Source organism: Somniosus microcephalus, chromosome 9 (assembly GCF_052327205.1).
Source record: "Somniosus microcephalus isolate GS21.2 chromosome 9, FLI_Smic_1.0, whole genome shotgun sequence".
In the NCBI taxonomy this organism is placed as follows: domain Eukaryota; kingdom Metazoa; phylum Chordata; class Chondrichthyes; order Squaliformes; family Somniosidae; genus Somniosus; species Somniosus microcephalus.
The window spans coordinates 169,930,876-170,002,964 of NC_140995.1; the positions used below are offsets into that span (position 1 = coordinate 169,930,876).

Here is a 72,089-nt window from a genome sequence, read left to right on the forward strand (position 1 = left end):
TCTTTACACACTTTAGACACACCAAACACACTTACCTTTGCACTTATGCACCCATCACTCACCTGAACACCGACATCGTGACCCCTCCAAGTCCTTCAACCCGACGGCCCGACTGCTCTAACCTGGCGTGGTTTGGAGTCATCGGGAATCCCACACGACACCCCTCAAAATAGGGATTAGGCTGAAAACTGCCTGTTAACTACCTGTTAACAGGCAGTTAATTGGCACTAATCCCTTCCCGCCTCGGGTCGGCGGGTCCCAGTGTGGGGCGGGTACCCGCCTCCCTTGAAACTTACGTGGAGGCGGGTTTTGGGCGGGACGGTGTCGGGACCCCTGAATTCGGGATTTCCGCCCCCCCACACGCCTGAAACCCTGCCTCACGGGTCAATGAAAATCTACCCCTCAATATTTTCAAGGGGAGACTGGATAGGCACTTGAGGGAAATAAACTGGCAGGGCTACGGGGATAGAGCGGGGGAAATGGGACTGACTGGATTACTCTACAGAGAGCAGGCATGGACTCGATGGGCCGAATGACCTCCTTCTGTGCTGTTATGACTCTATGGGAGAAAAATTGAGTTGCACCCCCTTTGGGGCCCGGTGCTACTTTTAGCACCCCGGAAAAATTAGCGCCACTGCGGCCGAAATTGAGTGGTAGAGCCCCAAGAGGGAAACGGGGTGCCTCCCTCTTGGGGTGCTGCAAAGGAATATCGCGGTGCTGCGGCACGTCATGCCACGGTATTGCAGGCCTTCCTCCCCTTCTTAAAGGGGTGGGGCCTTGCGCAGCGCGACCCGGGGCCCAGCTGGGCCACCGGGGATCGGGAGTGCCGGCAAAAGAGCTCACAGAGGGTGGGGGGAGGGCGGGTCAGGAGGTCAGCAGGTGCTGGCAGGCGGCCAGCAACAAAAATGGCCCCCCAGCACCTCGCCTTTAATTAGCGCCGCCCCGGCCACAGGTAGGCCCCCCTGACTTCGTCGGACATAGTGTCCGGCGGTAAGTCAGGGGGCGCTCCCGAAGATCGCAGCCGGGGCACGAGCGGTGCACTGCGCATGGCGATGATGCCATCACTGGCGGCGCAGTGCCACGGGGCACTGTTACCGCCGCCACTAACTGCCCGCTGCATTTTGCGGGAGGCGTTGGCAGCGACGCGCCCGGGTGCTAGTTGCATTGCACCCTATGACTCTATGATTCTAAGTCTTGTCATTTGCGCAGGGGCCTGGAACAAGCGCCCTTTATTAGCACATGCTTCAATCTGTTGCACACAGAAAAAGCTATTCCCTTGTAGACTTACAAACAAAAAAGATTTTTCCATAATTATTTCATTAAGAACAAGGTCCCTTTAAAATTGCCTAATTAGCTAAACACAGACAGACGCTTAGGGGGGAATTTTAACCCCAAGAATGGGGCGGGGGTTGGGAGCGGGTAAAAAATTTAGATTTTTAGTGCGGGTACGCAACCCACTTCCAGGTTTAACAGAGGTGCATTTGGATGTCGGCAAGAAACCTACTTGCCGAAGTCGCCGATTTCCTAATTGGTTGCGGGCGGATCCTTGGGAGGCGTTAATGAGGTATTTTTAAATTGTTTTTAACTTAGCTCTAAACTTTGCTTGAGTAGCACAGGTTTCCCAGGGCTCGGGAAACTGACCAGGGAAATGGAGGCGACTTTGAGCAACAGTTGAGGTGGGTATTTAAACTTGTCATTGTCCCATCCAAATAAAAGTGCATTTATTCCAGCTATTGTCTCAGTTTCCTCTGGCAAATGTTTGGCAGAAAGTGCTTCTGTGGTAACAGCTTTTTTCAACCTTTGAGTATTTCAAATTGACAAGATCAGGCTGAGAGGCGCCTTGGATGTGTTTGACAGCACAGCAGAAGAGGAGGACCATCACCATCCATGACAGTGACAATGTGCAGTGGTGGGATCAACACGTGCACAGTAGAGAGGTTTGCAGGTGGAGGAGGATGAAAGGACTCACCACTCATCTTCGGATGAGGAGAACAAAGAGGAGGAAGAGGAGGAAAATGGGGCACCCATCGCCAGAATAGCCACTTACATTGCTGTCCGGGATGCCCTAATATCACCTAGTGTGAAACATAACAAATGAAATCCTGCACTACGCTCCCACCACCAGCACCAACCCACCCCCTCCCTTTGCACTAAACCACGCATCTGCCCATTGTATATCTGCCCAATGGGTCCCATCATGTAATGACATTCATTATGAAACAAGTGAAAGGGCGAGTTGGCACTCAGGACACAATAATAGGCAAGATGTGGAAGTGGAGCTAACCATTAAATTTTATGAGGCATTATAATTGATGAATTACAATTTCTTCAACCTACGCTTCCTTCCGCCTCTATATGGTGCATCTTGTATGGTTTCAGCAGAGGTAGAGGCAGACTGCTCAGCTACCTGCCGAGATGCTTTTGGGTGAAGCCCTGTGCGTTTTGGAGTCCCCGAGAGCCCCACCAAAGACTGCTCCACCTGCACCTGTTCAGGGGCAGACTCGGCCGTCGGGAGACAAGGCAGCATGTTGGGTACTGCCTGGCGGGGGGGGGGCTGTACGGGAGGCAACGAGTGAGAAGTGGGTATGCTTTTAGTGGAGTTCTCACTTCCGTATCCCCTTTGGCCATCATCCCTCACCTGGGCCAGCGCCACATCACTCCTACCACTCTGCTGGAGAGCAGCTTGGTGCTGATCAGTGACGCTTTGTAAGGCCACAGCTAAGGTATATGTCATCCTGTTTAAGGCGCCAGACAAGTTGGCATCCAAAGTCTGCATGGCCATGGTCATGACCTGCTTGGACTCATTTCACCAACAACGATGAGTCAGCCTACAGGGAGGAGGTCCAGCATCTCGTGAAGTGGTGCGCCGATAACAACCTGGCCCTTAACATCAAGAAAACCAAAGAAATCATTGTGGACTTCAGGAAGTCTAAAGGCGGAAGTCACACCCCCATCCACATCAATGGGGCTGTGGTGGAAAGGGTGGACAGCTTTAAGTTCCTCGGAGTCCACATCACGGAAGACCTCTCCTGGTCCCTCAATACCTCCTCTCTGGTGAAGAAGGCCCAGCAGCGCCTATATTTCCTAAGGAGGCTGAAGGGATGTAACCTGTCACCCCTGATCCTCTCTAACTTTTACCGCTGCACAACAGAGAGCATCCTGACAAACTGTATCATAGTATGGTATGGCAGCTGTAGCTACTATGACCGGAAAGCCCTGCAGCGGGTAGTCAAAACTGCCCAACGCATTACCGGCACCCGGCTACCGACCACAGAGCACATATACCAGAAATGCTGTTTACGGAGGTCACAGTCCATCATCATCAAAGACCCTACCCACCCCAGCCACAGTCTGTTCGCCCTCCTGCCATCTGGGAGATGCTACAGATGCAGTCGCACCCGTACGACCAGATTTAGGAACAGCTTCTTTCCCAGGGCTGTCATCCTACTGAACTCCACAAATAAACTCTAAAGCCTGCACATCTGCCAATGCACTTTATTATGGTTATGTTTATGTTAATGTATTACAAGCCAAATGTATGTTGAATGTTTAAATGTCTTAATCTAAATGTACACTCTCGGGAGCCGCAAGCCAACATTTCGTTGTACTGCACTTGTGCACTAACAATGACAATAAAAGTTGATTTGATTTGATTTTGATTTGAGAGTCTTGCTTGAAGCTCCATGGAGGCGAACACTCTTCCCATGGCAGACATTCCCGCAATTCCCTACGCCACCAATCCACTAGCGATCGAGTTGAACTCCTCCGCTATTGTGGAGAGTATGCGTGGCACATCTGTCAGTACCTTGCTAAGTTGCTGATGCACCTCTAGCAGTCTCCTTCTCAATGATGGCCCCCGGGGTTCAGTATTTGTGTCCAACTAAGCAGAGCTTAGAGAGGATTGCACCCCGATGGAACTCTTCACAGCTGTCCCTGCCAGTGTCTGCTCATGCGCACTTGTGAAGTGTGAATCACCAGGTGAAAACCCAACTAACTCCCTAACTGGACCCATTGGGACCTAAATGTTAAACCATCACTCCTGGCTTCTTTCTTTTATCTTAGTCCACCGAGCGAATAATTTATATAAGTAATTCCAGACTTGTGACCAGCAACATTTCAGTGAATATGTCAGCATTCAATCCCAAAATATAAAGCAAATCAACCAGTCCATTTTTTAAAGGATCAACCATTTGGAAATTTTATTAATGTGAGTGATTCTTACCGGTTGGGTAGTTAAACTCAAAGTCATTTTTCACAAGCAGAATATTTTAACCTTGTGTTCATTTTTATTAATATATTTTCATATACGGTATGCATTAAAAATCCATGTCAGTTTGGCTTATGAGTGATTAAACCAATACCCACGGCATAGTAATTCACTCTGTTATACTGCTTGCATTGTAATTGTACACTGTACTGTGAAACATCCACATAATGTGCAGGCTAGCTCCCATTATGGTGATTAATGAGAGTTTTATTTATCACTCAGATCATGAAAAGGAGATTTTTCTTTAATTAAACTTAAACTACATTGTATATCTATGGTGGTAAACTCAAAAGGGTTGAAATTATGCTGTGTAGATGTTTTAACATGTTCAAAAGAAATGTCTTTGTTTGCTTGTTAACCCAGATGGGATCACAATTTTGTTATTGATCTCACTTAGCGTGATTTTAACTCGCAAGTATTAAATGGAGTGGACTGGGCAGCATCACCTAACTGTTTCCTCTCATTAATTATGCTCTCAAGAATTCCATATTCTAAAGTGCAAGAGACAGGATAGAGATAGTATTTTAAACAGAGAGGTCCAAAAATTCCGGGGGCTGGGAAGTACATTTTTGTAGCATGATGTCCGCAGGACCAGTTGGACTTGGTGGTGGAACCTGGATCTTAGCAACGCTGTACACCAGGTACAGCTGGGCATTGGTTGGGACTGGGGGAGGGCGGAAGCTCCAAAATTCACAGTCTGCTTCTGCAGTGTGATTGATCGCACTGCCCACACTGCCGGAAGAAAGCAAGAGCAATTCTTAAAAATGTCAAGTGAAGCTTCCAAAACCCCACACACTTGCTTTCACTGCGAAAAGGTGCCATAGCAAAAATCATTCCCTGCACCCCGTAGCGGGTAGTTGAGTATCATTCACAGGAGTGTAGACTGATACGAAGGATCATTTAACACCACTGCCATACCTTGAGAGTCGATACAAATCTGTCCTAAGACATCTTTAAATGGCCCTATACAGCCTTTACTGATCCTTTGACTCCTAACGTAGCTTAAAAGGTGTTTGCCATTGCTACTGCAATTGTCTACTACCTTCTTCTCCATTAATCACTTAGCTGCTTTCACTTCCCTTAATTGTGCACAATATCTGTCTCTGTTCTCCTGTGAACTATATTCATTTAATCTGTAAAATTATTTTTGCTTAATTCTAATTTGTCCTTGCACCTAACTAGTTAGCCAGTTTGGGTTTTGTGTTGCTATGTGCCCTTTTTTTAAAAATGCTTGGAACATTCATGTTTTTTTTTGCCATATTGGAAAGGAGCCAAACTTAGATTGACTCTCAGGAACTAATGCTACCATTCTATGGTACAAAAGTAGTAAGAAATGACAGCCCTGAATTCTCAGTTCATATAATTCCACTGCACCCACCTGAGCAGCAGTAGCATTGGCTGGTATAAAGCTGCTGGAAACATTTTCCCAAGTCAGACTCATCCATCCTGTACCAGTTACACTCAGACTCTGTAAAACACAAATCACACACTTGTTACCGTTCTACTCCTGAGACTCAAATTAGAGAAACAAATGCAAGACTATGATGTTATTGTCACTGGGGGAGGGGGGGGGAATCAATTATCTCTGCTCTCCTAAACTTGCAGGGTTAAAGGCCTGCTGGAGTTCTCCTCACTACTTCCTGACAGCTCTCCATCACTTCACCCAGCAGGACATTCTTCATAATGTTAATGAGCTATTCAACCTTGGATGGTACCAAGGCTGAACCTATTCCCATTTATTTTCCAATTTCCATACATCTAAACTTCATGTTGATTTATAGTCTGTCACAAAATAAAATTTTGGGCTAAATTCATTATCCTAACATGGCCTACAGCATCTTGCCCTACCAATTGCTACCCTCCCCCCCCCACACCCCCCACCCACACACCAATCTCAATCCCATAGAGTTAGAATTAGCATTGTGCAACTGGAGGGATGTAGGGAAAAGACAGAGTATGCTTTATTTACCAACTTTAAAAAAAAATCCTCCTTTCAAAGAAAACGTCATGGTAAACGTCTGAAACATCCTGACTTAGATCGTCTGCTGGCCTCAATGTTGGCCAATGTCCCAATTTCATCCAGCAGCTCGATTGCTGCTATTATAATTAAAATAATTTATTACTCTTTTAGAACACTAAATGGGCATGGCGATACAACCTGACAAAGATATAAGGCAGTTTGATCAGCCCAAGTCAAATCCAAACCTTTGCCAACTCAATTTTATTTGTAACTCAATTGTAAAATCCCCAAATAACGTAACTGTATATACATTGACATTTCTGCATAAGCAGTTACACTTAACAATGCTAGGGGGCAGAAACCCTATTGCCGGAGTAACTGCTTTGCATTTGCCTAATTTGTCATCTACTTACTGGATATTATTTTCAAACTGTACATGCTCATATTTTGCCTTGAGGTGTACAATACCATTTCTGCCACTTATGTAAATTTTAGGACAATATTATCTTGCTTCAACCCTCAGAAGAGGTACTTAAAGAATACATGGATGAATACATTGACCGACCTTTCGCTTGCTGCCTATCCCTGTGGATGCAATCAAAATAAGAGCTATTGCATAGCCTGTCAAATACAGTACTATGAAATATACATCAACTTACCTGTATTTCTGGAAGCCAGTCCACTCTGACTCGAATCTCCTGTCTCTCCCTGTAGTATGTATTTACAACCTCTGGATTTAACCAAGTATTATGCAGCTGTATGCCAACTTTCATTTCTGTGGCAAGGGTCTTCCCATGATACATTGCTTCCACGTAGTATTTCCTTCCTCCACTCAATTGAACTTTCTTGGATTTCTGCTGCCACTCTTCACCCCAGTTGAATTCCCACTTATCTGCCCATTTGGAGATAGCACTTGGGATGGAGGCAATCTTCACCTTCAAAGAAAAACACAAACACTGATCAAAGTATGAGGGTGGCACAAATTTCAGCTTATTAACCCAAAGAACCTTACCTTTTCAAAGGTATGGGGATTCTTCTTCAAACTAATGCCAGTTTTTTGTTTTATTCTTAATTGCTAGCTGGGACTAGCTGAAGTGCTCTTGCCGAGAGCTGGCACGGGCTCGAAGGGCCTTCTTCCGTGCTGTAACCATTTGATTTGATTTGCATTGTGTGTAAGATATATTAATAATGCGGATGCATGGTTTCTGACGAGAAAGATTAATATTTAAACAGCAGTATTTAAAGATATTGCAACACCTTTGTAATAGGTTATAACCTCTCTTGCTCCCATTGTGGGATCACAGGACAGGATTTGTAGAGTTGAGGCCAGGGAGAAAGCATGATAGGTGCTGTTGTGTTTGTACCTTTATACACAACTACATAAAATAATAAAGCAGCAGAGACTGAGAGTAACTTCAAGTGATCTTTACTGGTTAACTGGAACTTCGGCACTGACTGTACAAATCGATACGCGTCTGTTATATACGCTCGCAACTAAGGATGTACATCCGCAAAAGTAGTCCCTTCAATGTTGTATACATTACACTTCCTCCCCCTTTAGTTTAATAGTATATTAACACAAAATTTCTATAATTAACATAGAGAGCCTGTCTTTACAGTAACCTTTTTGTTTTTTTAAAAGTAACAAAATTCAAATTCCAACATAACATTTTATTTTGTCTACAACCCTTTTACAAGTCAAGTCTCTGGGGAGGCCTCCTCTGCCTCTCTGGGTAACATCTCTCCAGACTCTTTTGCTTTGGGGAATGAGACTGTACAGGTACAGGTGCATCAGGTGAGCTATCAGCACAGGTAGAGCTCTCAGCTGTGGATGAGGCTGGTGCTGATGCTGATGAATCAGGAGTGTCTGTTTCCATGTCAGGTGAGTCTGGGCGAGGTATAGGGGTGTTTTCCACCTTAACATCCAGAATTTGGTCAACATGATGTCTCAAAACGTTCTCTCCCACATCCACAGTATACATCAGTGGTCCCTCTCTTGTGGATATTGTCCCTGGTTGCCACTTTTCCATCCGGAAATCACGAGCAAGAACTGACTGTCCCACACTGAAGCTTCTTGTTGGCTTAGCATTCAAATGTTTGAACTGTTTGTTCTCTACATCACGACGTACATTCGGTTTAAGAAGGTCCATGCAAGATCTCAGGTTCCTGTTCAGAAACATCATCGCTGGAGTCTGATTAGTGGCTGCATGTACTGCGTTCCGATAAGCAAAGAGGAAATTGTCTATCTTGTGTTGCAGTGGTAGATTCTCGCTGTACATTGCTTTGATGGCCTTCTTGAAAGTCTGTACGAATCTTTCTGCCAAGCCATTTGTAGCTGGATGGTGTAAGATTCGAAAATTTTCAGCAAAAATCACGCAAGAAAACTGGATAAAATAAGACTGTTTATTGACCAAAGTAAGCTTGCACAGAAAAACCTTTGATAAAAGGGCATACAAAATGGCCGCCAGGCCCCGTGATCAGTTTCTGAACCAGTTTATTTCTGTTACTGCAAGCTAGACAGGCTTGTGGATTGAAGACAGTAAACCCGCGAAAGCCAGTATCTGGGAACCGAAACTCAGAGCAACAGCATACATATTCAATGGATTATAAGTACAGGATGGGGCCCATCAAGATATGGGCGGACAATGTAAAAACACTTATACCCATTTATTGTACAAAGGAAAAACCGTTTAGCAGCCATCAAGGAAAATGTCCGGACCGATCAATATGCGAACCGAGCCGCGGTGACAATGCAAAGGACATTAACAGACATTATCGGCCAGGAAGGCCAGTTCAAGTTATCACCGGCTCCGTTACAAGACAAAGCGCCCCTGCAGAGATCTCTGCCCGCCAAAATTAATACAAAGACAGGACTATGATTTGGCGGGAGATAAGACTGTCCCAAAAGAGTATAACTATGGATTGAAAGTCCATCTAAGTGACTTGGACAACTTCGAACTTCTTCACTGCTACGGCTTCTTGTTGGGCGACTTCAGGCTTCCATTTCTTCAAGAACTTTCTTCTACGAGGAACGAACGAAGGGCGGACGGTGCCCGGATCGGCGCCTCTTCCACTTCGGCAGATCGATGAAAACGTTTTCGTCTTTTTAAAGACGGACGGTTTCGGAAAAGGGACAACGTGGCCGGTGTTCAGCCAAACAAGGCTCGGCCACGACGAGAAGACGACGAGGGTGGCCCGGGTACTGGGGTCGGGAGATCATCGACGACCCAGGCCGACGGAGAAGAAACCCTCTGGAGGACTGGCGATCTAGGCCACAAGATTCTCCCATGTGCATAGCCTGCATCTGGGTCTACTCCATGAACCCAAATCGACTTAGTGGATCTCAACCTTAACGAGCGCTCATCGAGGCTGTGTCTACCCCACCGCTTCGAGAGAGAGAAAATATCGACTGCGCCAGAAGCTTCCAAATCCACGTGACGACGGAAAGCAGTGTCAAAAAGGCTGCGAACCCCCTTTCTCGCGATTTCGAGAGTGGTGAGCATGATCCCAGGTTCCCCAGGTCAAAACTTAGTTTAGGTATAGGGGAGGGAGTTAAGGGAAATCGTAATGTGTTTCCCCTTTTTCGATGTGCCGTGTGTTCCCCATTTCCATAGAGTCAAGTTCATAAATTTGTGCATGATTGTAAGTTACTTTAATCTGTGCCTATGACATGTATTTTGTAATGCTTCAAACTGTTTAAAAATAAAAGCATCCATTTCGTGCTATTCAGCCTGGTCTATTGAGTCCTTTTCTCTGCACTACTGTTCTCTGCATCTAAATCCAAGGTCTAGAACCGTAGGGGAGAGTGGGTCGAACCACTCAAGGGTAATTATTGCACGAAGCCTGGCAGGAGGCCAGAACGGGCAAGAGAGCAGGAAAAAAAACCCTACAGAAATGGCGACCGCGGCAGGACCTTGGCAGCAGGAAAGTAGTGTGTTAGATCAAGATCTGAATAAACGAAATGTGACGGATGAAAGAATAGCAGATTATGTTTTCGGAAAAGTCAACCTCACAAAACAATGGATATCTGATCTACTAAGGGATAGGCGCCCGCTAGACGCAGCCATCAAGTGGACAGCGGGCAGAGAGCATAAGAAATCTGTAGAAAAGGCGGTCTGGCTGATGTGCTACAAGAAGCAAGTCCAGCTTTTGGACCAGGTAGTTGCAGCACAGACAGTCCAGATCAACGGCTTGCTTAAAGACGTAGAGGAAAAGGTTGCGGGAGGTCAAAAACTGATTGAATCGCTTGACGCGCTGAATCAGGAACGCCGCTCCGTAATTCGCTGCCACGAAACCCGGGTAGAATATTTAAAATGTCAGGTCGTTGAGGCCAAGGCCAGTGAAGGTAGAATGAGAGAGAGGTGTTTCCGTCTAGCCAAACAAGTAGATGCCCAAGAGGAAAAGCTCCTGGGAGCCAGGGCAGCATACAAGATGGCCATGGAGGATAGATCTGAGAACACCGACCACAGCGCTTGCCGCAGGGAGCTAGAGGACCTGAGAAAGGCCCTAGCGAAGGCAAACGGGTTGGTGTGTCTCATAAATCCACCAGCGAGTCAGCTGTTGCTAGCCAAGGAATCCAAAAGACCGATTCCACAAGAGGCAGTTGGGGTACCAACCCCCAAACCCTCTGCGCCTCCTGCCTATGAGGAGTCTTGGACTCCGGGACAGGAGACGGAGGCGGTAGAGAAAGAGAGCCCTGAGGTAGAGCAACCCCAGACAGTAGAGTCGGGGCCAGCGCCGTTGTGTCCAACGAGGCACCGGAAGCTCGGTCCAAATGAAGAAAATGGCGATGACGGACCCCTTGAGAGTCAGATCATAATGCCTCATAGCGCACGACAGCTAAGAGAGATGATAAGTCACATCCCAAAACTCTCCGAGTCAGGAGATCCCTCCGTGCATTTCAGGGACGTGGAGCAGACTGCAGCAGTCAATGACTGCGACGGGGCTGAACAGTCTAAAATGCTGCTGTTCTCCCTGGACAGTTCGCTCCTCCAGTGTCTCCCTGACGAGAGCAAGAGAGGGCACAGGGACTATGAGTTGCTACGGGATGAGATTCTGGAGATCATGGGAGAGGGGGACGGAACTCCGTTCCTCCGTTTAGAAAAGACAGTGCAGCTAGAGGGAGAACCCCCACGGGTTTTCGCCGACAGGTTGTGGCCAGTGTATCGGCGCAGCTGCCCGGGCGGGCCGGCCCGGGCCGGGCTGGATGGCGAACAAAGGGCTCACTGGCTTCGGTGCCTGGTAGCAGGTTGCCTGCCAGTAGTGAAGGAACAGGCCAAAGCATGGTTTGACCCCACTAACGCCCGCTCCACGGAGGAAGTAGTACTAGATCAGCTCACGATCAGTTATAGAAACAACAAGGGCAAGAAAACGCCTGTTGTGAAAGGAAAGGTGCATGAGGTGAGACCCGCAGCCTCTGCTAAAAAGGAATGGCGTCAGGAGGGAAATCGCCATCCCCAAGCCAATAGCAGTTGTTACGGGTGTGGGAAGGAGGGTCATTGGCGCAAGGACTGTAGGAATCCTTGGAAGGATAAGAGGGAGAGAGCGTTCGCCGCAGCCCAAGATCAAGCCCAAGCCCGAGTCGCCAACGGCCCGAGAGTTTACCCAACACCAGCACAACCACAAGTGCAGGCCGCTGCCCCAACACCAGTCCAGAACCCAACCGTAGCCTCTGCCCCGAATAAAGGGGGTGGTGCGGTTGTGGACCCCGCTGCGATCGAGTCAGTCTTGGAGACTATGCAGTCTCTGATGACCTGGCAGGGGAAGGTAGCGGTTGCTAACAGCCCTATCGCCCCCGAGACCCCAGCCGAAACACCTAAATGACTGATGCCCGCGCAGCCCGTCTACTTGTGTCCGCTCCGCTATGACGCTTGGAGAAGACCTGTGGTGGAGATGGAGGTGGAGAAACAAAGGGGTAGTTACCTGTTGGATACGGGAGCTTCGTGTACCGTGATCCACACGGACAAACCTTTTGCCTCACCTCTGTCCGCCCAGGCTCCATATTTAGTAGCGGGTTTCACAGGTAGAGAACAGGCTGGCGCGTACTCCCTCCCGCTCTCCATTCAGTTGGGAGCGCTCCACACCACATGGACGTGCATCCTATTGAAGTGGAATGAGGGGGGGGGAAAAGGCATCCTTGGGGCTGATTTCTTGGTGGAACACGGGATCCTCGTGGACCTGAGAAATCACTGTCTCTGGGGAGCCGAGGGCGGTTTAGGTAAGGTAGTCGTAATCCCGGGGAAGGAAGAAAAGGGGGCCCTGTGCACTATGAAGCCGTCAGGAGGTTATGATCTCGAGCTCATGGTAACAAACGTCCCAACGGACTTGCAGGCGCGTGTGTCAGAAAATCTGACCGCGTTCGCCACCCACAAGCACGACTGCAGGAGAGTCACTGGGTTCGAAGTCAGCGTAGACGGGGACCCCATGATCCGACCCCAAAAGCAGTATAATTTCCCCAAGGAGGCAGAACCCGACATGGAGACAGCAATATCTTCATTGGTACAGCAGGGCATGTTGAGGACGATAGCCACCCACGTGAACTCCCCATTATGGCCGGTAAAGAAACCGGACAATTCGTGGAGAGCCACGGTGGACTACAGAGTCCTCAATAGTAATATCCCAGCCTGCGCGCCCACGGTAGCAGCAGTTGCAGACTTAATAGGGAGTATTCCAGCATCGGCGACCACATTCACGGTGCTGGACATCTCGAACGGTTTTTGGTCCATTCCGCTGCGGCGGGAGGACCAGTACAAGTTTGCCTTTACTTTCAAAGGGCAACAGTACACTTGGAACTGCTTACCACAGGGTTTTCACAACAGCCCCAGCATTTTCCATCAGTGCATGGCGGGGAGTTTGAAAGAGTTCAGCCAGCCCAACCAGATAGTGCAGTATGTGGACGACTTACTCCTGTTCACAGATACAAGGGAGCAGCACGGCCCACTGTTAGCCGAATTGTTGGAACTGTTAGAAAGGAAGGGTTTCAAAGTAAACCCAAAGAAAGCCCAGATCGGCCAGCAGGAAGTTAAATTCCTGGGTCTGGCCATCCGCGCTGGGGAAAGAGCCATAGATAAGGCCAGACGGGAATCTATACAAGATCTGCCGATTCCCAACACAGTAACGGGTGTAAGGTCCTTTTTGGGATTGACCGGGTACTGCAGAGATTTCATCGAGGACTATGCTGCCACAGCGGCCCCGCTACTTCGACTCTTACACAAGGGAGTCGAGTGGTCTTGGGACGAGGGGTGCCAGGCAGCATTCGAGAAGTTGAAAAGAGATCTGCAGACTGCGCCAGCCCTAGGGGCCATAGATGGGGGAGAGGAGTTCTTTCTGGAGGTAGCCGCTAGTGGGGACAGCCTGAGCGCAGTGCTGCTCCAAGAGCGGCACGGCAAGCTAAGACCAGTAGTTTATTCCTCCAGGGTGCTCACGGATGTGGAGAGGAGTTTCTCCAATTGCGAACGGCATCTCCTGGCCACGCATTGGGCTGTGAACAGATCAGTGATCTTCACAGGGACCTCTCCCATTACGCTCCTCACCCATCACACCCCCACGAAGATGCTTCTGGACGGGAGGATTAAGGATGGGACCGTAAGCAGCGCTCGGATTGCGCGCTGGACCCTCCTCCTTTCCCAGATGGATCTCAAAGTTAAAGGCCTCTGCGCGCCAAGGCTCGCAGCCAATATGGCATATCCCGGGACAGCCCATCAATGTTCCGTAGAAGGGGTATGGGAAGTTAACATAGGTTTACGGGCCGGGATACATCCCACAGGCCGCGAGATCTACGTAGACGGTTCTAGCACTGTAGCTGACGGCAAGCGACTCACAGGGTGTGGAGTTTATGACCCTGCGGCAAACATTGCCCTGGCAATTAAGCTCCCCAGCACTATGAGCGCGCAGCAGGCTGAACTGTCCGCGGTGGCGTACGTGGTTACCCACCCCGAGATTTTCCCAACCCCATACACGATTTGCTCAGACAGCATGTTCACGTGCAATTCGTGTACAGAGTACCTCGCCATCTGGTCCCGACGCGGGTACACCTCCGCGGACGGGCGGCCTTTAACAGTTAAGCCCTTGCTGGAGAAGATCCTAGCAGCTGTGGGGGAGAAAGGAGAGGTGTTCATCCATAAGGTGAAGGCTCACTCCACTACAGAACCCCGCAGTCAGGGCAACCAGCAGGCGGATGCGCTAGCCAGGGAGGGTGCCCGCAACGGCATTCTCTGGGACCCATACGAACCCGGACCCGTGGCGGCGATCCAAGGCAGGGAGGGAATTCCCGGGAACACAGGGGTGACACCGCCCCCAGACCTAAAGACCATCCAAACCCTGGATCCCGCCCTAAAAGCAGTCCTAAAAGCCATCACAGAGGGCAAACAGGTAGAAGGTCCGTACAGTACGGCAGCCCTCACAGTCAAAGAAGGTATGCTGTTCCGAGAGGAGCAGTGGGTTGTGCCGCAGCAGCACCGAAGGGAATTCCTGCAATTGGCCCACGAGGGTCCAGGAGCGGGACACCCCGGACCTGAGGTCACCTGGCAACGGGTGGAGCAGGCGGGATGGTGGCCGGGACTTCGGGACGATGTCCGCGAGTTCTGCGCAAGCTGTCTTGTGTGTGCTGCTAACAACCCAGACCCCCACAAAAGGAAGGTGCCCATGGGGCACATCAGGAGGGTAGAGGGACCATGGCAGTCGATTCAGGTCGACTACATAGGGCCCCTGCCCGCCGCCCAGGGAGGCTATAAGTACTGCCTTGTCCTGGTAGATGTGTTCACCAAATGGGTAGAAGCCTTCCCGTGCAGAACAGCTACGGCACTGGGTACTGCTAAGATCTTGATTCGGGAAGTGTTCTCACGGTGGGGACTCCCCCGTTTTGTAGAGTCCGACCAAGGGAGTCAGTTCACCGGTCAAGTAATGCAGAACGCCCTCATGCTCTTGGGCATTGAGGGAAAGTGGCACGTAGCATACAATCCCCAGTCATCCGGGATTGTTGAGCGTATGAATCGGACCCTCAAGGAAAAGCTGAGGAAAGAGACAATGGGCTCGCCCCAGAAATGGGCGGAGGTCCTGCCTTTAGTCCTCATGGGGATCCGAGCCAGCCAGTCCAAAAGCACGGGGTATTCCCCGCACGAGTTAATGACTGGAAGGATCATGCGAACACCCACCCATGTGCTAGCCCCGGTGCTCACTGAGGGCCAGCTCCGAGAGGTGAAACGGGACAAATTCGCCCAAACCCTCTTGGAGCGCCTGAGACAGATTTATGGACAGGCGGCTGGGAACATGGGAAGACAGCACCAGGGAAATAAACTGTTGTTGGAACCTCGGAAACAACAAGAGTGGGTAGTCGGAGACCAGGTCATGGTCCAAAACTACGCCAGGGTAGGGAGTTTTGAACCACTGTACATGGGGCCATACAGCATTGTAGACAAGGCCAGCCCCATGGTTTATGCAGTGAAGACGCCCCGACGTACCAAATGGTTTCACATCAACCAGTGTAAACTGTTTAAACCGGGTACACAAGGGCCACCAAAGGGGACCAGGTCTGAGAACAAAGATCCTCAGCCTGTAACAGAGTCACAGACCACACAGGCTGGAGCAGTAGCCTGCGTGAAGGGAGAGGCCATCCCATTGGAGTGGGAGGTCTCATCTTTTGAATGGGATTTAGGCAGGGGAGAGCCCGAACAGCTCAACCTCGCTTTAGACCCAATCACGGAGGAGGAAGAGTCAGAGGACGGCAGTCCCGCCCTCGACTCAAGCTTGGGGGAGGTAGGGAGTGGGGGCGGAGACTCATTACCTGTAGGGACAGGTGAGGTGGAGTCAGAAGCCACAGATCCCGACCCCGGGGGGGCGGAGCCTGAGGGTGGGGAGCTGGAGCCGGCAGCTGTGGAGGAACCACAGGCTGTAACGGTAACAGTCACAACCCCCGGTCCATCGGCCCCGGGAGCCCAACCCAAAGCAGCCCCTCGTAGGTCGGCTCGAGCGCCCCAGCCCAGAAAATTTTGGCCAGATTCTCCCCATCCTTCCCAACCACGGTTTAAAGCAGCCCCAGGAAGACATGATCCCCGTTCAGCAGCGACAGGCTGCGGGGGATCAAAGCCAAAGATCAATGCAGCCCCACCGCAGGGTGTGGCACACGACAGACCTCATAGGGATTCGGAAAGCCGCCCCACGGAGGGCGGCGCTGTACATAAGTTAAGTTAGGTAATTATGGTCATAGTTTAAGGAATGTAAAGTATATGGTGTTAAGAGTACAATTTTGAGGTCTGCCCGGTATGTGTGTTTGTTAGGGAGCGGGGTCCAGGAACCCGCGCGTCCAATTAATTTAGGCCAGCACCTATCGGGAGCCCGGCTACATCATTTTGTTGGTTACAGAAACCTGGGATACGATGGAAAGGATTGTCGTCGCGTTCATGGCGATCGGGTGCGGGTGGGCCTACCGAGGCCGCACCAAGGACGTCATCATTTTCGGGTGCTCCGGGGACACGGCCCCCATCGCAACGGATGGGACGGGGGAGCGAGAGGTAGAGGAAACCGCCACCTACTTCCACCAAGGGAGATGGCCAGGTTGGCTGGGAACGAATTCTACGGAATATTCCAGCAATTTCGGTTTTGCCTACCAAGAGACTTCATTAACGTGCCCTCGAGTGAGGATCCTAGCGCCCAGAGTCAGCGTTACCGTGGGAAAGAGGATTTGTCTGGTGTGCAATGGGAACGTACCACCAAGGCGATGGTGGTGGCTACGAAAGCTGGGAAAGGACATGAGAAACTCTACGGTCGAGTGGGAGCGACTGGGTAATAATACCCATCGGACTATTACGGGAACTCACGGACAATTACGTGTGTGTTGGGACAAATGGTGGGAACCAGATGAGGGAATATATGTCTGTATGTGGGGTTCGAGACACGTCTGCTCCAAGGGCGTGTCCATCTTCTTCCAGAGGCAGTGGCAGGATGAAGGGAAGGGGATGAGATGGGATGTTAGCACTCGAGCGTGCGGAGCCCCATACTCCCCTATTCCGGTGAACGCCACTGAACTCATCACCCGCCCACGCAAGCCGCTGCCCACGCTTCCGGTAGCACTAGCCCAGAAAGGAGGGTGCCCAACCACCACCAAGGGACCCGGGAACGGTTTAGTATTGGTACCCACCGGTCAGGTGCTGTACCAAGGGGTACACTACGCGGTGGCCTCAGTGATTTTAAATCTCACTGAGGTAAGATTGCCGGAGTGGTGTCCCAAAGAAACGGAACAATTATACCAGGTCCTGTTAACCCGTATGTTTAGACAATTTTACGAATTTGACTTTGCCGACATCGACAGAGACAAATTATACACCACACCGCCAGAAGTTTTGGATCGAGTCGGGAGGCAAAGAAGGGGTACTGTAAATGACATATTCACTGCTTTTAATACCGGGACATCTGTTGTCAACGCTCTAGATAACGTGGAGCTGCAGACACAGATCAATGGTTTAAAAGCCCAGTTAAGGAACATATTGACAGACGAAAACAAGGTAGTGGGTTCTGAGTTGCATGAGGACCAGGCCATGACACTACGCTTTAAGGACATAATTGCTGAGCTGGAGAAACACGCGAGAACGGTAAATGCACTCATTAAGGAGGATCGGAATGCGTCCGATCAAGCTGCGCAAAACGAGGCCTGTGTGCTGTACGGGGCGTGGTTATTGGGCGAGGGCCGCAGTAATCTTGAGGATTTAAAACAGGGTTTGTTCCCGTCCTGGATCAGCAACAAGCACTTGCAAGTGCTCCACCCTTTTGAGAATGCATTAAGCCCGTGCCAGCTCAGGCTAGCCGCAGAAGCATACCCAGTTCCAGTGGACTGCGGACATTCGAATCACACTATTATGGGAATAGTAGTAAGAATGCCGGTGTTGGGTCCCGCAGCAAAGCCCGCCCCGGTATACAGAGTAGAGAACATTGGAGTCATTCAGGGGGGCGCACACATTCGTTACGCAGTGGTCCCGCCTTACGTCATCAGATGGGAGCGTACGATGACAGGCACCGACCTCTCGGGATGTCGGAGCCGGGGAGCACACATCATCCTGTGTCCCCAGCACTTGAATGCCTTTTTGAAACCACAGTGCGGGTTCAGAACCGCTAGCGCGAAGCCGGTGAATTGCACCATGGAGGCAATGGCAGAGGACCATGTGCCCCCACAGGTAGCATATATCGGGGGTGGGACATACTGCGTCACCACTGCAGCGCCTCAGTACCGATATGGACAACACGAGTGGTGTTCGGTCGGTGATAGCAGTTTCTGTTTCAAACCCAGGGCCGAGGTTCAAGTGGCACAACAACGAATTGTTCCCATTCCTGCGCCCTCCACCGTACACATCACTATCAAAGAGAATTTCACAGACTTACAACGATTTGTCGCGCATTTTGGTTATGTCATTCCCCCTCTTCCCGAACACCTCACCAAGATTTTAAAAGCCGTTATAATTTCGCAGAAACATTTCTACACACTGGAGCAGAAGACTTTAGAGATAGGAAAAGACATATTGGACGTAACCATCCCACCATGGTGGGACTTGTTCACCAACATAGAAATCCCAGCCTGGATTAGAATAGCATCCCATATCCTAGTAGGATGTCAGGTTTTAATTGTGATATTTTTGCTCTTCGTGCATTGTAAGAGAGGCAAACGCCTCCAGAGGCACGAGAACGCGGGCGAATGGAAAGAACGCTATGTGCGAATGGGGGAAGAAGACACCCCACTTTAAGCTGCTAGTAGAAGATTAAGAGTCCATCCATTTTAAGATTTTTTTTTTTTTTTGGTTTTTGTTTCTCTTTTGAACATCCGTGTTTTCTTTTGCGTTTGGTTTGGGTTATAAGGAATTAAGCATTGTTATGTTATTAGTCGTTATTAAGTTTTGATTAATAAAAGGTGTATGCAGATGGCGCAAAAGGGTATCAACCCCTGCCCATCTGACAGGCGAAGGTGTTATAGTTTAAGATTTGCTGTCTATGATTCCAAATGTGCATGAGGTAATTTTCATTTTCTCCGGAAATGGGAACTGCATGTGTCGTGAGGGGCATAGATAGTTAAGTGCCAGGAATGTTTGGATGTGGGGAATCAGGGAAAATTTGCTCATCAAGGATTGATACTTTAAGCAAGCTATCAGTATCACAGGGGGGCCTGTAAGATTCAAAAATTTTCAGCAAAAATCACGCAAGAAAACTGGATAAAATAAGACTGTTTATTGACCAAAGTAAGCTTGCACAGAAAAACCTTTGATAAAAGGGCATACAAAATGGCCGCCAGGCCCCGTGATCAGTTTCTGAACCAGTTTATTTCTGTTACTGCAAGCTAGACAGGCTTGTGGATTGAAGACAGTAAACCCGCGAAAGCCAGTATCTGGGAACCGAAACTCAGAGCAACAGCATACATATTCAATGGATTATAAGTACAGGATGGGGCCCATCAAGATATGGGCGGACAATGTAAAAACACTTATACCCATTTATTGTACAAAGGAAAAACCGTTTAGCAGCCATCAAGGAAAATGTCCGGACCGATCAATATGCGAACCGAGCCGCGGTGACAATGCAAAGGACATTAACAGACATTATCGGCCAGGAAGGCCAGTTCAAGTTATCACCGGCTCCGTTACAAGACAAAGCGCCCCTGCAGAGATCTCTGCCCGCCAAAATTAATACAAAGACAGGACTATGATTTGGCGGGAGATAAGACTGTCCCAAAAGAGTATAACTATGGATTGAAAGTCCATCTAAGTGACTTGGACAACTTCGAACTTCTTCACTGCTACGGCTTCTTGTTGGGCGACTTCAGGCTTCCATTTCTTCAAGAACTTTCTTCTACGAGGAACGAACGAAGGGCGGACGGTGCCCGGATCGGCGCCTCTTCCACTTCGGCAGATCGATGAAAACGTTTTCGTCTTTTTAAAGACGGACGGTTTCGGAAAAGGGACAACGTGGCCGGTGTTCAGCCAAACAAGGCTCGGCCACGACGAGAAGACGACGAGGGTGGCCCGGGTACTGGGGTCGGGAGATCATCGACGACCCAGGCCGACGGAGAAGAAACCCTCTGGAGGACTGGCGATCTAGGCCACAAGATTCTCCCATGTGCATAGCCTGCATCTGGGTCTACTCCATGAACCCAAATCGACTTAGTGGATCTCAACCTTAACGAGCGCTCATCGAGGCTGTGTCTACCCCACCGCTTCGAGAGAGAGAAAATATCGACTGCGCCAGAAGCTTCCAAATCCACGTGACGACGGAAAGCAGTGTCAAAAAGGCTGCGAACCCCCTTTCTCGCGATTTCGAGAGTGGTGAGCATGATCCCAGGTTCCCCAGGTCAAAACTTAGTTTAGGTATAGGGGAGGGAGTTAAGGGAAATCGTAATGTGTTTCCCCTTTTTCGATGTGCCGTGTGTTCCCCATTTCCATAGAGTCAAGTTCATAAATTTGTGCATGATTGTAGTTACTTTAATCTGTGCCTATGACATGTATTTTGTAATGCTTCAAACTGTTTAAAAATAAAAGCATCCATTTCGTGCTATTCAGCCTGGTCTATTGAGTCCTTTTCTCTGCACTACTGTTCTCTGCATCTAAGTCCAAGGTCTAGAACCGTAGGGGAGAGTGGGTCGAACCACTCAAGGGTAATTATTGCACGAAGCCTGGCAGGAGGCCAGAACGGGCAAGAGAGCAGGAAAAAAAACCCTACAATGGTACGGGGCAGATGTGTAGTGCTTGATTCCATTTTTCCTCATGAAACATTGGAATTCGTCAGAGACAAATTGTCGTCCATTGTCTGTGCAGATTTGTTCTGGTAGGCCATTCCTAGCGAACATGGTCCTCAGAACTGAAATGATCTTTTCAGATGTGGTTAATTTCATTTTAATGACCTTGGGCCATTTGGAATGTGCATCGACTGCAATCAAGAGCATGGAGTCCATGAACGGTCCAGCAAAGTCGATGTGCACACGTTGCCATGGTGATGAGGGCCATTCCCATGGATGGAGAGGGGCTTGTGGTGGTGCGTTCTGGACCTTTTGACATCCTGAGCAGCTCTTTGTCAGGTCCTCGATCTGTTTGTCAATTCCCGGCCACCACACGTATCCACGGGCAAGGCTTTTCATCTTTACAGTACCTAAGTGGCCTTCATGCAGTTCATCTAGCACTCGGTTACGAAGCTTGGGAGGAATCACAACTCATAAGCCGCACATCAGTGTTCCTCGACACACTGATAACTGCTCCCTCCTAGCTGAGAATGCTGGAAACAATGAGTCACCATGCGCTGGCCATCCCTTCACAGTGATGTCATAAACTTTTGACAATGTAGGGTCATTGCGTGTTTCTCTTTCAATGAGGGAGTTTGTCACTGGTAGCTGCTCAACTATTGTTGTGTGAAATACCTCTGCTGAGTCAACTGTTGTAGTTTCCTCTGAGGTCGGCAGTGGTAAACGTGACAAACCATCGGCGTTGCCATGTTGCTTGGTCTCCTTGTATTCAATGTCATACAGGTGAGCCCCTAGGAAGAGTGACCATCGCTGTAGCCGTTGTGCCGTCATCACTGGAACGCCCTTCCCTGGGTTGAAGATTGAAACGAGAGGCTGGTGGTCAGTTAACAGTGTAAACTGTTGACCATACAAGTAGTGGTTGAATTTCTTGACTCCCCACACAAGGCTGAGGGCTTCTTGGTCAATCTGTGCATAATTGCGTTCAGCCGTCATCAATGATCTTGAAGCAAAGGCTATTGGTCTCTCTGAGCCGTCTGGGAACTTATGTGACAACACGGCACCAATGCCATAGGGTGAAGCATCACATGCCAGTCGAATAGGTAAGGATGGGTCAAAGTGAGCTAGCACCTCTTCTGAAGTAATGAGTCTTTTACTCTCTTGAAAAGCTTGTTCACAGCTGTCACTCCACTTCCATTGTGACCCTGTCTGTAGCAGTGCATTTAGTGGATGTAACACTGTGGATAGGTTGGGCAAGAACTTATGATAGTAGTTCAGCAGTCCAAGATATGATCTCAACTGAGACACATTTTCAGGTGTTGGTGCATTAATCACAGCTTCAATCTTGTCTGGAGACTTGTGTAAACCGTCCTTGTCAATCACATGTCCACAGTATGAGATTTCCTTTTTGAAAAACTCACACTTGTCTCGGTTCGCTCGGAGCCCATACTCCCGTAACCTGATGAGCACCTGTTCAAGGTTGGAAAGGTGGTCATTGTCATTCTTGCCAGTAATGATGATGTCATCAAGATAACACTGAGTACCTGGGATCCCCTGCAGGACTTGGTCCATTGCCCTTTGCCAGATTGCAGGAGCTGATGCTATTCCGAATACCAGCCGATTGTACTGGTAAAGGCCTTTGTGCATATTTATTGTCAGGTACTTCTTTGATGCATCATCAATTTCCATTTGGAGATAGGCCTGGGCCAAGTCAATCTTCGTGAAGCATTCCCCTCTTGACAGGGAAGCAAAGATGTCCTCAATGCGAGGCAATGGGTACTGTACTGTGTGGAGGACTGGGTTAACAGTCACTTTAAACTCTCCACAGATGCACACTTTTCTTGGCTTTCCTGGTTTTGTGCTGGAGGTTTTCTTCATCACTGGAACTATAGGTGTGGCCCATTCACTCCAATCCACCTTGGACAGGACCCCTAACTGCTCCAAGTTCTCCAGCTCTGCTTCTACTGAAGGGCGAATTGCATAAGGCACTGGTCTGGCCTTGTGGAACTTTGGATTTGCGTTCTCCTCAATCTTAATTTTTGCTTTCATGCCCTTAAGTGTTCCTATTCCCTTCTTGAACACTTCCTGAGAGTCAGAGAGTATTTGTGACAGTCTCTCAGGAGTGGCGTTGCTGTCCTCCTTTGCTGACACAAACAGTGCTTGGATGGTGTGCCAATCCAACTGTATTTTCCTGAGCCATTCACGTCCCAGCAATGGTGGTCCTCCATTTTCCACTACATAGAGGTTCAATTGCGGTATTTTTTTTTCTTTGTATGTCACTGTCACTTTTATTTTACCTTTGGGGCACACTCTTTGTCCTGTGTATGTCTTTAACAGTACTTTAGTTGGCCTTAGCGGTATGTGTGAAAACAGTCGTTTATAGTCGAGGGCAGCACGGTGGCATAGTGGTTAGCACTGTTGCCTCACAGCGTCAGGGACCCGGGTTCAAATCCGGCCTCGGGTGACCGTTTGTGTGGAGTTTGCACATTCTCCCCGTGTTTGCGTGGGTTTCCTCCGGGTGCTCCGGTTTCCTCCCACAGTCCAAAGATGTGCGGGTTAGGTTGATTGGCCATGATAAAAAATTGGCCCTTAGTGTTAGGGGGGATTAAATACATGGGGTTACGGGGATAGGGCTTGGGTGGGATGGCTGTCGGTGTAGGGACCGGGTGCTAGGGTTTGGATGATCAGCCATGATCTCGTTGAATGGCGGAGCAGGGCCGAATGGCCTACTCCTGCTCCTATCTTCTATGTTCTATGTTTAGTCATGTACAGAGATCACTGTTAAAGCTGAGCCTGTGTCCAACTCCATTTTCAGCCTAACTCCTGCCACTTCTGGAGTAACCCATATTATTCTGTGATCCTCTGTTTCTTTCACACTGTGTAGTTTTAGACAAGCCAGATCCTCTTCCTCTGAGTCTGTGTCACTTTTTTCTTTATCTGAACTGTCTCCAGTCACGTAGTGTACCTTCTTGTATCTATCTTTGAAAGGTTTCTTGTTTTCAGTCACTTGGTGTGCCTTTGTATCAGTTTTCTGCTTCTTTGCTTTGCAGACCCTTTCAATGTGCCCTCGTTTGCCACATTGTCTGCAATCTTTGTCTTTAAACCAACAGTCATTGTGGTCATGTGACATTTTACCACAGCGATAGCACTTCTTTTCTTGTTTCAGTGACATTTTGTTAGTGGAATATTCCAGGGATTTTTGTTGAATTTCTAAAGCACCACGTGCTGCTGCTTCCATTGAAATTGCAATACTTAGAGCCTTCTCCAAGGTGAGATCTTTTTCAGACAGGAGCTTCTTTTGTGTGCTTTCACTTTGCATGCCACACACAAATCTGTCTCTCAATGCATCTGATAAGCCAACTCCAAATTGGCAATGTTCTGATAATTTGCGCAACTTTGCCAAATATTCAGAAATGCTTTCATTTTTGCTCTGGTTCCGTTTATGGAATTTAAATCTTTCGGCTATGAGCAGTGGCCTGGGGCTTAAATGGTCTTGGAGTGTGTCCACTATTTGTTTGAATGTTTTGTTTGCTGGCTTTTCAGGGGTTAATAAACTACGTAGTAGCCCGTATGTCTTCGCGCCCATAACACTCAGCAAAACAGTGGCTTTCTTTTCTACCTCCACTCCGTTAGCCTCACAGTACAACTCCACTCTTTCAATGTAAGTTGCCCAGTCTTCAATGCTGCTATCAAATGCTGCAATAGTGCCAATCATCGCCATTTTCTTTTTCCAAACCCATTTTTCTTTCTTTACTAGTTAGCTAGCATCATGCAAGTCCTGTGCACTTTTCACTTGACTTATGTATCCCCTGCCTAGCTTTGCAAGCGTACTCCGTTTTCTCTACCTTCTCGCTCCTTTCTTCCAAGTTTCGGTGTCCTCTGGATGTGATGCCAGAATAGGAAGACGTAGGTTCATAATTCTCATCGCCAATTTGTTGTGTTTGTACCTTTATACACAACTACATAAAATAATAAAGCAGCAGAGACTGAGAGTAACTTCAAGTGATCTGTACTGGGTAACTGGAGCTTCGGCACTGACTGTACAAATCGATACGCGTCTGTTATATACGCTCGCAACTAAGGGTATACATCCGCAAAACAAAGTAGTCCCTTCAATGTTGTATACATTACAGGTGCGATTCACCCTGCTTGCACTGGCAACACAGGCAGACTGATCATCATTGTGCTTGTGTGTCTGCTTTGAGATTATGGTGAAGCTTACGGGCAGGATTTTCATTGGGCCGTGGAGGCAGGATTGGAGGTGTGTGGGGGGTTAAAATCCCGAAATCGGGGGGGCACAAACCCATCCCGCCCCCCAACCCGCCTCCATACCAGTTTCAAAGGAGGTGGGTAACCGACCCGCACTGGGACCCGCCTCCCCGAGGTGGGAAGGGGATTAGTGCCAATTAACTGCCTGTTAACAGGTAGTTAACAGGCAGTTTTTAGCCTAATCCCTATTTTCATTGGTGAAATGTGGGATTCCCGACGGCTCCAAACCACACCAAGTTAGCGAGGTGGGCCATCGGGATGAAGGGCTTGGAGGGGTCGAGATGTCCGGTGTTCAGGTGAGTGATGGATGCATGAGTGCAGAGGTAAGTGTGTTTGCTGTGTGTAAAGTGTTTAAAGAAGTTTTACTTACATGTACTTTACCTTTACAGCCTTCCTTCCTTCAGGTCTCGGGAGTCCCTTATTTCACCGGCACAGAAAGCAGAATGGCCGCGAGCTGTCAAAAGTTCCAGCATTCAGCTTTCTGTTCCAGAGAGATCTCTAAATCATCCTGAGAGGAAGGAATTAACCTGGAGTATAGATTGTCAGTGTTTGACAGCTTCAAACAGCTGTGAAACGCTGATATTTCATCTGTCAAAACGTCTTGACAGATGAAATATCAATCTGTGACATCACCTGTTGCCGGGTGGCCCTTAATTGGCCTGGGCGGGCTCAACAAGGTCAATCAAGTCAAAATCACATGGGTTGGCTAGAACTTGATGTAGGCGGGACTACAACCCCGAAAGTTGTAGTCCCACCTCCTACCCGCCTCCTTAATGAAAATCCAGCCCGGCGTGTCTAGATTAGGTAAGGTGACCAAGAATGTACAACGTATGGCATTAAATGGAAGGTTTACGCCGCTTATGATAACCTCATTCCTTTTAAATTGATTTATTGCTACAGATTGTTCTGCTTGCTGTGTTTCACCAGTTATTTGTATTCTACCTCCATATTGGTGTTTGTTTAGAACAAGGATTAAAATAGAATATTCCAGGTAGAGTTTTAAAGTTATTAGTCAGCTTTTGCTGTTTTGGGTTAGGTTGACATGTGTGTCTTTCCTCTCTGAAAGTTGTTAAGACTCCTAAGAAAAATAAATCTTGCCGGTTGCAGTTAGGATTTCAATCCTTGGCAGAATAATGAAGATGGGATCTAATTGTTCAGTCTGTGACCACTATCACTCATTTTCCATTTCTTGGTGCAGCCCATTACCACCTCTCATTACTATAACTGTGTGTAGAAAATAAAGCAGCAACATAGAGACACAGAAGAAAAAACGTTGATCTGTACACAGAATTCCATATCTGAACCAAAAGTGCACAAAGTGAATAAAGTTTAGGTATCCTACAAACTAACCTGAATTTTTCGACTTCAAATTATTGAAATTTGGGTCACCTCTTATTCCTAATTATGTTGTGATAAGGTCATTCTCACAATACCACAGATTTAGTGATGTGTTACAGACTGAGACCAAACCAGCTTAACAAGAAGGACCAAAATAGAATTGTTTAAAGCTAACCATGGTCTTACAAAAGTAAGAGTGCAGCTCATTTATTGAATCATCTAATTATATAATTATCATAGTAAATATCCCTTAACAAAATTAGATCTTCAATTTTTTTTTGAAGCAAATCTTTATGATTCTCAAAGACAATTTAAAAAAAAAAATTATATGAGACTTAGATCCAGCTGGAGTATTGTGTCCAATTCTGGGCACTACACTTTAGGAAGGATGTGAAGGCATTGGAGAGGGCACAGATTTACTAGAATAGCTCGAGAGATGAGGGATTATAGTTATGTAGATAGACTGGAGAGGCTGGGGTTGTTTTCCTTAGAGCAGAGAAGTCTAAGAGGAGATTGGATAGAGGTGTTCAAAATCATGAAGGGTTTAGATGGAGTAAATAAAGAGCAACTATTTCCAATGGCTGAAGGGTCAATAACCAGAGGGCACAGATTTAAGGTGATTGGCAAAAGAACCAGAGATGACATGAGGAAAAACCTTTTTACGCAATGAGTGGTTAGGATTCGGAATGCACTGCCTGATAGGGTGGTGGATACAGATTCAATAGTAGCTTTCAAAAGGGAATTCGATAAAAACTTGAAGGAGAAAAAAATTGCATGGATATGGGGAAAGAGCAGGAGAGTGGGACTAACTGGACCGCTCTTCAAAAGAGCCGGCGCAGACTCGATGGGTTGAATGGCTTTCTTCTGTGCTGTACTATTCTATGATTCTATGTCTCATAAGATCTTGAAATTCTAAATAACAACAGAAAATGCTGGAAAAACTCAGCAAGTCAGGCAACATCCGTGGAGAGAAATTTGAGTTGACGTTTCGGGTTTGACCCTTCTTCAAAACTCTACATGTTCAAAATCCTGGAAGTTTCAGTTCAGTATTTTCTCACATACCCCATCCTTCTCATAATGTTTAAAATCTATATATATAAAGCGATGCTTCTGTCCTTCTGTCTGTCTGTCATTCTGTCTGTCATCGCGTGTGCGTCTGTCGGGCTATGCGCTCAAAAGTTACAGGGCGTACCTACGCGTGCGTTACGTCGAAAGAAAGCTTACCTTTCCAAAACGGTCTTAAGCGTATTTACGTTTCGGCCGGGCTAAAATCGCGCCCGCGGTATCCGAAAAACCTTCAACATTCCGCTCATTAGCATCTCATTATCCGCTCATTAGCGACAGAGTGACCTTGAGGTCGACCAATCGTACGCCGGGCCCTCCTACAGTCGAGTGACAAGACCATTGACCAATCCTACGCTTCGGTGACCTGACGGTCGACCAATCGATGCGTGTGTGGGCGGGCCTTATCCTTCTGAACCGAGGTGAGTGGCCGCCATCTTGCTTCCATTCTTTTTCCTGCGTTCTGCGTCTTTCTTTTCAAATATACATTTCCAGCAAAATAAAATTGAATTTATTAAATTGTTTTAAAAAAAACTTCATTCATTTGTCAATATTTTTTCTAACCTGAACATTCTTTTTCCTACCTTTCCCCGTTTTTTTGTTAGGCCTGAAAGCCTGGGCCTTTCTTGCCCAGCCAGGCCCGAGCTAGGGCTTCTGCTAAGCTCCTCACCACCACCCCCGTCACGTTACCCGGGGCAACGGCGTCAGCCACGAGGGTCAGGGTGCGCGCGCAGCAGGAGCAGCTGAGACGCGGCGTCTCTCTGTTCCGCGCTCGGCTCGGGCGGGGGGCGGGTCTCAGCCGCAATTGGCGATTTGGAGGGCGGGGCTCCGGAGAGCGGGAGGGCGGGGCTCGGGGGGTCGGGGCTCCGCAGATCGGGGGGGGCGGGGCTCGGGAGATCGGGAGGGGGCGGTGCTCGGGAGATGGGGGGCGGGGCTCGGGAGATGGGGGGGCAGGGCTCGGGAGATGGGGGGGGCGGGGCTCGGGGACTCTCCCCCTTCCCTCCCCCTCCCCTCCCCCCTCCCCTCCCCTCCCTCCCCTCCCCTTCCCCCTCCCCCCTTCCCCCCTTCCCTTCCCCTCCCCTTCCCCCCTCTTCTCCCCTTCCCCCCTTTTCCCCCTCCCCTCCCCTTCCCCCCTCCCCTCCCCTTCCCCCATCTTCCCCCTCCCCTTCTTCCCCCCCATCTTCCCCCCCTCTTCCCCCCAGTCGCTCTCTCTCTCCCCCAGTCGCTCTCTCTCTTCCCCCCAGTCGCTCTCTCTCTTCCCCCCAGTCGCTCTCTCTCTTCCCCCCCAGTCGCTCTCTCTCTTCCCCCCAGTCGCTCTCTCTCTTCCCCCCAGTCGCTCTCTCTCTCTCTTCCAACAACAACATGCCCTCGAAAAAGCCTCGGCACCGCCGGGCACTTCAGCTAGTATATAATAAATAGCTCTCTGATAGTTGCAGTAGGATTTGGCCATAATGTGAAAATAAATGAATAGCAATTTCTCAGGACAGTATTATGGACCCTGCAGCTTCAAGTCTCACTCCATTCTGATCTGAACCAACAGAATTCTCCCAAGCAGGAGAAGCAGAAAGGGACAATTGTAGGGAAATATATCATGTCTGAGTGGTTTCTGTGCGACGGCCTACTGTAGACACTGACACAGCCAGTGCTTCTCCTGCCTCCATATTCAGACTATGGCTGCTCCCGTCTCATGCACGCCCAACCCGTCCCAATCGCCACCCCACCTCCCATCACCTCTACCCCTCTCCCAGATTCACCTGTGCGCCTCAGCCACCATCCAAGCCGATAAAATTGGTCAGGCCCTGATCAGCAGAGAGGCCAACTGACACTCACAGCTTGCCACAATTCTGATGCTGAGGATCAAGGACAAATTTAGGACATTTCCACTTGCGTGCCTTGGCTCCGTGCCGCACGGATCACACCCGGTTTTGGGTGTCCATGAATTTAGGACCCAAAATGTTGCTGCTCCAGCAAGGAAGGAGCCATTACTTGACCTAGTTCTGGGTAATGAAGACCTAATGATAGGGGAACATTTGGGAAATAGCAACCACAAAATAATTGGTTTCAGTGTAATAACAGAAAAAGAAAAAGAAAGTTGAGGACAAGCTTACTTGACAGGAAAGGAGAAAATTATAGGTAAGACAAAATTAGATCTTGTCCAGATGAAATGAAATGAAAATTTGGCAAATAGAACCAAAGATCAGTGATGGGAAATATTTAAACAGTAGATTCAAAGCGAAAAAGAAAGAACTTGCATTTATAACATCTTGGTTTAACATCTCTTTGGAAAGAGGGCCAATACATCTGACAATGCAGGACTACCCTCAGTACTGCATAAATCAAGTGCATCCCAGTAAGAGAAAAAAAGGAACTGTTTTAAAGGCTGGGGTTCCATAGATGAATAAGGATATTAGATCAAATTTGAAACTAAAAAAGCGCTTAGTGCCAATAGGACAGATACTAAAGAAAGCAAAGGCAAGTAAAAATATTTTAGGAAAGCTGCAAAAAGGGAAATTAGAAAGGCTAACAAATAAGAATTAGCAAAAAATTAAAAGGCATTCTGTAGAAACATTAGTAGTAAGAGGGTCATCGAGGTAAGGGTAGGGTTGCTATTGATGAAAGAAGCTAGCTACAGTGAGAGTGAGGAGAGTCACAGAGGAGGTGGATATTGAGATTACAGAGGCACCAGAGGTGGATATAGAACAGTAAATAGTATTATTCAAAGAGAAATGTTACTCTTTCATTTTTGGGTCCTTATATTCCACTGTAGCCCCAGCTCTGGTGGGTCTATCCTGCAAGTGGGACAGGACATACCCAGGATGGCGATGGAGGAGTTTGGGATTTTAGCTGATAGATATTATTTTGAGTATGTCTATGTGTATGTCCATGTCAGGTTGTTGCTTGAATAGTCTGTCGGACAGCTCTCTCAAATTGGGCGCTGGTCCCCAGATGTTGGTCATCTGTGCTGGGATTGCCCGAGTCGTGTCCTGATCTAATGCCTGGGTTGTTGCTGATAGGCAAGTCCAATCATTTTCTAATTGTTCTGTTTTGTTAGTTTTCAATGGCTGTTACATGAATGAGGGAGACATTTTGAAGTTGGTACAGCCTGAAGATTTTGTGTTACTGCCAAAACCAAGCATTGCTTCTGCACTGTTGAAATTAGGGCAAAAGGCAATCAAATAGTGGCTGTGTCTATAATTGGTGGGATTGAATATTCAGGATTTGGAAGTGGAATCGGCATTCGGTCCGAATGTATGAAACGTGAGCTGTCTGTTTATTCTCACCTTTCCTGTGGCATCTTCTGACTGGCTGAGGTAGAATTCAGCCTTTCCATATGCCTGGATCCAGAATGTATAGTTATTGGTATCTGGTGCCACAAAATATCCACGGAACCGTGCACTGCATTAGAATCAGATGAAAAGTATGAGATTCGGCTACATTCATTTCCTGCACACACTTTTTTGATAGAGTTTATTTAGTAATGAGAAATATTGTAAAGTCCACTATGTGCAACCTGGCCATCTGCAATCCTAACAATTGCTTTTTTTGTCAAGCTCAATCTCTGCCCATTTCATCCCAGACTAGAGCACTTCTTATTAGTTTCTTGACAAGCTGCCTTAGGGTCGGAAAATATCGAATAGGAGCCCTCATCATACGTATTCCTAACTGGAGAAAGCATGCATGTAGATAAGTGACTGAAATAGGATGGCTGATAAAGATCCTAAGTTAAATGATTTTGAGACCCTCAATCCTTTTGCTAATGGACAAAAATCCTAAACTGCCCTAAATGTGATACCTGCAGACATGGCTGTACCAGTTTCACTGAGAGTGAGCACATGTTTAAGACATAGAAATGTTACACAGGTGTAAAGGGGAAGATATTATTGAAATGTTGGGTGTACAGGCATATATGTCAAATCATCATACATAGAGCTCAGCTTAATATTGGATAATTAGCATTCAAAGAAATCCAATAAGAAAAATGCAACTACTTAATTATAACTCTGAGTTGGCAAATGATATTATTACAATAACAGCTAAACAAAGTGGCTCTTCATGTATGCTTTCCACCAGGATTGCACCAACAATGGCAAGAATAGGACAATATGCAACCAGAAAAACCTTAGGGAAAGTGGTGTTTGTGCATGTATGGTGCTCAACTTTTTTTAAATTGGAAAGACAAATCACCTGATTCCAAATTGGACCTAAAGTCAGCTTGATTTTCATGAATAAATCCAAGATGGTTCAGTTTGGTCTTATTCAGATTTTGCATTTTACTTTGGGCCTCAATCCTACTGGGTATGCTTGAAATGGTTACTTGGTCTACATAGGAGTATTGTTCAATTTTCCACCACTCTCGTCCCACACATTGATAAATTTACATGAATAATAGATTTACTAAACAATATTAAATTTTAAATTCATTGATTGGCATTGCACAGCCCAATCTGTGCAGTGTACAAGCACATACCTGAAAGACCTCACTATTCCCGTCAGGAAATGCTGTGGACTGCTGGCATTAGGTACAAACTGCCAGCGGTATCCAAGTGTAGCTTCAGTCAGGTTACCACCAAACTCCGCATTGTCCCACACCTCAAACAGAAGACCCCGGTTTCCTGTAATAAAACCAAACATTACAGTAGGACGCATGTATGTGTTGTAACTGGGAACAATCACAATGAAGTGTTTTAAAAGGCAAAAAAGAAAAAAAAGGTGCTTGTTTTTAGTTTACGGTATAAAGTTGTATTGTCCTTTTATATATTTAGTGTCACATTGGAGACTACAATGCAAAAAATCTGTACTTTATCTTGCTGTTAGCATCTCAGAAAGAATTACAGGATAAGACATTCTCAGACTTCCGATTGAGGGCAGCAGGTTCAGAGCTCTCTGACATCTGTATCTGTCAGTCATATTTGAAATTAATTGAATCTGCAACAATTTGCATTTATATAGTGCCTTTAACATCATAAAACATCCCAAAGCACTGTTACGCTTTTGGGTTTTTAGTCTAGATATTTTTCTCAGGCTTAGTGTCTCTTGCTCTTTACAAACTGGAGTTTGCCTTTACCTACCCAATATCTAAATAATCAGTGAAGCCAGGGGTTGAACAGAAAGCCCTCGACACCATTTCACATTATTGTTTGTACCACATGACCTCAGGTGATCTCCCTCAACTTTACTAGCTGGTAAAATAAACACTTCATTAGACCATGACTTAGGCTATAAACTGCCACAGATTTGTTAACTGATAAATGGATAAGTGAACAGAAGCAGTGACACACTGGATTAATAGCAGTTACAGACAATCCCACCTCAGAAGATGGAAAGTAACAGACTTGTCTGTCATGCTAAACTGCGATGTGAACTTGACCTGACTCAAGGCCCCCAAGTATTAACCTTTAATATTGCTGATCATCTGCGGATCTCCCTAGTCGATCTTCAGATGGAATGTTCAATTGGAACAAGACAGGCTGAGAAATACCTTTCAAAATTTGACCAGGACAAGAAATTGTAAAACTCAAATAGAGCTGCCAATCAAACATATATTTGAACTGAGTGCCTTGACCCTTCCTTTGGATACCTGACCGGACATAATGGGGGAGAATTTCCACAAAGTTCTCCCGATCCCTTGCTGTAATTTTGGTGGAAGATTGGTGAAACCCCAGAGAAAAGGTATAAATGGTTAAAAACATATTATGCTGTTTCTCCAGGGTTTCTGCCATTCTTTACTGAAATTACGGCAGGAGCTCAGGAGAATCCTGTCGTAATTCTACAGCAATGTTTATATTCTGCGATCATTTCCTGCGAGTGAATCTGGTTCTAAACTGTGTAATAATAAATGTACCGTAAAAGAAGTAGTTAAATTGAAATCCATTTTTATCATCCAGCAGTAAATTGTACCTGGATGAGGCCTCATCGGGCCTGTTGAATGTTGAATGGCTCCTGTTGTGCAGACTATTTCTGTCGAACTGTACCTTGTTTTTGTACAGGGAGTCCCTGCAATAGTAAAAGAGAACTCCTGAGCCTGCTGAAAGATGATTTTGTTGAAGACTGTGCTGAGTAAAGCCTTTTGTGAGAATGAATTCATGGATAATGTGAACCTAAAAAGGCTGGAGTATAATAATGCAAGGAAGCGTTAGACATTTAGGACAATTTGGAGTGTGGAAGATCACAAAGGTTAAAAGGGGTAGAATATGAGATGGGACGATGTGAATTTGGGCAACTCAAGGGATTGATATCTTTGATATCAGACATTGAAGTGGTCTCATGTTTGCTGGTGGGAGATTTAAGTTAAAATGTTATGGAGTGATCTGTTGATGTCTCAGAAGTGGGTTGGTCTCCTATTGAAAGCAAGATTATTTATGTTTGTGCTACGTTGTAATAAATAAATTAAAAGCTTTATTAAAAATCAGTTCAATGTGAACTCTTTTCCACCTGCTGCTGCAGATTTACAGCTAAGCACTAAACGGCCGAATGCGTGCACAGAGGATTAACAATTTCATCTAATGTTTCTCACTGGAAGTTAATCATGGGCTGAATTAACCCTTTCAACAGCCATTTCCACATTAACACTAAAGGATGGTAGCTGTAAAAGAGATGAAACAGAGTATACTCCCCAGCAGTATCACTGCCTATCTTTCAAAACATAAAATCAAAGTAAGGAAATATACAGTTACCGGCAACAGTGACAGTAACGAGATCGTTGAAGAAGTTTCCTGTGACGGTGATTTCAGTCCCTCCTGCCAAACTCCCAGACACTGGATTAATGGAGAGAATTTCTACATTTAAAAAATAAAGAAGCAAAGCCCAAAATTGTTAATTGATTGGTACCAAAATGTTGTAGGTCAAGCCAGTCTGTTTATTTAGCAACCAGCAGAACTCTGAAAGCTGCTAAGGAATTGAGTGATGGAATCATTGATACTGGCTACTCCATTTATAGAAATTGTCATGAAAGTGTGACCTCCTTGGTTGCAGTACTAATTGGAGATGAACAAACTGATCTCAAAACCACTGCCATTACTGTGAAAGTCCAATCCACCCCTCTCCTATGGTGCCATTAGGACAAATACAAACTTAGTTCAGTTTTTCTCATCACTAATTCAGAATTCTTCATGCACATTTGTGATAAACCACTTTTATCGTTCACTATCGTTACACTATGGTTATCACTGTTTATATCGTTACACTATGGTTATCACTGTTTACACTGTTGTATCACTACACCAGGTCACCTCTTGTCATGCTGTTATACCTGGGCTGACCACAGCTGACTCCGCCCATGGCTCCGCCTGCTTGCCCAGGTATAAAGGTGGTCGACTGGCTGGTATTCCTCCTTGTTGGACCCGATCACCCACGAGGGTGGGCTCTGTTATTTAGCCAATAAAAACCTACAGTTACTTTCTTAACTCGTCGCTTTTCATTGAATGAATTGATAGGTATATCAATTTTATTGGCTAAATTTTGAAATGAGTGGATCGGAGCAGCCAAACGACCAGCCAAACGGCCAGCTACAACAGCCACAGCAGCCGGCCTGGCTGCGAGCCCTCCGACCGCCGTACCTGGATCTAAACCCACAGGCAGCGAACTCAGCCCTCGACTTCGAACACTGGCTGAGCAGTTTCGAATCCTACCTGGGAGAATCCGGCATGCCTCCGGGATCCAAACTAAGAGTTCTGACCGCCCAGGTGAGCCCTAAAGTATTTGCATTCATCCGGGACCTTGCTACATACGAGGACGCCCTCAACCTGCTGAAAGAGCAGTACCGGAGCCCGGTAAAGTCTATGTATGCCAGACATCTCCTAAGATCCCGCTCGCAACAGCCAGGAGAGTCTGTAGATGAATTTTTACGGGCGCTACAAATACTCGGCAGGGACTGTGACTTTAAAGCTGTAACGGCTGCAGAAAATACTGAAGGGAATGTCCGCGATGCCTTCGTGAAAGGTCTTCGGTCCGACTACTCACGGCAAAGACTGCTCGAATCAAAGGACCTCGACCTGAATACGACTGCAGCCCTCGCTCGCTCTCTGGAAGTGGCCCATCGGGACCTCGAGGCGTACTCCAGGTACTGTGCTGCGCGACCCTGGGACTCGGGCCCGACCCCGGCCGCAATACCCCTCGCACCGCCGCCTCTGGGACCTACCTCAGCGTCGGCGTCCCAGAACCGATCGGGACCGCCACCCCCGGTACCGGCTGCGACATCGGAGCCCCGCGATCGGGCCGCCGGCTGCTTCTTCTGTGGCCAGGCGAAACACCCGAGGACGCGCTGCCCTGCAAGAAACGCGACTTGCTCCGACTGCCACAAGAAAGGCCACTTCGCGAAGGCCTGCAGGGGGAGAGCCACAGATGCCAGCAGTGCCTCATGCGAGCTGTGGGGGCGGCCATCTTTCATCAAGGCCACAGATGCCAGTATCCCCTCGTGTGAGTCGTGGGGGCGGCCATCTTTGATCAAGGCCACCGACACCAGCAGTGCCTCATGTGAGTTGTGGGGGCAGCCATCTTCTCCGCCATTTTATTCAATGTCGTGGGCGCCGCCATTTTGTCCACCACACTCGACCGCCACCTTGTCTCCAGACCCGACCACCGCCTCACCCGCAGACTACAGCAGCTCGCTCAGCCATACACTGGCCTCCGTCACACTGGACCAAGCTCGCCCGCATCACCTGTCCAAGTCCATGATGGACATCAAAGTAAATGGCCACGCCACGACCTGCCTGTTCGACAGCGGAAGCACGGAGAGTTTCATCCATCCAGACACGGTGAGCCACTACTCCCTCACTGTCCGGCCAACGCACAACCGGATCTCGATGGCTTCGAGGTCCCACTCTACAGACATCAGCGGCTACTGTGTTGTGACCCTGTCGGTTAGGGGCACGGAGTATAAAAATTTTAAACTCCTCGTCCTGCCCCAGCTCTGCGCTGCCGTCCTACTAGGGCTGGACTTCCAATCCCACCTTCAAAGTGTCACTTTGGCATACGGTGGACCCCTCCCCCCACTCACAGTCGACAACCAGCAGCCTTTAAACCGCCCACCGCGTACCACCTGCGGCCTATCCACCCTCAAGGTCCCGCCCCCTCCCTGTTCGCTAACCTCACCCGCGACTGTAAACCCGTCGCCACCAAGAGCAGGCGGTACAGCGCCGGGGACAGAGCTTTTATTAGCTCTGAGGTGCAGCGTCTCCTGAAGGAGGGCATCATCGAGAGGAGCAACAGCCCCTGGCGTGCCCAGGTCGTAGTCGTTAAGACCGGCAATAAAAACCGCCTGGTCATCGACTACAGCCAAACCATAAACCGGTACACCCAGCTGGACGCATACCCCCTTCCCCGCCTATCTGATATGGTCAATCAGATTGCACAGTACCGGGTATTCTCTACCATCGACCTTAAGTCGGCCTATCACCAACTCCCTATCCGCCCTGAGGACCGCCAGTGAAGTAAGATATTAAAAATTGGATTTAATAAGGTAAAACAAACCAGGATTCATCTATAACACCAATATATAAAATGGAGGGAATAGGTTAATTTGTGCTCTGAGTTGAACAATAGAAGTCTGTAAAAATTGTATAAACCCAGATAAGGTTTAAACAGGACTATGGGTTAACTGCGGAGAGATTAAAACTGTCAAAACAACCCCTTAGAAAGAGGGAGAGATATATGGGTTCGGCCACGCGAGTCGACACCCTTGCACTTAAGGGTTTGTTAAGTGTGAAGCTCAATAGGGTTCTATTCTTTTAACTAACTAAAGTGTTTTTGCTCTGTAGAAATAATTCAAGAGAGAGAGACAGAAAGTCTGCGGAGTGCCCGCTTTGGAAAGATCTACTATCTTAGAGAAATACTTAGAAAGACCAAGCCATCTGACAACAGCAAATGGACGATCGTAAAGTAATAAAATTGAGGCCCGGGTCATGAGAAAGTAACAAGACCAACTGATAACGAAATGTGAGATTTGTAAGCGACTAGAAGAATGGAATGTCATGGTTTTATAATTACAATTTAACTATAATTCTGTATATGTTAATAAGCTTATCCCCGCCTTTAGGGCAGGGCCTTAATTTTTGTATAACTGTGTGAACCTCAAGAGATTCGGTGGAGTTGGAGCCTTGTGTTGGGACGCAAGAGCCATAGCTCCCCAGGCCTGAATAAACCGTTTTTACTTCAATTATTGGGTCTGTCTTTCTTACAACAAGCCAGTGTTGTCGACTGTGTATATCACTCAGTCCACACTTTGGGGGCTTACATCAGCCAGTATACCGCCTTCGAGGCGAATGGCCACCTCTACCACTTCCTTAGGGTTCCCTTCGGCGTCACCAACGGGGTTTCGGTCTTCCAAAGGGAGATGGACCGGATGGTTGACCAGAACGGGCTGCAGGCCATGTTCCCTTATCTAGATAACGTCACCATCTGCGGCTGCGACCAGCAGGACCACGATGTTAATCTGGAGAAATTCCTCCGTACGGCCCAACGGCTGAACCTCACTTACAATAAGGAGAAATGTGTGTTTAACACCCCGCGACATGCCATCCTCGGCTGCGTAGTAGAGAACGGAGTAATCGGCCCCGACCCCGAAAGAATGCGCCCCCTCATGGAGCTTCCCCTCCCCCACTGTCCAAAGGCGCTGAAGAGAACCCTGGGGCTCTTCGCCTACTATGCCCAATGGGTGCCGAATTATGCGGACAAAGCCAGACCCCTCATGAAGTCCACCTCCTTCCCCCTGACGGCAGAAGCGTGCGCAGCCTTCTCCCTCATAAAAGGGAGACATTGCTAAGGCCACAATGCACGCGGTGGATGAGTCTATCCCTTTCCAAGTGGAGAGCGATGCATCCGACTTCGTCCTAGCTGCAACCCTTAACCAGGCGGGGAGACCTGTGGCCTTCTTCTCAAGGACCCTCCAGGGCCCTGAGATCCGACACTCTTCGGTCGAGAAGGAGGCCCAGGCGATCGTGGAGGCAGTACGACGCTGGAGGCATTACCTGGCAGGCAAACGATTTACCCTCCTCACCGACCAGCGTTCGGTCGCTTTTATGTTTAATAACAAGCTGAGGGGCAAAATCAAGAACGACAAGATCTTGAGGTGGAGAATCGAGCTCTCCACCTATGATTATGATATCTTGTACCGGCCTGGTAAACTGAACGAACCCCCAGATGCTCTATCACGAAGTACATGCGCCAACGCGCAAATTGATAGACTGCAGACCCTCCACAATGACCTCTGCCACCCTGGGGTCACCAGACTTTACCACTTCATTAAGGCCCGCAACCTGCCCTACTCCATCGAGGAGGTCAGGACCATGACCAGGAACTGCCAAACCTGTGCCGAATGCAAACCGCATTTCTTTAGGCCGGACAGAGCAAGCCTGATCAAGGCCACCCGCCCCTTCGAGCGCTTGAGCATCGATTTTAAGGGGCCCCTCCCGTCCTCTGACCGTAATGTGTACTTCCTCAACATCATTGATGAGTACTCCGGTTTCCCCTTTGCCTTCCCCTGCCCAGACATGACCAGTACCACGGTCATCAAATGCCTGAACGACCTCTTCGCTTTGTTCGGGTTCCCGAACTATATACATAGCGACCGGGGCTCATCCTTCATGAGCGAGGAACTTCACCAGTTCCTACTAGCGAGAGGTATTGCTGCAAGCAGGACCACCAGCTACAACCCCCGAGGGAACGGCCAGGTGGAAAGAGAGAACGCGACTGTCTGGAAGGCCGTTCTCTTAGCCTTAAAGTCTAAGGGCCTCCCAACCTCGCGCTGGCAGGAAGTCCTCCCGGCAGCGCTGCATTCCATCCGGTCACTGCTGTGCACGGCCATTAACGCCACCCCCCATGAACGAATCTTTGTTTTCCCCAGGAAGTCGACTACGGGAACCTCGCTACCAACATGGCTGACTTCCCCGGGGCCCGTCTTGCTGCGAAAGCACGTGAGGGCCCATAAAACAGACCCCCTGGTCGAGAGGGTGGACCTCCTGCACGCCAACCCCCAGTACGCCTATGTGGCATACCCAGACGGGCGGGAGGACACTGTTTCCTTACGAGACCTTGCACCCTCGGGCACCCCTGAGACACCACCGTTACCCCCCACCACCCCCCCAAATCCAGCCCAGGTAGACGGCATGCCGGAACCCCACGAGCCTTCGCCGACCACGCAGACACCAGCATTAACATCGGATACTGCACCACCGCCGCCGCTGCTGCGCCGATCAGAAAGACTTACGAGGCCTCCGGACAGACTGACATACCCGAACTGGTAGTACACTTCACCCCGCCGGACTCAAATTTAAACAAGGGGTGAATGTGGTAAACCACTTTTATCGTTCACTATTGTTACACTATGGTTATCACTGTTTATATCGTTACACTATGGTTATCACTGTTTACACTGTTGTATCACTACACCAGGTCACCTCTTGTCATGCTGTTATACCTGGGCTGACCACAGCTGACTCCGCCCATGGCTCCGCCTGCTTGCCCAGGTATAAAGGTGGTCGACTGGCTGGTATTCCTCCTTGTTGGACCCGATCACCCACGAGGGTGGGCTCTGTTACTTAGCCAATAAAAACCTATAGTTACTTTCTTAACTCGTCGCTTTTCATTGAATGAATTGATAGGTATATCAACATTTAAATCTGCCAGTTGAGAAGAAATATTTTCTCTGGTTTTAATACGCATACACTGGAGGAGAGCAGTGATCTGGTATAAATAGCAGACTGTCTGGGACAGCCGGATTTTCCCTCATTATCCTGTTATTTACATACATCCACCCTCTGGGGACGGGCACTTCTACTGGAATTTAGCATGTAATTTAGAAGGAGTGTAACCCTAAGCCCCAAATTCAATTCCCCTACACTGGCACTTCACCACTTTTGCCCCCAGAAATATCAGAATTTCATGTCCTATGGGTATTCTTTAAAAGACACATAGGGGCTATTGATAAGATTAATCATCTGCAAGAAAAAATGTGTTTATTCCTCCCCATTAATTGTAATGTTAAAAAGGTGATTGGTTGGAGTATTTCTCTCGTTTTAAAACTTTAAGTCTGTGGTTTATAGTTCTTAAGGTTGCTGTGGTGTACCAAGGCCTTTCTGGTGCAGAGTGACTGTTGGTAAACCATTTAACTGGTGTAACTAGAGGGATTGATTTAATTTAAATCCAATTAATTAAAGGGGATACTAGCATCTAAAATCGGGCAGAGGGTGTCCATAACTAACAATAAAAAAATTAATTAATTACATAGAATGGAGCAGGTGATGTGTTACTGTTGCGAGATGTGGGAGCCGGTGAACCCCATTGAGGCTCACGGTGATTACGTCTGTGACAAGTGTCTGCTGCTACAGGAACTCCAGCTCCGTGTTGATGAGCTGGAGTCCGAGCTTCAGACACTGCGACACATCAGGGAGGGGGAGAAGTACCTGGACTCTGTGTATCAGGAGGTGGTCACACCCATGAAGTTAATTAATTCAGATGTAGCCCATGGTCAGGGACAGGACGGTGTGACTACGAGTGAGGCAGGTACGGGGATCCAGGAGGTAGAGCTGGAGGAGCCGCAGCCCTTGCTCTTGTCCAACAGGTTCGAGGTTCTTACTCCCTGTGGGGACAGGAGCAGGGACTGCAGGGAGGATGAGCAATCTGGCCACAGCACCGTGGAACGGGGGGCCATTCAAGAGGGGGGGAGTAAATAGAAATGTTGTAGTGGTAGGGGATAGTATTATTAGGGGGATAGATAGAGTTCTCTGCAGCCGAGAGCGAGAGTCCCGAAGGCTGTGTTGCCTACCCGGTGCAAGGGTTAAGGACATCTCCTCTGGGCTGGAAAGAAACTTGCAGTGGGAGGGGGTGGATCCAGTTGTCATGGTCCATTTTGGTACCAATGATGTAGATAGGACTAGGAAGCCGGTTCTGTTAAAGGAGTATGAGCAGCTAGGGGTCAAATTAAAAAAAAGAACCTCAACGGTAATAATCTCTGGATTATTACCTGAGCCATGAGCGAATTTGGCTAGGACAAATAAAATTAGAGAGTTAAATGCGTGGCTCAAAGACTGGTGTGGGAGAAATGGGTTTTGCTTCCTGGGACACTGGCACCAGTACTGGGGCAGGAGGGAGCTGTTCCATTGGGACGGGCTTCACTTGGCCAGTGCTGGGACTAGAGTCCTGGCGGATCATATAACTAGGGCTGTAGAGAGGGCTTTAAACTAACTACTGGGGGGGGAGGTTCCTAGAGAGCAAATAATAAAAATGACAACAGAGAAGGTCATAGACTTAGGTAGCACTGGGGAAATTAAAAACCAGAGCGTGTCAGGAAGGGGCAGAAGGTATAGAGTAAAAGGTAAAGTAATAAAAAGGGCAAAAGCAGGAACTAAGTGTCACAAAACATATTTGAAAGTCCTCTATCTGAATGCACGTAGCATTCGTAACAAAATAGACGAGTTAATGGCACAAATAACTACATATGGGTATGATCTTGTGGCCATTACAGAAACATGGCTGCAGGGTGACAATGCCTGGGAATTAAACATACCAGGTTATTTAACGATCAGGAAGGACAGGCAGGAAGGAAGGGGAGGTGGGTGGCTATGTTAATAAAGGAAGGAATCACTGTAATACAGAGAAATGATATTGGGTCAAAAGATCAGGATAATGAAACAGTTTGGGTGGAGGTAAGGGGAAAAAAGCACTAGTGGGCGTAGTCTATAGGCCTCCGAACAGTTACAACTCTGTTGGACGGAGTATCAATCAGGAAATAGTTGAGGCTTGTAATAAGGGAACATCTATAATTATGGGGGATTTTAACTATCATATTAATTGGACAAATCAAATTGGGCAGGGCTGCCTTGAGGATGAGTTCATTGAGTGTTAGGGATGGGTTCCTTGAGCAGTATGTAACTGAACCGACCAGGGGGCAAGCAACCTTAGATCTGGTCCTGTGTAACGAGACAGGATTAATTTAAAATGTCCTAGTAAAGGATCCCCTTGGAATGATTGACCATAACTTGGTTGAATTCCATATTCAATTAGAGGGCGAGAAGGTTGGATCTCAAACAAGCGTGCTAAGCTTGAATAAAGGAGACTATGAAGGTATGAGAGCGGAATTGAGTAGAGTGGATTGGGAAAATAGATTAAAGGGTAAGACGATACATGATCAGTGGTGTACATTTAAGGAGTTATTTTACAACTTCCAAAAAATATATATTCCACTGAGAAGAAAAGGGTGTAAAAGAAAAGACAGCCATCCGTGGCTAAGTAAAGAAATTAAGGATAGTATTCGACTAAAAACAAGGGCATATAAGGTAGCCAAATCTAATGGGAGGATAGAGGATTGGGAAAACTTTAAAAGACAGCAAAAAATAACAAAAAGATTGATTAAGAAAGGGAAGATAGATTATGAAAGTAAATTAGCAAAAAATATAAAAACAGATAGTAAGAGTTTTTATAGTTATATAAAAAGAAAAAGGGTGGCTAAAGTAAATGTTGGTCCCTTAGAGGATGAGACTGGGAAATTAATGGTGCGAAATATGGAGATGGCAAAAACACTGAATGAATATTTTGTATCAGTCTTTACAGTAGAAGACACGAAGAATATCCCAACACTGGACAAACAGGGGGCTATAGGGGGGGGAGGAGCTAAACACGATCAAAATCACTAAGGACGTGGTACTCCGTAAAATAATGGGACTCAAGGCGGATAAATCACCTGGACCTGATGGCTTACATCCTAGGGTCTTGAGGGAAGTGGCGGTAGGGATTGTGGATGCATTGGTAATAATTTTCCAAAACTCCCTGGACTCAGCAAAGGTCCCGGCAGACTAGAAAACTGCTAATGTAGCACCCTTATTTAAAAAGGGCAGTAGACAGAAAGCTGGAAACGATAGACCGGTTAGCCTAACATCTGTGGTAGGTAAAATATTGGAGTCCATTATTAAGGAGACAGTAACAGGACATTTGGATAATCATAATTTAATAGGACAAAGTCAGCATGGTTTTATGAAGGGGAAGTCATGTTTGACAAATTTGTTGGAGTTCTTTGAGGAAGTAACATATAGGGTGGATAAAGGGGAACCAGTGGACGTAGTGTATTTAGACTTCCAAAAGGCATTTGACAAGGTGCCACACAAAAGGTTATTGCTTAAGATAAAAAATCACAGGATTGGGGGTAATATTCTGGCATGGATAGAGGATTGGCTATCTAACAGAAGGCAGAGAGTTGGGATAAATGGTTCATTCTCGGACTGGCAATCAGTAACTAGTAGTGTTCCACAGGGGTCAGTGCTGGGTCCCCAACTCTTTACAATCTATATTAACGATTTGGAGGAGGGGACCGAGTGTAACATATCAAAGTTTGCAGATGATACTAAGATGGGAGGGAAAGTAGTGAGTGAGGAGGACATAAAAAACCTGCAAGGGGACATAGACAGGCTAAGTAAGTAGGCAGAGATTTGGCAGATGGAATACAATACTGGAAAGTGTGAGGTTATGCACTTTGGCAGGAAAAATCGTAGAGCAAGTTATTATCTTAATGGCAAGAAACTGGAAAGTACTGAAGTGCAAAGGGATCTGGGGGTCCTGGTGCACGAAACTCAAAAGGTTAGTATGCAGGTGCAGCAAGTGATTAAGAAGGCCAATGGAATGTTGGCTTTCATTGCTAGGGGGATAGAATATAAAAATAGGGAGGTATTGCTTCAGTTGTACAAGGTATTGGTGAGACCGCACCTGGAATACTGCATACAGTTTTGGTGTCCATACTTAAGAAAAGACATACTTGCTCTCGAGTCACTACAAAGAAGGTTCATTCGGTTAATCCCGGGGATGAGGGGATGGACATATGAGGAGAGGTTGAGTAGATTGGGACTCTACTCATTGGAGTTCAGAAGAATGAGAGGCGATCTTATTGAAACATATAAGATTGTGAAGGGGTTGGATCGGGTGGATGCGGGGAGGATGTTCCCGATGATGGGTGAAACTAGAACTAGGGGGCATAGTCTTAGAATAAGGGGCTGCTCTTTCAAAACGGAGATGAGGAGGAACTACTTCACTCAGAGGGTGGTAGGTCCATGGAATATGCTGCCCCAAAAAGCTGTAGAAGCTACATCATTACATAAATTTAAAACAGAAATAGACAGTTTCCTAGAAGTAAAGGGAATTAAGGGTTATGGGGAGTGGGCAGGAATTTGGACATGAGTCTATGTTCGGATCGGTCATGGCCCTGTGGATAGCGGAGCGGGCCCAGGGGCCATGTAGCCTGATCCTGCTCCTATTTCGTGTGTCTAATTCTGTTAGATTCAGGAGATGGTTCTGTGATAGTAGATTGGCGGTTAGGATCAGATCAGCCATGATCTTATTGAATGGCGGAGCAGGCTCAAGGGGCCGATTGGCCTACTCCTGCTCCTATTTCTTATGTTCTTATGTTCTTATATATTCCTGTTTCGTTCAGAAAAATGAATATTCAGGGGTTTACTGAAGAGTAACTTTTCACCTAAATATTTTATTATTTCACACCTAGATCACCAGGCTCATAACAAATCAGAATAAAGCATTTAAAAAAAGAATTGGATTCAAATCCAAGCAGTTTATACATCTGCATCCCTAAAAGTGCATGCAGTACCTGTATCAGGATTAGTCTGCTATTCATTCTTATCACCAGCCAAAATATTATTCCTAGTGCCTTCAACTGCCTAGGCCCTAAGCTCTGGAATTCCCTTTCTAAACCTCACCGCCTCTCAACCCTCCTTTAAGATGCTCCTTAAAACCTACCTCTTTGATCCAGCTTTTGGTCACCTGCCCTAATATCTCCGTATGTGGCTCGGTGTCAAATTTTGTTTTATGACATTCCTGTAAAGCACCTTGGGACAGTTTACTACATTAAAGGCACACTATAAATACACGTTGTTGTTGTTGTATAAATGTAACTTGTTAAAGGATTAAAAGGACACTCAACAGAATTGTCATTGCAATTGCCACTGAAATTATTTATTTTAAACTGTGAATCAATCAATACGAAACTTGTTAAAAGACTGGATAAATATTTAAAAAGTTTGATGAAAAAATTTTACGGTATTGCCGGGAATGTCGGCGGAAGATTGCCGTAAAACCCTGGATAGGTGCATAAATGTGCTTTCCGCCATTCTTCCCACAAATTTAAGCAGCCGATCAGGAGGAACCCCGAGGAAAATTCCCTGCATATTCAAGGGTATCCAAAATTGTGGTCCCAGGCCGTCATCTCAAAAACTTCGCAAGAACAATGATTTTTGTTCAGTGTCCAAAATTCAAAGCAAATCATTTCACCAGTGGCTTGGGACAGATCTCTCCGACAGCTGTTGCCAGAAACAGCAGCACCACAAAGAAGCCACCTTCCCTACCTATGAATGGGCAGGTGGGAAAGCCAATCCTCTGCACCACTCCTTCACCATCTACCTTCTTGCTTGCAAGCCAGAACATTTAGGCTAAAGTGCCTTTAAATTACAACAAATAAGACTTACCTGGGTGGGTCTGATACAGGAAAAGTTCTTGCTTGGCACTTATACGCCAGGCATCTTTATTAATCATTGACCTACAATAAAATGCAATTGCGTGTTTAAATTTGCTCCATCACTTCCTCTTGGTTTATGCAACTGAATTATATCTCTTGTCCTCCAGTTCACCATGGTTTTCCAACAAAAAAAAATCACCTTGACAGGACTAATGTTGGAGCTGGATATCTGAGAGAGTTTAAAGGGGTAATTTTGCAACTATGTTCTGTTAGCAGAAAGCCGAGCTCGCCAGCAGGACACATCAGAAATTCAGGTGCACCCTGCACACAATTTTCTAACCACGTCCAGACCAGGTAAGCAGCCTGGACCCCACAAACAATAATGCAATGTTTTAATAAATGTATCTTGATTTGCCCCTTACACAAAGGACTGAAGGAGGCATGGCTGGGGTTTGAGGGGGGGGGGGGTTGGGCGGGCGGGGGAGTGCTAAAGTCAGATCTTCGAGCTCAACTACTAACATTAGAAAATAATATTAACATTAAAATACCAAAGGAACATGGAGCCGTTATTGCTCTTATAAGTGCAAACTGGAAGTTGGGTTAAACCCAGGCCTCAACCCCGTGTCCAGTGGGCAATAAATGAATCAGAGAACAGAAAATTCCCCTCACCACCCCCATTGAGTGTATTACGGATGGGTTCCTTGAGCAGTATGTAACTGAGCCAACCAGGGGGCAAGCAACCTTAGATCTGGTCCTGTGTAACGAGACAGGATTAATTAAAAATGTCCTAGTAAAGGGTCCCCTTGGAATGAGTGACCATAACATGGTTGAATCCCATATTCAATTAGAGGGTGAGAAGGTTGGATTTCAAACAAGCGTGCTAAGCTTGAATAAAGGAGACTATGAAGGTATGAGAGCGGAATTGAGTAGAGTGGATTGGGAAAATAGATTAAAGGGTAAGACGATACATGATCAGTGGTGTACATTTAAGGAGTTATTTTACAACTTCCAAAAAATATATATTCCACTGAGAAGAAAAGGGTGTAAAAGAAAAGACAGCCATCCGTGGCTAAGTAAAGAAATTAAGGATAGTATTCGACTAAAAACAAGGGCATATAAGGTAGCCAAATCTAGTGGGAGGATAGAGGATTGGGAAAACTTTAAAAGACAGCAAAAAATAACAAAAAGATTGATTAAGAAAGGGAAGATAGATTATGAAAGTAAATTAGCAAAAAATATAAAAACAGATAGTAAGAGTTTTTATAGTTATATAAAAAGAAAAAGGGTGGCTAAAGTAAATGTTGGTCCCTTAGAGGATGAGACCGGGAAATTAATGGTGGGAAATATGGAGATGGCAAAAACACTGAAGGAATATTTTGTATCAGTCTTTACAGTAGAAGACACTAAGAATATCCCAACACTGGACAAACAGGGGGCTAAAGGGGGGGAGGAGCTAAACACGATCAAAATCACTAAGGAAGTGGTACTCGGTAAAATAATGGGACTCAAGGCGGATAAATCACCTGGACCTGATGGCTTACATCCTAGGGTCTTGAGGGAAGTGGCGGTAGGGATTGTGGATGCATTGGTAATAATTTTCCAAAACTCCCTGGGCTCGGCAAAGGTCCCGGCAGACTGGAAAACTGCTAATGTAACACCCTTATTCAAAAAGGGCAGTAGACAGAAGGCTGGAAACTATAGACCGGTTAGCCTAACATCTGAGGTAGGTAAAATTTTGGAGTCCATTATTAGGGAGACAGTAACAGGACATTTGGATAATCATAATTTAATAGGACAAAGTCAGCATGGTTTTATGAAGGGGAAGTCATGTTTGACAAATTTGCTGGAGTTCTTTGAGGAAGTAACATATAGGGTGGATAAAGGGGAACCAGTGGACGTAGTGTATTTAGATTTCCAAAAGGCATTTGACAAGGGGCCACACAAAAGATTATTGCTTAAGATAAAAAAATCACGGGATTGGGGGTAATATTCTGGCATGGATAGAGGATTGGCTATCTAACAGAAGGCAGAGAGTTGGGATAAATGGTTCATTCTCAGACTGGCAATCAGTAACTAGTGGTGTTCCGCAGGGGTCAGTGCTGGGTCCCCAACTCTTTACAATCTATATTAACGATTTGGAGGAGGGGACCGAGTGTAACATATCAAAGTTTGCAGATGATACTAAGATGGGAGGGAAAGTAATGAGTGAGGAGGACATAAAAAACCTGCAAGGGGGCATAGACAGGCTAAGTAAGTGGGCAGAGATTTGGCAGATGGAATACAATACTGGAAAGTGTGAGGTTATGCACTTTGGCAGGAAAAATCGTAGAGCAAGTTATTATCTTAATGGGCCAGATATTCCAGGCCAGAAGAATGAGTACGGTCGGGTTACTCACGCATCTGGCCGTTGGAAATGCCGGCGTTCAGCAGGAACAGCGCATGCGGGGAACGCCGGCATTTCCAGACCCGAGGTCTATTCACAGCGCGTGCGACTGCACAGGCAGCGCTTGCGCAGTGAACTTTGTAGATTTCACTGATGGATTCAGTGAGGGTAAGTCCCTGGAACTTGCACTTGAAAAAAGCAAGTGTAAAGTTGTTCATTGGCTGGGGAATCACAGAATCACAGAATCACAGAAACCCCACAGTGCAGATAGAGGCCATTTCGGCCCATCGAGCCTGCACCGACACATATCCCACCAGATCCCCGTAACTCCTACACCAACACATATCCCACCCTATCCCTGTAACCCCACGTATTTAATCCCCCTAACACTAAGGGTTAATTTACCATAGCCAATCAAACTAACTCGCACATCTTTGGACTGTGGGAGGAAACCGGAGCACCCGGAGAAAACCCACGCAAACACGGGGAGAATGTGCAAACTCCACACAGACAGTCGCCTGAGGTCGGATTCGAACCCGGGTCTCTGGCGCTGTGAGGCAACAGTGCTAACCACTATGCCACCGTGCTGCCCTATATAGATATATTTTATGGAGGAGCTTATGAAATGCAATATTTAGGTTTGGGAAAGGGAGGGAAGTTATTTTAAGAAATTTTAACTAAGTTTTAAACTTTAATTTTTTTTTTTTTAAACGGGTTTTCAGAACGGTAGGTAGAAGGAGCAATTGTGGCTGTGTGAATGGAATGTGAGAATGAGTTATGTATGTATGTCCACATATATTCCTTTACGTATATGTATGTATGTTTTATATTCCTTTACTAATGTGTATGAATGTATATTTTTAATTATGATTTTCCAATAAGTTACTTTCTCTGAAAGTCATAATTAAATAATACATTCATACACATAAGTAAAGGAATATATACATAACACGCAAAGGAATATATACAGACATACATACTTTCAGAAGCTCCACGATAAGAAATATCTTCCTCTGCAGCCTCTGGAGCAACTGTACACATGCTTTTTTCATGTGTAAGTTGTAATGACTGGACCTCACTGAAAGCATTAATGAAAGCGGCGAATTATACTGCGCACGCGCTGCCTGTGCAGTCGCACGCGTTCTGCCTCTGAACCCCTTCGTTCAGAGGACAGGAAATGCCGGTTTTCCCCACATGCACTGTGCATGCTGAAAACCGGCATTTCATCCGGCCAGATGCGTAAGTACCCCGACCGTACTAGCGCATTTGGAAGGGAATTACTGGGCCAACATTTTACATGTCAATAAAATAAAAAATTTAACAATTGCACAACTTGCCCCCTCGCATCTGCGACTGAGGGTCCAAGGAGGTGCATTGCGCAAGAGGTCATCATCGTACGTATCCTCACACTGTTCCCTTTGGGGAACTGTATGAAGTGGTGGAAGGATTTATGGCCGTGATTAACGCTCATTCCGTGACCGTAACCATCTTTGAACCAGCCATTAGGGTGGTTAGTCCTATGGCGGGCGGGTTTTACGGGCTCCCACAACCCATCTGAGGGCGGGGGGGGCCACCAACACCCACGGACGCAAGCATCCCGCTGGATGTCCACCCAGAATTTAAAGTTGGAGCTCCGACTCCACTTGCCGGGACTGTCTGGAGTGGGGTTCAAAACCCTACTCCTTCTGGCCCAGCGGCGGGGATGCTTACTGCTACGCAAAAGGCCCACTCCGCGCAAAAGGTGACACCCATACGTTTCCTGCGCCTTTTCCCTCCCCGTGACTGGAGCCCTATGCTGCCATTTCACGTTGCTAATTGGATTGGGCCTTTGTCATAGCGGTAGGATCCCCGCCGCTGGGCCAGATCAGGGTAGGGTTTCGAACCCCGCTCCAGACAGTCCCGGCAAGTGGAGTCGGAGCTCCGGCTCTAAATTCTGGGTTGACATCCAGTGGGATATTTGCGTCCGTGGGTGTGGGTGGCCCCCCCTCCTTGTATAGCTTGTGGGAGCCCGTAAAACCCTCCCGCCATAGGACTAACCGCCCTAATGGCTGGTTCAAAGATGGTTACGGTCACGGAATGAGCGTTAATCATGGCCATAAATCCTTCCACCGCTTCATACAGTTCCCCAAAGGGAACAGTGTGAAGACACGTATGACGACGACATTGCTAAATAAATAAATGGAATTTAAAAAATTCTTTTAGGGCTTTTAAAAGTCTTTAAATTGCTTTAATTCTCTTTAAAACTACTTCAGATTACTCAAAATAATGTAAACATTTTAAAAAGTTTATAAAAGTTACCAAAATCTTCAAAAAACTTCCAAAAACCTATTTAAACTGCTGCTTTGCATGTAAAAATCCTTAGCAGCTTGACAGAAACATTGGGGGCGTGTCCAGTGAAACTGAGACCTCAAGGGGCGTGTCTCACTTACACTGCACGCTCCTGGCTTCGCGCTGGCTGCACTCCTGGGCGGCGTGACGTCATACGCTGCCCGGGAATGTGCTTTCTATTTCTGCAAGTTCAGGCGTCCCAGAAGCTGATCGGCACGAGCGCAGGGTAAGTGCAAATACGGGGCTTGCACGCGCTGCAAGCCCCGTTCTGGAATTTCTGGGCCAATGGCAAGAAACTGGAAAGTACTGAAGTACAAAGAGATCTGGGGGTCCTGGTGCACGAAACTCAAAAGGTTAGTATGCAGGTGCAGCAAGTGATTAAGAAGGCCAATGGAATGTTGGCTTTCATTGCTAGGGGGATAGAATATAAAAATAGGGAGGTACTGCTTCAGTTGTACAAGGTATTGGTGAGACCGCACCTGGAATACTGCGTACAGTTTTGGTGTCCATACTTAAGAAAGGACATACTTGCTCTCGAGTCAGTACAAAGAAGGTTCACTCGGTTAATCCCGGGGATGAGGGGATGGACATATGAGGAGTGGTTGAGTAGATTGGGACTCTACTCATTGGAGTTCAGAAGAGTGAGAGGCGATCTTATTGAAACATATAAGATTGTGAAGGGGTTGGATCGGGTGGATGCGGGGAAGATGTTCCCGATGATGGGTGAAACTAGAACTAGGGGGCATAGTCTTAGAATAAGGGGCTGCTCTTTCAAAACTGAGATGAGGAGGAACTACTTCACTCAGAGGGTGGTAGGTCCATGGAATATGCTGCCCCAAAAAGCTGTAGAAGCTACATCATTACATAAATTTAAAACAGAAATAGACAGTTTCCTAGAAGTAAAGGGAATTAAGGGTTACGGGGAGCGGGCAGGAATTTGGACAGGAGTCTAGGTTCGGATCGGTCATGGCCCTGTGGGTAGCGGAGCGGGCCCAGGGGCCGTGTAGACTGATCCTGCTCCTATTTCATGTGTCTAATTCTGTTAGATTCAGGAGATGGTTCTGTGATAGTGGATTGGCGGTTAGGATCAGATCAGCCATGATCTTATTGAATGGCGGAGCAGGCTCGAGGGGCCGATTGGCCTACTCCTGCTCCTATTTCTTATGTTCTTATGTTCACACCCCCGCCCCGTCTCCCCAACCAAGAGTTAACTGTTCTTACTTACCTTCCTTTGTTAAACACGGAAAAGCTAACATTCTGAGAACCTAAAATTAAAAAAAATAACATAAGAACACAATGGAAGGAAATACAGGACCAGTAGAATTCTGCAGTCCATCTGGCCAGTCCTGAATAGTAATACCCCTAAATGGCCCACTCCCTCACAAACCTATCGAATTCTCTCAAATATTTCCACACGGTCTGGGGTAGATCTTGACTTTGTGTGATGATGGAAAACAGGTGATAGCGAGTCGGCAGCCCAATTTACATCTCTCCTGATTTTTATTTCCATTGAAGGCATGGACTGCCGATTCGCTGGAGCCCAATTTACACTGTCGCACAAAGTTAAGATCTACCCCTCTGTCTCCACTGCCTCCCAGAACAGTCCACTCCACGCATTTGCCACTCTGTGTAAAGTAGTTAAACCTGAACTGGCTGTGCCCCTCCCCCCTTCTAAGCTTGAACCCTGGTTCTCGAGTTTGTGACAACCTCAAACATATCATTCGGGTTCATTTTGTGTATTCCCTTAAGAGTCTTGACTCCTTCAAAGAAACTTGGATGAACTACTGCCAACATCAGCAATAAGTACACTAGCAATATCATTATTTTAAATCACATTTGTACTCTAAATATGTTTGATATCTTTAAAAGCCTCAATATTAATACCAACCAATGTAGCTGCCCTCTATGCAGCACTGGAGAGTTCCAGTTCCAAAATATATTTGTGCAGGGTACCTGCAGAATAAAGGAGAGTTCATTGGATTTTATATTTTACAGACATGTAGGGGTAGAAAATCGTCTCGAGCAGTGGCGCAAAGCGGGCGATATCGGATCGACGGCCCATTATACGCAGTCCCTGATATTCACTTCTACTGCAGTCAATAGAACTGAATATAACGGGTGGCTGATCCGATACTGCCCATTTTGCACCACCGCCCGAGTCAAATTTCTATCCCATAGAGTTTCAACTAACTCTAGCATGGAAAATAACTCCCATGGGCTGGTTTCATATGCCAACAAGGCTGAATGATTGCTCTGAATATAATTTAGTGAAGAAGCACAATGTTAACAGCTGTCTTGAAACTGAGGACAAGCATAAAATAGTAAATATTCTTACTAACTACTTCCTCCAAATATTCACAAGGGAGGACGTGAGCAACATGCTCTCTTCAAACAAATGTATCACAAATATAATCAATGACATCACCATAAACGAGATGGAAGTTCTTGGCAGGCGAAATGGGCTCAAAACAAATAAATCCCCTGGGGTAGATGGTTACATAGGATTACATAGGATATACGGCACAGGAACAGGCCATTCGGCCCAACCAGTCCATGCCGGCGTTTAAGCTCCACTTGAGCCTCTTCCCGTCTTTCCTCATCTAACTCTATCAGCATAACCCTCTATTCCCTTCTCACTCATATGCTTATCTAGCCTCCCCTTAAATGCATCTATATTATTTGCCTCAACTACTCCCTGTGATAGCGAGTTCCACATTCTCACCACCCTCTGGGTAAAGAAGATTCTTCTGAATTCCCTATTGGATTTCTTGGTGACTATCTTACATTGATGGCCTCTAGTTATGCTCTTCCCCACAAGTGGAAACATTCTCACTGTATCTACTCTAACAAAACCTTTCATAATTTTAAAGACCTCTATTAGGCCTTCTCTTTTCAAGAGAAAATAGACCCAGCCTGTTCACCCTTTCCTGATATGTATACCCTCACATTTCTGGTATCATCCTTGTAAATCTTCTCTGCACCCTCTCCAGTGCCTCTATATCCGTTTTATAATATGGCGACCAGAATTGTATGCAGTACATGAAAAGTGGTCAAACTTGGATGTCAATCTGAGTCAGACAGTAGAATTGGAAGAGCATGTGCAGAAATACAGAATGAGATGGACAAGCTATGTAATTGAGCAGAACAATGGCAGATGATACTTAATACAGACAAGTGTAAAGTTCTACATGTCAAAAAGAAAAAAATAGATGACAATCCTATAACATTACTTTTCCAGTCATAAATGCAGCATAATTAATTATTTAAAAAAATTAAAATCTGACCCAAGTCATTAAGATGCAACATATGCAGCAGAGTTTACAATATCTCGTGGTTGCTCATTCCTTCCTTTCCTCCTGTGCACAGTCAACCAAGAGGAGTTAATTCAAAGCACTCCCATTTTAGGTAAAATTAGACATTCATTTACTGATGTGCCTTGAGCACTGCAGAAATTTTCAGTCAATGAAGCATTTGCACAGGGAATGGTGAGCACGTAACCCAAAATATTTTGGGTGCATTTTTTTCCAGACTGAATAATGGAGGAGAAGTTTCCTGCCCAGTTGCTACATGTTCTTTTTCATGAATTTGTCCTTATTTTGCATATGAACATATGAAAATGAAGGCAATCAAAACGAGTTCCAGGAGACGACAGTGACCATGAGACATATCACCCAACATCTCGCTTACTTTTTGTGCACAGCGACATCAGCCCCAGCCAGGAACCCTTGCTGGTAATATCTTTTCAATATTTGCATTTTAATCAAGGAGGTAATGCAAGGTAATAAATGAGGGAGATAATACTGCTCTTGCACATGCAGGTACATTTTAAGGGAAGCCCATTTTACACTTGCACTAGCTTTATCACTATCATTAGCAACCACAGGAAAATATACCTCCTTATCTTTTAAATCTTTATCTCTGCGGTAAGTACACACAGTATGAATTTCTGTATGTTTTACAATATGGACCTCCTGTTTGCATTTGACATGTTTTATTATGGAAAAATTCAATTCAATATAAGAAGGAAAGGATTTAGGTTGAAAAGCTGCAGTAGTCCACAAGGAGATGTGGCAGTCAGGCATTCTATAGCAAACCCATGAGCTACTTACACAATCTTGCGTTTTTTATTTACAAATGAGCAGACAGTTTTTAGTGCATCTCTCTGTGACTCCAGGATTATGGGCCTGAAAGATAGATATCAGTTATTAGAAACAGTTTTCTTGTGTTTTATGCACAATTATTTATATATAGAGTACGATTGTTTGGGGTGTCCACCACAGACTATGCCTCAACCAAGAGGCCAGGAAAACAACAGGCCTGTGGCATCATCATTCTTAATCTGATTGCTAGGTCTAGAAGAGTGGTTCAGGATAACTAGGATAATTACGATAACAGCTAGAAGTTCTTCTGCTGATTTCTCCATGGGAATAGCAAATTCTCACGAAAGGCCTAGGCACCATTATTGAGCTAAAGAATTCATGCAACAGTGAAACTTGCTGGAGGTTGATCAACATATTAAATGTAATTAGAGCCACCGTTGTGTTTGAAAGCCAAACCCAAATATGACGGCGAGTCCACCAGCCACAGCTGAAATAAATTTTGCCAGCTTTCAGCCAAGTCACTTCGATGGAAGGAAATATGATGTGAATCATTCCACCCTGTACTCAGTGCACATCCTCTCAAGCAAACACAGAGAGGCGTTGGTGTCAGAAGTCTGCAACTTCATTCCCTGCTCTCCCAGGTGACAGGCAAAGCTCATGGGGGAAACAAAGAGGGAAATGGAATGAAAGTAAAATGAAATTACCCATCAATCTGCTCGACATTGAACTCATAAGTTTCAAATCTTCTTGTATAGATCCACCCATAAACCTGGAGCATTGTTCCTGTGTAAAACAATGTGTAATTGTGGTTATTATAAGAACATAAGAATTAGGAGCAGGAGCAGGCCATACGGCCCCTCGAGCCTGCTCCGCCATTCAATAAGATCACAGCTGATCTTCGACCTCAACTCCACTTTCCTGCCCTATCTCCATATCCCTTGATTCCCCTAGAGTCCAAAAATCTATCTATCTCAGCTTTAAATATACTCAACGATTCAGCATTGTCAAGGATCCCCATCAAGAGATTCAACTAGGGAGAAATAATAAGTTTCAGTGCCTACCTCCCAGTTAACTTCTTCTTTAATTGCATATTACAATTAACAGCAATAATTTTGAATGTTTTCATTCGAATAACTGACACCAGTGTTAAAATGTCAAAGGCATGGTCAAAAACTTTATTTTACATTAATTCTTCACACTGATTCAAATGTTTTTATTACATTTGTTCAGCAGTGTGATTAAGATGTTCAACAACTCATTAAAATCATGTCTCGCTCATGTTTGGCAATACTCTGGTGTTTTTTACTATACCTGGTATTCCAGAAGAAGGGTTTACTTGGTAAATAACTGGCATGTTCCTTGAAGTAAACTGAACAGAAAAGAAATATCAGTGAACACTTAATAAATGTATTTATTTTATCCTAAAAATGTATTTATTTTATCCTAAATATGTATTTCCTTCATTCTATCACTAGGAGATCTTTATGAAAACATTGCTGTGAAGGTGTACTTTCAAAATATTGAGGCTGATATCTTCCTCTTTGCATTAGGTTTAATAAATCTGTCAACATACAACAACAACTTGTATTTATATAGTGCCTTTAATGTAGTCAAACGTCCCAAGGTGCTTCACAGAAGTATTATAAGACAAAGTATTTGACACCGAGCCACATAGGGTGAAATTAGGGCTGGTGACCAAAAGCTTGGTCAAAGAGGCAGGTTTTAAGGAGCATCTTAAAGGAGGAAAGAGGGGTAGCGAGGTGGAGAGGTTTAGGCAGGGAATTCCAGAGCTTCAGGCCTAGGCAACAGAAGGCACGGCCACCAATGGTTGAGCGATTATAATCAGGGATGCTCAAGAGGGCAGAATTAGAGGAGCGCAGATATCTTGGGTTGTTGTGGGGCTGAAGAAGATTGCAGAGATAGGGACAGGTGAGGCCATGGAGGGATTTGAAAACAAGGATGAGAGTTTTGAAATCGAGGCGTTGCTTAACCGGGAGCCAATGTAGGTCAGCGAGCACAGGGGTGATGGGTGAACGGGACTTGGTGCGAGTTTGGACACGGGAAACCGACTTTTGGATGACCTCAAGTTAGTGTAAGGTAGAAGTGCATTGGAATAGTCAAGTCTAGAGGTAACAAAGGCATGGATGAGGGTTTCAGCAGCGGATGAGCAAGGGCGGAGATGGGCGATGTTACGGAGCTGGAAATAAGCGGTCTTAGTTATGCCACGGATATGTGGTCGGAAGCTCATTTCAGGGTCAAATATGACACCAAGGTTGCAAACAGTGTGGTTCAGCCTTAGGCAGATGTTAGGGAGAGGGATGGAGTCAGTGGCTAGGGAACGGAGTTTGTGGCAGGGACCGAAAACAATGGCTTCGGTCTTCCCAATATTTAAGTGGAGAAAATTTCTGTTCATCCAGAACTGGATGTCAGACAAGCAGTCTGACAATTTAGAGACCGTGGAGGGGTCGAGAGAAGTGGTAGTGAGGTAGAGCTGGGTGTCATCAGCGTACATGTGGAAACTGACGCTGTGTTTTCGGATGATGTCGCCGAGGGGCAACATGTAGATGAGAAATAGGAGGGGGCCAATGATAGATCCTTGGGGGACACCAGAGGTAACTTCAAAATAATGAGGCTGATTTTTGAGTTTTCATCCTGGGGGATTTGCCCACTCCCCAGATGCAAAGGTCAGGAGAAAGTGGATGGAGACCCACTATGCCGGGTCTCCACCCCCTTTACCTTGTCCCTGGATTTTTGGGGCTTCTCCCACAGGATGGAACTGAGCCTGCACCTGAAATAGGCACAGCCCCACCTCATCGATGCATATGAGGTAGGAGAGGAGGTTTCCAGCCCTTCTGCCTCCCTTTTTGGCAGCCCTGGCCCACACACATTGGCAAACCATGAAAATGGCACAGAGCTTGCAACAGGAACCCTCCCTCTCACACCAGCGGATCTCCAGCAGCAGCCAGCAGGTTCCCAGGCTGGCTTCAATTTCCTCCTGAGTTTTCCAGTGCTCAGCCCAGCAAGGTAGCCAGCACTTCAGGTGTGCTGCTCCTGACCCACCTCAGGGCAGGAGGGAGCCAGGAAAATCAGCCCCCAACGAACACAGCAGAAATTACTAGGACTCATATTTTTGTTATTAATCCAACAACCCTGAACTGTGCATGTCACAAGGATTTAGATTGATTCTGACTGTGACTTCACCCTGAGAGAAATCAGGCATATTTACTGACGTGACACAGCTTTACAGGAGAAACTGGGGCTTCCAGACAAGCGAGTATTACCAAACCAAGTCACAGCAAAACATGACAAGGGTATTTATAAGTCAAGTTTGTTCAAGTATTCTGTGCTTGTGGGTTGCAATAGTGCATTCCATAGAGCCTCGGGGCCACATATAAAGTTCTAATCCATTAATCTGTATGTATCTCAAGTTACGGATACTAACAGATCTTGCTGTATTTATTAACCAATGATGCAACAGCACGAAGGATAGCCCTTTCCAACACTCGAGGCCCACAAAATTCAAACAGGACAAACCAGCAAATAAGAAACGTCTGGCCAACTCCGCACTCGCAGCAGGAAGTCGGTCTCAAACAGAGCGCAGGTTCCGATTGCGGTTTCCCTCATGGAAGCATGGGATCATGGAATTAATCCATTACAAGTGCAAATATTTCTGAGTTGCCTGTACTTTGAGGAATAGATTGCTCGGTCTCGGGGGAGAGGGCACAGTTTGGACACCCCTGCAATGTGATGCTACTTTAGTATCTCCATGAGTGTGTGCGTTTTGTATTTTCTAATAGTTGTGTAACCTAAATTAAAAGGACACATGACTTTGCAAGTGGGATGAAATGAAATTCATAATGTTTATGGTCGAGTTCATATAATTATAAATGTAATGCTAAAGAAATCGCATCCCAGTTTCCGACATGATTCTTGTGTGTAAAGCATATTTTTCAAGAGGGTAGTTGCTCAATACCACATTGAAGGATTCATTCCAGCCAGAGCCAATCTATAACTGAACAAACAACTCCTACTCCTGCCCCTCCCCTCCCTTCCCCAGGTGATACAGTATTACCTAGAGAACATTTCATATTAGTGCATAGATAGGGGGTGCCTGGACTACAAAGAAAACATTTACAAGCAAATGCTGTAAGGAGGGGAAAAAAACAAAGGGCAAAAATGAGCAAGGAGAAATAATAAAATAGAAAGCACAAGCTAAGTTTATTTAATACAAATGACAAGGCCACGCAAAACAAGTTGGCAGAATTGGGAGCATACATGTTGAGGGAAAAGAGCAGAGTAATAGGAATAGCACAGATCTGGTTAAACCAAGACAGTGGGGGTAATTTTAACCCCCAAAAATGGGTGGGTTGGGGTCCAGTGAGATGTAAAACTTTAAAAAAAAACAAACCCGACCCCAACCTGCCTCCAACCTGCCTACATCTGGGTTTAATGGAGGCGAAAGTGGGGCAGACAGCCAACCTGCTCCCAGGAGGTGAGTTGGCCATTTAAATATTATAATGAAGCTGGGAGCCTCACTTTTAACCTGCCTTACAGGGTTAACCCTGGCCGGCTGGGTTTCCCAGGCCTCAGGAAACCTGGCAGCTGAAGGGAGGCAAGAACAGCTTTGTGGAAAAGCTAAGTGCCTTTACAGCACTGCTTATGGGCCAGGAGGAGCAGGAGTGCTTCCCCCTGGCCCAGCAAGCTTCTGCTTCCCTGCCATCGGAACCCTCACCCCCACCATCGGACCCCCTACACCTAAAGACACACCCCGGTGTCAGGAATCGGGCCCCCCCTCGGGATGGGGGTTGCCCCCCCCCCCGTGCTCCCACTAGCAGCAATGGGCTCCTTACCTGCTCTGCGACCTCCTCTGAAGCATTCCCACCTGACTGGGAAACAAGCCTGTCAATCAGGCTGACCTCTGGGCGGGGATCCTGTCGAAAACACTGTAGAGTCAAAACTCCACAGCATGCGACCCAGCCGCATCTCCTCCCCCCACTCAGAAAACCCTCCCCTGTTAGTATTGGGGTAATTAATTGGGAGATGGTTGCATATTCCTCATTATACTGCCTGCAGAGAGAAAGAAAACAGAGTGGAGAGGCCTACCACCAGATGCCTGTCCAGAAGAGCAGCACCAGAAACTGTTCTCCTCTTCCCCACCCCTCCAAGCGGGGAACTCACCCACTTGAGCCTTGTCTGCCCCACTACATTTAGATGCAGCCGGAATGTTGAATAATTCTTGATCCTGGAAATTGGGTCACAGTCATAGTGCCAGGCAGAAGCGCCTTTGGAGGTAAAATCCAGTCCAAAAGTCCAGCATATAGAGTCAATAGATTGAAGAAGATTAAACAAAGCAGGTGGAAAAGTGACAATATGGACTAGAGAGGACATAGACAGAAGTAATAGTAGTGCCTTGGCTAATGCAATTGAGACAATGTAGATTCAAGGATAATAAAGGAAAAAAGGTAATTATTAGTTATTGCTATAGACCTCCTGAGCAGGAAAGGAGAGTAAATGCAGAAATGTTTCTGCAGAAGGTCTGGAACAAGGCCAAGGCATTAATCATAGGGAAATTTCACTTGCTCAGGTATTAGCTGTGGTTTTCTGCTTCTGCATTCACTGGCCCACGATGGTCTACCCATTCACTTTAGTGGACCGGAAATCTCAGGCTGGAGAGCACAGGAGCAAAAAATCTCAACCATTGACTGTGAAAACAGCAGAGCAAAAATTAAAAGAGTGCTCGTTTCTAGAGGTGGCATAGGATTATTTTCTTATTCAACCTGTTAAACAGCCAAAGCAGTCAGCCGCTATTCAGGATCCAATCTTTAGTAATTATTCATTCAGAAAATACTATTTTGGGATACAGTATATGAATACTTGGAGACATGACATATGGTAAGTGCAGCATGCTTGGGAGGAACAGGTGACTTTGGACCTATGGTTCCCAAAGCTCTCCACCACTGGGGTTTTCCTCGCCTCATTTCTGTGCCTGCTGTAGGCTAATTAATAGAGATTGATTGGTATGATTTGTCAACAATTCCGTTAGAGGAGCATAGGAACAGGAGTAGGCCATTCAGCCCCTCGAGCCTTCAATTAGATCATGGTTGACCTGCATCGCTGTATCATGCAACTAAGATGGTAGAAGGCCAACTAGATGGATCTTGGTCTTTATCATCTAGCGATTCCAATGTTCCTAATTTCATTATGGTATGCAAGGTATAAATAGGGAAGCATTTGCATTCTACTGATCATTGTAACATGAGAAATGATTATGACAGTGTGTGAAAAGGACAGTGACACAGAATATATTGGCACTCCAGTAATATTCCAGCTAAAGAATAAGGGAGCTTCCTGAATTTGTACCTGAAATGTACACTTGTCGCTACATCTTCTCCCTCCTGTATAGTTAACCATCTGTCCACCAGCAATCAGTTCTATGTTGTACAGCCCTTCTTGCCATGATGGCCTGCAATAAAACTAAACTTTATTATTCACAAAATTAACTTTGATCTACACAAGGGGTGAAATTACCTGCAAAATTAGTCAATACAAATAAGAAATACATATAGAGAATATTTGGTTATATCACAGAAGGGGCACGGCAATCAGGGATTTTTGGATGGAAAATTGTTCTTAGGATGTAGCTGATGTTGGCAAGGCCACATTTATTGCCCATCCCTAGTTGCCCTGAGAAGGTGGTGGTGGTCTGTCTTCTCCTTGAACTGCTTCAGTCCTTGTAGTGCTTGTGCTCCAACATCAGCATAAGGTACAGAATTCCAGGACATTGACCCAGCAATACTGAGGAAATGGTGATATATGTCCAAGTCAACATGGTGTGTGACTTCTGCAGGTTTGTTAAAGTTACTCATTTGAATGGCAGAGTGAATTAGCACACCAAATATTCACCTATGCGCCATAAATGTTAACCCGGTCCGAACTGAGATACTTATTTCCTCTGTCCGATGGTTGTAAAGTCTTAGATGAAATGAATTTACACAGTCTTAATTTAGCTTCCAGTTGGCAAAGAAACACGGCACAAGACTGTCTATAATTTGGCGCTTATGGACAATTTCACTCAAACACGGCTGGCACAGTTTACGGAAAAGTTAAACTGGTGCAGTCAGAGGTGCTGTTCTGAGGTTGGAACTAAAGCACCTTGCTTGGCCATTGTATAAATCATGGAAAATATTCCACTCCCCATTCTATTTTATAGGACAAAACATCACCAAAAAGCAAAACATTTTGAAAGACGTGCTCATATTAACCGTAGCTGATAGTTGATATCACATCATCACATAAATAAAAATCCATGAGAATAAAATTTACGGTTTTCAAAATATAAATATTTAAAATATTGAGAATATGAAATTAGTTTGTGAACATTTATACTGTAGTATTATAGTATTACTGGGGAACAAGACGAAGCTTGATTAAAGCAGTGTGCAGTGTGATTGGTTTTGTCACACTATGGCTCCAGATAGGATCACAGATACAAGATTGAACTTTTATCATTGTAAAGGGATCTGTGCTATTAATGGATGCGATTTGATCAGCATTTGACTGTGTCAATAAGTGCTCAGTCAGGCTGCAGTTGCATTGCCGCCTTTGCATCTATGTAAAGCAGTTTTGGGTATACAGCGACACAAAAGTGGCTCAGGAAACAAGCTCTCTATCTGTCTCCCAAGTGCAGTAAAGCAAGTGATACAAGTTGACCTTTTACAAGTAGTCTGACACTATTTTGGTTTCACACCCAGGACAGTAATACTGCCCCCTACCCCACCCCGCTGCCTCCTCCGCCCGCCCGCCCCCCCCCCCCCCCCACCACCACCACCACCACCACCACCACCACCACCACCACCACCACCACCCCACCATTTTAAAGTACCCAGGTATACACTGGATTCCTGAAGACATTATAAATTTATTTCTAATGTTAGGCATAAAGCTGATCCTCTCATCCACCCTCTCCCAACATTAAAAATTAGTCCCCTGGGGATTGGAGCTTTGCGCATCTGACATAAAATGCACGCACAGGGCTTCTTTGTTGCTACTGTCAATGTGACATGCAGTCACGAGTATAACTCAGCCTTGCACCTGTACATCACAGTACAGCCTTGTCTAGTGAGTCATTTTCCAAATTACACATTTAAATCCAGGCACAAGTTTTGCAATATAAAGAATTACATGAGCATTGTACCTTGTCCTGCAGTTTATCACAGATAATCTTGAATAAACTGGGATGACATCGCACCCAACCCTGGGAGCTGAAGGTTTTACCAAGTAAAGTTCCCACTGAAAGTTATTGGTATCTGACTGAATGGAGTCCAAACCTGCAAGAAGGCAACAAAATCAACAGGGACAAATAAAATCTCAACCTTGGACTGAAGGGAAGTCAAGTCCACACAATACCAGGAAGGTAGTTTCTACTCTTATTAGGAATCATTCTCTGTCGACATTATTGTAAAGGAGAGCTCTGAGTGGCATATTAATGCATAGCAAAAATCCACATTCCTGTAAAGGCTTTGACCAATAACAATACAATGTGAGCTCTTAAGCAGCCACCATTGGCTTGTGCTTGCTTTTTTCTATCTGCCATTGATGGTAACGAACATGTCAGAGAAAGTCCCGTATGCAGTTCCTGGTCTGCGTGAGTTAGCTAATCTCAGCTGGGTTCAAACGGTTTGGCTTCAGACCCCTAAGATAGGAGGAAAATAACAGCTAGGGTTACGACTTCTGATCACTAGTCAGTGACGACTGCTAAAAAGTATGTGAATAGGATGAGGTTTTACTGTTGTGACCCCAGTGATCAAATCGCTTGCTGACACTCACTGGCTGAGCATGCACATGAATAGCACAAGGCAGAGAGCTGAAAGCATTCATGGCGCTGAGCCCCTGAAAGAGACACTGCTTCAGCAGAAGAGGGCATTCTATACCGGATTAGAAAACAAAGATAATTAAAGAACACTACATTCATTAGCTCTTTGTCCACTATTCCAGTTAAAAATATACTGGAACATTCATCATAAACATAATGGAAACTAACATAGCATTAGTATTTTTTTCCGTAAGTGATATTGGTTTTTAATAAGAACCAGTTCCCATCAATTAAAATGGTAATAAGTCTCCCGCTCCCCATGACCTCAGTGAGTTTACCCAGTCAGTAGCTGAGTCCCGCATAACATAAGAACATAAGTAATAGTAGCAGGAGTGGGCCATTCGAGCCTTCGAGCCTGCTCCGCCATTCAATGTGATCATGGCTGATCTTCTGCCTCAACTCCATTCACCGGCCCTATCGCCATATCCCTTGATGCCTTTACTAGTCAGAAATCTATCGACTTCTGTTTTGAATATGCCCAATGACTGAGCCTCCATAGCCCTCTGGGGTAGAGAATTCCAAAGATTCACCACCCACTGTGTGAAGAAATTTGTTCTCATCTCAGTCCTGAATGGCCTACCCTTTATCCTGAGGCTGTGGCCCCTGATTCTAGACTCCCCAGCCAAGGGAAACATTCTCCCAGCATCCACCCCATCAAGCCCTGTAATAATTTTGTATGCTTCAATGAGATATCCTTTCATTCTTCTGAATTCAAGAGAATACAGGCCTAGTTTACTCAATCTCTTCTCAACTGACAGTCCTGCCATCCCAGGAATCAATCTCGTGAACCTTCGTTGCACTCCCTCTATGGCAAGTATATCCTTCCTTAGGTAAGGAGACCAAAATTGCACACAGTACTCCAGGTGTGGTCTCACCAAGGCCCTATATAATTGGAGTAAGGCTTCTTTACTCCTGTACTCAAATCCTCTTGTAATGAAGGCCAGCATACCATTTGCCTTCCTAATGGCTTGCTGCACCTGCACATTCACTTTCAGTGACTCATGTACAAGGACTCCCAGGTCCCTTTGAGCATCTGCATTCCCCAATCTTTCCCGATTTAGGAAATACTCTGCCTTTCTGTTTTTTCTACCAAAGTGAATAACTTCACATTTATCTACATTATATTACATCTGCCATGTTCTCGCCCACTCACTGAGCCTGTCGAGATCTCCTTGAAGCCTCTTCGCATCCTCTTCACAACTGACACTGCCACCTAGCTTTGTATCATCAGCAAATTTGGAAATGTTACATTTAGTCCCCTCATCCAAATCATTGATATAGATTGTGAAAAGCTGGGGCCCAAGCACCGATCCTTGCACTACCCCTCTAGTCACAGCCTGCAATCCTGAAAAAGACTCGTTTATCCCTACTCTCTGTTTTCTGTCTGTTAACCAATTCTCAATCCGTGCTAATATATTTCCCCCAATTCCATGTGTCCTAATTTTGTTCACCAACCTCTTGTGTGGGACCTTATCGAAGGCCTTCTGAAAGTCCAGATACACCACATCTATCGGTTCTCCTTTGTCTACTCCACTAGTTACATCCTCAAAGAAATAGGTTTGTCAAACAGGATTTCCCTTTCATAAATCCATGTTGACTCTGCCCAATCTCACTATTAGTTTCTAAGTGCCCAGTTATTGCATCCTTTATAATAGATTCCAGCATTTTCCCAACTACTGATGTGAGGCTAACAGGTCTGTAGTTCCCCGTTTTCTCTCTCCCTCCTTTCTTAAATAGTGGGGTTACATTTGCTATCGTCCAATCTGCAAGAACCGTTCCAGAATCTATAGAATTTTGGAAGATGACAACCAATGGCCACCTCTTTCATCAGGTCCTTGGGATTTATCGACTTTTAGTCCTATTAATTTTGCTAGTACTGTTTTTTAACTAATAATAATCTCTTTAAGTTCCTCATTCTTGCCACACCCTTGGGTTTCTCGTATTTCTGGGAGGTTTTTTGTGTCTTCCTCCGTGAAGGCAGAAACAAAGTATTTATTTAATTTCTCTGCCATTTCCTCATTCCCCATTATAAATTCTCCTGTCTCTGACTGTAAAGGATCTATATTCACCTTCGCCAGTTTTTTCCTTTTCACATACCTATAGAAGCTTTTACAATCCGTTTTTATATTTTTCGCTAGTTTGTGCTCATATTCCATTTTCCCTTTCTTTATCAATTTCTTGGTCCCCCTTTGCTGATTTCTAAAAAGATCCCAATCCTCAGGCTGACCGCTTTTTCTGGCAACTTTATAAGCTTCTTCCTTTGACTTAATACTAGCTTTAATTTCTTTTGTTAGCCATGGTTGGATCACTTTTCCTTTTGGGTTTTTATGCATAGAGGAATATATGTTTGTTGCATCAGAACAAATGATTATAATATGAATGGAATACAATGTTGCTTGCTTCATTGCATTTTCCTAATGGCATATCAAAACTTTAATATTTAAAAATAAAAAAATAGAAATCAGTTTTCCATTTGTATGGGGAGGAGGGTGGCAATTATGGAAGCGAGCAGGTTCTTTCTGTAGTCAAAAGATTACAGGTATTGTGTTTGGTATGCATCAGTTCATTCAGAGGACATGACAAACACAATCTGCGAGCCATATCTTCACTACCCTAGTCACAATGTGCTTTTGCTGGGCCAAATGTCTTTATCTCATTTGATGTTATTTCACATGTTAATTCCTGCCACCTCCTAATGCTCCATCTCACCCTCAGTAAGCTCCCCGCTGGAGTGGAGCTAATTTACAGAACAAACGGGAAACTGTTCAGCCTCCGTCGCCTCCAGTCCAGATCCAAGGTCGTCCCATCCTCTGTCGTCGAATTACAGTATGCAGACGACGCTTGTGTCTACGCTCACTCGGAGGTCGAACTCCAAACCATCGTCAACACCTTCACTGAAGCATACGAGAGCATGGGCCTTACACTAAACATCCGTAAGACAAAGGCCCTCTACCAACCTACCCCCACCACACAGTACTGCCCCCCGATTATCAAAATCCACGACAAGGCCTTGGACAACGTGGACCACTTTCCATACCTTGGGAGCCTACTGTCAACAAGGGCAGACATTGACGACGAAGTCCAACAGCGCCTTCAGTGTGCCAGTGCAGCCTTCGGTCGCCTGAGGAAGGGAGTGTTTGAAGACCAGGACCTCAAACCCAGCACTAAGCTCATGGTCTACAGAGCAGCAGTGATACTCACCCTGCTGTATGCCTCAGAGACATGGACCATGTATAGCAGGCACCTCAAAGCACTGGAGAGGTACCACCAACGCTGCCTCCGCAAGATCCTGCAAGTCCATTGGCAGGATAGGCACGCCAGCGTCAGTGTTCTTGCTCAGGCCAACATCCCAAGCATCGAAGCTTTGACCACGCTCGATCAGCTCCGATGGACGGGTCACATTGTCCACATGCCCGATACGAGACTCCCAAAACAAGCACTCTACTCGGAGCTCCAGCACGGCAAGAGAGCCCCAGGTGGGCAGAGGAAACGCTTCAAGGACACCCTCAAAGCCTCCTTGAAAAAGTGTAACATCCCCACCGACACCTGGGAATCCCTGGCCCAAGACCACACAAAGTGGAGGAGAAGCATTCGGGAAGGTGCCGAACACCTCGAGTCTCTTCGCCGGGGGCAAGTGGAAGCCAAGCGCAGGCAGCGCACGTCAACCCAAGCACCCCACCCCACCCGCCCCTTCAACCACAGTCTGCCCCACCTGTGACAGAGACTGTAGGTCCCACATTGGACTCATCAGTTACCTGAGAACTCATTTTTAATGTGGAAGCAAGTCATCCTCGGTTCCGAGGGACTGCCTAAGAAGAAGATATACCAAACACAATACCTGTAATCTTTTGACTACTGAAAGAACCTGCTCACTTCCATAATGGCCACCCTCCTCCCCATACAAATGGAAAACTGATTTCTATTTTTTTATTTTTAAATATTAAAGTTTTGATATGCCATTAGGAAAATGCAATGAAGCAAGCAACATTGTATTCCATTCATATTATAATCACTTGTTCTTTGTAATAGGTGTGACAATCGTGAGATATTTCATTGACTGGAATACTTTTACCTTCCAAGGTCAGTGTGATCCATGTTCCTCCGGCAATGCTGCCTTCTCTTGGACTGATATTCAGCTTCACAGTAACAACTACAGTGCAAGAGACAACCGAGTGATGGAAAGTGGAAATGGTTTTGCAAGTCAAGAGTACAAACATTTGCCCATTTTTGATTATCAGGAAAAACTTATATGTTACCAGAGTAACAGTAGAAATAGAAAGTTAGAACAATTTTCAATAGTAATAGAGTATTTACCTCACTGGTACTTAATGTTTAGTGGATCTAATTACTTTATTTACATATAGTTTAAGCAGTTGCTTTATTACACCTAAGCTTTATATACATGTAGACTTTCCAACCTTGACGGCCCTCTCTTTGCTCTCTCTGGAGCACGGTCCACAAGAGTTAAGAATATTGCGGATTACCATGATAGAGGTGCCGTGGTGAATGAAACGTATGAAATCAAATTGAACGTGAAAAAGCCCAAAAAAGTTACAGCTCAGTTACCTTGTAATATTTTTCTATAATCAAGATTCCAGTTTACTCAATCACAGCTCAAAATACAGATACATACAAGATACCACAGATTATTAAATGATCTCTAATGTTCCTATATCAAATTTGATCTCTGCATATTAAAACCTAAGGATGTTTGGGGCAAAAAAAAAGGGCATTTAGCCCTGTTTCATCCTGACTCTATATCTGATTATTCGGCCATGGACTTCCTTCTCAACTATCGGTTGATCCTCGACATGAAGACTGACTGACTTCCTGCTATTTATACCTCTAGAGCCCCGAACTCAACAAAGTTGATTGTCAGGGGGCATGGATGATGAGTTGGTTCGAGCACTGTGCTTTCACCACTGGGACCTGTGTTTAAATCCAGCCCAGACTAATGGGATAAAAGTATTCTCTCACTGGAGTTGTAAGGTTCCCATATGAAATGGTTTTGGCGAGTCTCAGCCCAATTTCTAGTGACATTGGATAACAGCACAGAACTTCCCTCAGCTTGGACCACATCTATCTTCTATATGTATAAAAGGATCGTGGTGTCTGTCTGTCTGTCTGTCTGTCCGGGCATCACTCAAAAGTTATAGAGCGTACCTACACATATATTATATCAAAAGAAAGCTTATGATTAGGGGAGTGCCATAGGCATATTTACGTTTTGGTCAGACAAAAATTGTTCGGACAGTATACAAAAAACGTTCAAAAATCCGCTCATTAGCGGTTGGCCAATCATACGGGGGAATCCGCTCATTAGCATTGAGTGACGTGAAGGTTGACCAATGCTATGGGGGGAGCATGCTGCGTCACAGGGGGCATTTCATGGTGTGTGTGGGCAGGGCCTAATCTTTCAAACTGCCGTTAGTGCCTCATAAAATGGCGGCTGCCCTTCTTCACCCGCAAAATTTCCCTCCGGCTCTCACCTTTTAGCGGGGGAGAGTCTGCTTTAAATTAGACTCTCCATCTCTTTTGTTTTTCTTTTCTCTGGCCAGCTGCGTGGGAAAACAGGCAACCACGCAGCCCAAGAGACAGCGAGCGGGGGAGCAGCGGCGGCGGGCCGCAGCGGGAGCTGAGCTCGGGTGAGCGGCGGCGGGCCGCAGCTGGAGCGGGCTGCAGTGGGAGGAGCTGAGCTCGGGTGAGCAGCGGCGGGCCGCAGCGGGAGCAGGCCGCAGTGGGAGCTGAGCTCCGGTGAGTGGCGGCGGCCCGCAGCGGCAGCTGAGCTCGGGTGAGTCGGGCCGGGCCTGAGGCGCTATGCTGCGCGCGGGGGCTCCGCTTCACCGGAGCGGGAGCACTTCAGGGGGGTTTTGCAACGGGTGTTTTTGCTGTCTCTCTCTCCTTCCCTCTCTCTCTCTCCTTCCCTCTCTCTCTCTCCTTCCCTCTCTCCTTCCCTCTCTCTCTCTCCTTCCCTCTCTGTCTCTCTCTCTCCTTCCCTCTCTCTCTCTCTCCTTCCCTCTCTCTCTCTCTCTCCTTCCCTCTCTCTCTCTCTCTCCTTCCCTCTCTGTCTCTCTCTCTCCTTCCCTCTTTCTCTCTGTCGCTCTCTCCTTCCCTCTCTCTCTCTCCTTACCTGCAATGTCAATCAACAAGGCACAGGGGCAGACTTTGAACCGGCACCGCCGGGCACTCCAGCTAGTTAGTAATAAATTGGCAAGCTCCTTCTAAGAAGCCACAAGACTGGCTTGTGCAAGAAACAAAATCACATTGGTGCAGAATGGAGTGCTCACCTGAGGCTGGAGGTTGGGGCAGCAGGATGTCGGTAAGCCAAGCTGTTGGGACAGAATAGAGAGAGTTTATGCTGTACTTGAACTGGGCATGTTTGAAGCTGTGCCAAAATAGAAAAGTTCACCAATGCCTTTCATTAAAATATTCATTATAATAAAGTTCCACGGAATTGATCTACAACATGTGGCAAAGGTTATTAGTAAAATCAGTGGTGTTCCACAATCAATTTGCTTCAGATGCCTTTTCAATTAAATATTTCCTACTAAAAGTATAGTACTGGTTGATTGATCATTCCAAAGCAAAGTTGGATAAACGTTGAACGCTATTTCATATCGAATTTGAGTAATTAAAAAAGTTGTAGAATACTCACAAAATCTAGCTCTTTATCAATTTACAGTGTCAAGTTTGGGAAGCTATTAAATTCCTTACTCAAATACATCCTCACCTGGTTTACAAAGCAGTCCAATATTTAGAAGGAACAGAGCATGGTAAAGTTTTTTCATCTCTCGAGCTCACTGTACCGTATTTTGGAGGGTATGACCATGGATTTTAAATACTATAATTCCACCTCATTGCACTTTCATTTCCCTGAAACAGGAAAAGGAAATATAAATAGGAAATATCACTGCGACAGGGATGCATGCATTTCAGGAGAAACCCATAACTAAAATGCCATGAGCAACATACTGTAACTGTTGTGACTGACCCTCTTTGTTGTTCCTAGTGTAAGCAAAATTAATTCTGGAAACATTTGTATTTTGGTTACTTATGGCAAATTATTTATGGCAAGTGAAAAATTCATTTTAGTGAGTTAAAAAAAATGTACTTGTTGCAAATAAGCCTCAAAACATTTTCCCATTGCACACGTACACATGCAGTTATTCGGAGACTGACGAGTGCTATGTGAGCAGAACAGCCATTCATTGGTTTGGAGCTGCACAAGACAAACTGAGTGTAGAAGACCTGTCCTAACTCATCACCAGCCATACAGACTGTGACATCCTAAAGCAAGAGTGCTTCTCCAGGCCCCACAAGAAAAATCTCACCAACGAAACCCACCTCCTGTGACTTAGCCTCCGGGCCGTCTGATCTTCCCAGGGCAGCAGCCAGTCAGCTGCCTCTTTACGCCTGTATCAGGCATGCAGCTGGCCGGTGAAATGTTAATGAGGCCCGGCCATTAAAATTAACCGAACCTCCCACGGTAACTCCTAGGCAGGATGCCCTGCGCCTTTCCTCTGCTATCTACCCAGGAGTTAAAATCCCACTACAGTCTTTACCATTTCATCATCATCATCAAGTCTATTATAAAGGATGTGATAACAGGACACTTAGAAAATATCAACGGGATTAGACAAAGACAAAATGGATTTATGAAAGGGAAATGGTGTTTGACAAACCTACTGGAGTTTTTTGAGGATGTAACTGGTAGAATAGATAAGGGAGAACCAGTGGATGTGGTGTATTTGGATTTTCAGAAGGCCTTTGATAAAGTCTCACATAAGAGGTTAGTGTGCAAAATTAAAGCACATGGGATTGGGGGTAATATACTGGCATGGATTGAAAATTAGTTAACAGACAGGAAACAGAGAGTAGGAATAAATGGGTCTTTTTCGGGGTGGCAGACGGTGACTAGTGGGGTACCGTAGGGATCAGTGTTTGGGCCCCAGCTATTCACAATATATATCAATGATTTGGATGAGGGAACCAAATGTAATATTTCCAAGTTTGCTGACGACACAAAACTAGGTGGGATTGTGAGTTGTGAGGAGGATGCAAAGAGGCTTCAAGGCGATTTAGACAAGTTGAGTGAGTGGGCAAATACATGGCAGATGCAGTATAACGTTGAAAAATGTGAAGTTATCCACTTCGGTAGGAAAAACAGAAAGGTAGAATATTATTGAAATGGTGATAGATTGGGAAATGTTGATGTACAAAGGGACCTGGGTGTCCTTGTACACCAGTCACTGAAAGCAAGCATGCAGGTGTAGCAAGCAGTTAGGAAGGCAAATGGTATGCTGGCCTTCATTGCAAGAGGATTTGAGTACAGGAGCAAGGATGTCTTACTACAGTTATACA

General features: G+C 46.1%; 1 protein-coding gene and 1 long non-coding RNA gene across 2 annotated transcripts; both read right to left on the minus strand.

Annotated features, from left to right (window-relative positions):
* Positions 1 to 5,273: 5,273 nt before the first annotated feature.
* Positions 5,274 to 33,514, minus strand: LOC147112825 (fibrocystin-like). The gene is made up of 5 exons (XM_085998228.1): positions 33,499 to 33,514; positions 32,069 to 32,213; positions 30,882 to 30,996; positions 6,887 to 7,162; positions 5,274 to 5,735 (listed from the first exon to the last, which is right to left on the minus strand). Exons 1-5 carry the CDS (start codon positions 33,512 to 33,514, stop codon positions 5,508 to 5,510), a joined length of 780 nt encoding a protein of 259 aa, XP_085854354.1. The 3' UTR covers positions 5,274 to 5,507.
* Position 33,515: 1 nt separating this feature from the next.
* On the minus strand, positions 33,516 to 46,128 carry LOC147112826 (uncharacterized). Its single transcript, XR_015079573.1, has 3 exons — positions 46,056 to 46,128; positions 34,275 to 34,376; positions 33,516 to 33,594 (listed from the first exon to the last, which is right to left on the minus strand). It is a non-coding gene; the product is annotated as an uncharacterized LOC147112826 (long non-coding RNA).
* Between the last annotated feature and the right edge of the window lie 25,961 nt (positions 46,129 to 72,089).

Coding starts and splice junctions, on each gene's coding strand:
- LOC147112825 (XM_085998228.1), bottom strand. Junction 30,997..32,068: donor GGAATAGTGAGGTCTTTCAG/GTATGTGCTTGT, acceptor ATTCTAATGCAG/TGCACGGTTCCGTGGATATT. Junction 7,163..30,881: donor CAGAAGATGCCACAGGAAAG/GTGAGAATAAAC, acceptor TTTTCTTTGAAG/GTGAAGATTGCCTCCATCCC.